This window comes from Malania oleifera, chromosome 12 (assembly GCF_029873635.1).
Source record: "Malania oleifera isolate guangnan ecotype guangnan chromosome 12, ASM2987363v1, whole genome shotgun sequence".
In the NCBI taxonomy this organism is placed as follows: domain Eukaryota; kingdom Viridiplantae; phylum Streptophyta; class Magnoliopsida; order Santalales; family Ximeniaceae; genus Malania; species Malania oleifera.
This window is the reverse complement of record NC_080428.1, coordinates 21,101,861-21,173,949: the sequence shown is the minus strand read 5'-3', so window position 1 is coordinate 21,173,949 and position 72,089 is coordinate 21,101,861. Positions and strand designations below refer to the sequence as shown.

The 72,089-nt window shown below is 34.8% G+C and overlaps 1 protein-coding gene across 1 annotated transcript; it reads left to right on the top strand.

Annotated features, from left to right (window-relative positions):
• The first annotated feature begins 25,342 nt into the window (after positions 1-25,342).
• Positions 25,343-48,397, top strand: LOC131143716 (CSC1-like protein ERD4). Its single transcript, XM_058091983.1, has 6 exons — positions 25,343-26,015; positions 43,888-44,039; positions 44,494-44,769; positions 45,129-45,973; positions 46,678-46,933; positions 47,775-48,397. Exons 1-6 carry the CDS (start codon positions 25,745-25,747, stop codon positions 48,150-48,152), a joined length of 2,178 nt encoding a protein of 725 aa, XP_057947966.1. The 5' UTR covers positions 25,343-25,744; the 3' UTR covers positions 48,153-48,397.
• Positions 48,398-72,089: the final 23,692 nt, after the last annotated feature.

The window sequence follows — 72,089 nt, the reverse complement described above, 5'->3', positions numbered from 1 at the left end:
GGTCAGGAGGTAGCCCAGGTAAATCCTCAGGGAATACATCCGAGAATTCCCTTACTATTGGGATATCCTCGAGCTTTAATTTTTACCTTGATGCCTCCACCGCGCATGCTAGGTACCCCTGACATCTATTCAAGAGTAATCTCTTTGCTTGGATAGCCGACAATATTTGTGGTGAAGGGCATACACGAGTTCCATTGAACTTGTATTCTTACTCTCCAGGAGGTCTAAACACCACCTCCTTATTATAGCAATTTGTGCTAGCATAGTTAGAAGCTAGCCAGTCCATCCCAAGAATTACGTCAAACCCATGCATACTAAATACTACCAAGTTAGCCAGTAGTATTCTTTCCTCAACACAAATTGGGTAACCTTTAAGTATTTTCTACATACTACCGAGGTTCTCGTTGGTGTAACCATAGATAACTCGGTTTCTAATGGTTGAGTCTCTACCCCATATATTTTAATATAAGATGTAGATATAAAGGAGTGTCTGGCTCCAAAATCAAATAATACTACTTCTTTCTTAGAGAATATGGGAATAATACCTGTCACCACATCATTAGTATTTTTTGCATCTCCTGGAGTGAGGGCATAGACACGCGTCTGAGCGGTGTTCTATTGATTATTGTTTCGAGGTGCCTGGTTGCCTCCTTTTTGTTGATTTGGGTTGTAGGAGTTGTTTTGTGGCCATTCTCGTTGCATGTGACCAGGTACCACACCAATAACGAACCCCTAATCCGGTCTGATACTCACCCCCATGTTGTTGCATTTTGGACAAGGGGTGCTTTGTGCATTATTTGGATTTCTCATTGTTTACCCTTGCCCCACATTATTATTGTTGTTGTTATTGTTGTTGTTGTTGTTGTTGTTGTTGCTCCTTTTCCAAGGCCCCTGATTTCTACCAGAATGAAACCCTTGTGGGCCTCTTTCTTTGGTCATATATTTTTGCACTCCTTTGTAGACTTTCTTATGTCTTCGTTACTTTGTTTACCAATTTGGAGAAGTCTTCAACCTCGAATACTGCTACCAGTTTATAAATCCTTGAGTTCAAGGCTTCTTCAAATTTTTGGGCTTTCTTTGATTCATCCGAAACAAAATATGATGCAAATCGGGATAGTTCAATGAATTTTGCCGCATATTATTGTACGTTCATATTTCCTTGTTTTAACTCCAAAAACTCCTTGGCCTTAACATTTCTAATGGTTTTGGGGGAAAATCGTTCAAAGAAGACTTCCTTAAAATGCTTCCACGTAAGGATTGTTGGATTTGGTCCTTCCTCTAGGAGTAACTTTTTCGAGTTCCACCAGTGTTTGGCCTCACCAATCATTTCATAGGTAGAATATAACACTTTTTGTTCGTCCATGCAATGAAGGACTCGTAGTATTTCTTCCATTGCTTGCATCCAATATTCTGCAGCAATTAGATCAACTTTTCCCTCAAAAGTCGAAGGGTGCATTCGATTGAACTGTTCAACCATACAACCTTCATGGGTTGGTGGACCATTCCATTCCTTGGAGTTTCGCAGAAATTCTGCCATGGCTTGTGCTATATCACGCAACACCGTAATAGCATTGATGTCTTCTCCATTGCAAGTCCTTATATTATTCTCGTTTCCTTTAACACTCACGTTGTTGTTGTTTGGGTCCATTATAAGGTAAAGGACTAGAGTTATTTTAAAATCATAACTTTATCTTTAAAGTTTAATCAAAGTTATAGGCAAAAGAAAAATATCCTAGTTTACCCGATCTTACCCACATCATGGTTTATGTCTATGCTCTAGTAAAATTATTTCCTAAAGTCTACAGAACCTATAGCTTATTACTCTGATACCAAATGTAATACCCCAAACCCCGAAGGATATGGAATGTTTACTTTTTACCATTAATTTACAGCGGAAGCAAATAAACTCGATTATTATTAAACTAGAGCATTAATTAACTGTATTACAATCATTTATTCCAAAAGAATAAAAATTACACAAACAAAATCATCTAGCATCATACTAATATTACTAATCAAGCTTCTTCTTTCTTTTTTTCTTTTCTATTCCTACCCGCATGCTTACTATGTCTGATTTCCGATATGTCCTTTATAGTCTGAAATATAAAATATGATTGGGGTGAGACGACGCTCAGTAAGTAAATAAGATTATTATTAATGTGTGGTCAAAATGAGTTTTTTTATAATTTCGTAAAATAATATTTAATACTATAACTTCAAAACTACTTTTAAAATAAATGTAAATTTAAAATTTTCTGCATAAAACCATTACTATCAACTATAATAGTAAAATTTAATAATCATACACTGTGACTATTAAATTAAACTTTTAACTTTAAAACTGTAATTAAAATATTTAATTATATATATCCTTATACGTTTCCTTTAGATCATCATTTAGGCACAAGAATGTCCTCATTCATATAAACATATATTTTTCCTTCAAATCATCAATAACCATGTACACGTAATTAAATATGTATAAACATATATTGTAAAAATTACCCTTAGGCCTGTTAGCCGTAAGTCAGGTTTACCCCCATGACTGGGTTGTACGATTCGAAGACTGGACTTAGTTGGCTGACCGACTAAACTAAATCAATGTACATAATCATTAAGTGAGATTTTCCTTTTTAAGTCTTGGTCCGGAACTAGGTGTGCACTCAGAAGAAATCTACTACCATACATAATTACTCTGTAAACGGTGTGAGTGTACTTTGATCTGTTTAAACTTTAAGCTACCGTACCGAACATTCATAATTTTCTGTATCGTCTGAACCATAAAGGGTTTTAAAATCATTTTTATGATATAATTTGTACAATTAAAATAATATCATGAAAATCTCATTTTTATTTATATTTTCATAAAATACGTATTGTAAAAAAATCAGCTCATGTAATCTTTGCTCATATTTTCATGAAATGTGCAACGTATAAATAAACTCATGCCACACAATTTTCATGTAAAAAGTATTTTCTTGAATAGAAATTAATGATGTATAATACCCGAGGGGTTTAGAACATTTCTTAGCTCAAAAATAAATACAAGTATATTAAGGATAAAACTAGTATAATTAAATATACGTAAAAATAAACTCAGGAGAATTTTATGAAACTAACTCACATAATTGAAATTTACTTACAAATAAATTCAAGTATAAATTTTAAATAAAAATATAATATAATCAAATTTACTTACCTTTTCATTTACCTTGTGTTATGCACATAACGAATATTTCTAAAAAATGAGATCAGAAATAGTGGATGAGTGAGAATTTAATTATAAAAATTCTCCTTCCACCACTAATTCTTTCACTCACTAATCATTCTTTTCCTTTGAAATTTTTTTTGCGAAAAATGAAAGTTGAAAGCTTCCTATTTATAGGAAATTTTTGGGAAAGAAAATGGAATTTCTAAAAGTGTGGAGAGAGGGGTGAAATTATAAATTTTTTTAAAACTAAATGATGGGTATGATATGTGCTAGGTATGGGTTAACTATGAGATAGGGATGGGGATCATGTGGGGGAAATGGGAGTGTTTGCCGACACTCCCATTTAATTAATTTACTTAATTAATTATTTTTTTATTTTTTTAAAATCATTATTATTATCATTGTCATTATTTTTGAACTATGTTTTAGTATTTTTTTTTTTAAATTAAGTTCAAATTTCGAAAACTCATGTGGGCCCCACATGGTCTTGTGAGCCCCACACAACTTTGAGACCCAAGTGGGTCCTACATAATTTCAATAGTTCTCATACAATTTTATGAGCCCTACACAGTTTCGAGACTCATGTGAACCCCCACACGACTTTGAGACTCATGTGGGCCCCATATGGTCCTTTGGGCCCCACATATGATACCTATATTATTATTATTATTATTATTATTATTATTATTATTATTATTATTATTATTATTATTATTATTATTATTTTATCATATATTTCTACAAATTATATCAGTTAAAATATTATTTTATGTATACGTACTTATTTACGTATACAAACAGTGTCTACCCTGTTTATCTTATGAAATTTTATTTTGACCAGGCCGACCTCCAAGAAGCGACTGAACCGTAATGGTCTTTCAACACTCACTTAGATAAAATCTTTCTTAAGCATCAAATATGAAATCAAAGATCCTAACAGAGAAACACTTTCGTTTTGATACTAACTAAATGACCATTATTATTATTCTACATTTTTTTTTTTGGTTATTACAAAAAATAACTCCAAACAACGGCTACCATTACAAGAAAAAGCATCAGAAGTTCACCGAAATAATGACAGAAAAATCCTACAGGTCACAAGTCTATAGCTCTGATACCATGAAGAAAGAAAGAAACTGTGGAGAGAAATTCTGTATATTTTTGTATGTAGAACTAGGGGAGAGCAAACGGTCAGTTCGGTGAAATTCAGTTAATTAATCGAATTAACCGAAAATTTTGGTTAATCATTTCCATTAATCGAACCGATCGAATAAGGGGTATTAACCGAATCTCGCTCGACCAAATTACCTGTTCGGGTAATTCGGTTAACCGAAATTATTTAAAACTAATTATTAAAAACAGAATTTTGGTGAAACTTAATTATTTAACATATATTAATTTATATTTTAAATTTAATTAATTATTAAATCGGTTAATCAGTTAACCGAATTTATATTTCCAATTCACCGAACCGAAAATCAATGCACCGAATTTTGGTGAAGTTTAACTGAACCGACCGGACCGATTTTTTTACCCAAACCGAATCGACCAATTTCAGTCGGTTAATTCGGGTTTCCTCGAATTATGCTCACCCCTATGTAGAACTGTACAATAGAGGCCTATTTATATGCAGGTGGAGCCAAACAATAATAGAAAGATAATAAATACAAAGAATAAAATCAAAATAAAAGAAGCATAAAATTAGAATATTCTAACATATATTCTAACAAATGCAATAATAAATTTTTAATTAAACTTTGATGATCCTTAACTGGGGCGCTTAAATTAACCTTAATATAAAACTCGAAGGATCAAATTTTTGAAATTTAAAAACTTGAGTTTAAATTGTAATATAATGAAAGTTAAATTTTGATAGTTTAAGCTTAAAATTCCACACTCACGTTGTTTTAAATCCTTTTTCAGAGATCTTCTCAACATTAAACTTAAAACTTTATAAATTAAACTATTGTAATTGTTATAATTAGTTCGAGTGAAAATTTTCTTGATTAAGAAAATAAAATACATTTTTTTTGTGGGGTGCGATGCCACACAAAATAATAAGTAATTAATTATGATAAATGATTTTTTTTAAGTGGTTGAATCTGCTATGATTGATAATGTTGCATTAGTTAAGTTTGATAGACTCAACCAAAAGAAAAACACAAGTCAAGTAAATTCTTGATCAGTACTATTGTTCGTTCAACCATTAGATTTAGAGTTATTAAGGATATTTTTTCAAGATAAAAATGATACATACTTTGTGTTAAGAGAAGGAGAGTTAACGTGTAAGAAAAGTGCATCACTAGGTTTGAACACAAAAGACAAGCTTTCATCCACTGAGATTAAGGGAATTGAATGAACACAAGAATATAACTTAAAATAACTTTGTGGCATCAGATGTACATGGGTGGCGAACGAGGGGGGAAGGCTGCCATCCCGTGGGTGCTGGTGCCGCATCGAGGAATCTGAAGGGTTCGTTGGTGGCAAGAGTCTCCACGTTAATAAAGAAAGGAAAAAAAAAAAAAAAAAGACTTTTTGGCATTTCCTAAGTGAACATTTTAGAGAAATTATGGTACTCTTGTAATATAATGGATTTCAAAGGCAATTTTGTGATTTAAAAAATTCTCTCTCTCTCTATCTCTAATGTCACATCGTCCCAGATCATGTGACCACATCGTCCCAAACTGCTTCCCAAATCATAAGGACCACACCAATCCATCTTAACCGCTTATCTCTCGCCTCACTTCGCCCCGAACCATGGGCTATTCGTCGCCACTGGCTGCTCCTGCTCCAACACGAGCCATCAGGGTCGCTACTAAAGGCCATATATTTTTTTAAATAAACATTAAATTAAATTTAAAATGTTAACTTAATTAATAATATTATAATTGCTATTAAATAATATGACAATGATATGTTGTCATAAGCATATATCAGAATACCTTGGGCGCAGGGCATGATTTTAAAAGTTGATAATAAAAATATAAAATATCAATTTTTAGTATTAAATCACAAAATTTGACACTTTTTTTTTTTTTTTTTACATAATTCGGAAATTCCAACCATCATCACGTCACTTTGGACATTATGGTACGGCACCAAACCTGGGGGTAAAAATTGTCTGCCCATTGATGCACCTCTAGTAATTTACTGGCGTAAAATTTGACAATGTTACTAGGTATAGGTCTAAAAATCTTAAGCTAATTAATAATTTGAAATTGGGTCTTACTAAAACTATTATGATCCTTATTAGATTTTTTATGTATTATGAAAGTAAAATTTTATTCATAATTTTTATTTTAAAACTATTCCGTATAAAATAGTAAATATTTTAAAACTATGTTATGATTAAATTTGTTGTTGGTTTATCTAATATCTAATCATACTTAATTAAAATTGATGCATGTATTACTAATATTTATTGATTTAATAACGAGTACAAAAATCCTAAATAGTCTACGCATGTATCAATATATAAGTTTGTTTCCTTTACCTTGTATTTTAATGTGTCCAAAAATCAATATATATATATATATATATATATATATCAATAGTAAATGCATAAATTTTAATTACTTATGATTAGATATTAGATAAATCATATTACAAATTTATAAGTTATCTTAAATATATCTCAAGAAGGTCTTTGAGAATTTAAAACCTCAGGATCCTCATGATCCAATTACAAGTTTGTCTCCTACCCTTCTGAAGTCCACTATTTATAGGCCTCGGGATCAGTCAATTAACACTTATTAGATCAATCATCATTTAACTGATCAATCAAAATTGCATTGATGTGATCAATTTATACTTGCTTTAAACTATGATTTCACCCACATATTATTTGCGCGAATTCCCACTTATGTAATTCCCATTTTTCCTTTTATGCTTTCAAGTTTAAAGATGAAGAGGTTGGCCCACTTTGCTTCCTTTCTTGTTTTTTTTAAATGTGTTTAGTTTTTTTCCCTTTTTTTCTTGTATTTTCTCATTTAAATGGATATTTAATAACCCAAATTATGTTATATAAGACAAAATGGAGTGTCTACCGCTATAATAAAATAAAAAAACTTATTTAAGTTGTAATTTTAAAATTTAAAACTACCCAATAAATTATAAATTAATAAGTTGATTAATATTTTAAAATCAATCGATAATTAAAATTATCAACATTTTAAAATTATAATGTAAATTTGTAATTTTAATTTTTTGTTCAACCGATGATCATTAAATTAGAATTTTCTAGAATTTCTAATAATTGTTGCAACTACTCATATAAGTTGATGTCTACCATGCTCATTGTATTTTATTCTACTTCTTAATCTAGGTATTAACTTTATTCATAATAACTATTATTTTGAAATCATCCATAAATAAAATGATTTATTTCGAAATCACCTCATAAATTAATAATTTAGTTTATTTAATGTTTCATCATAATTGAATTATCTTTATTTTATTAATAAGAGTAATTGAAAAAAAAATTGAATGAGTATGCAGTATTGCTCATAATGCCAGAGAATTTTCAAACTTAGTTTGCAACCGTGACATATACAATTTATGAAACCCCGATTTAAGATGAATGTCTTTACCAAACCTAATCAAACCAAAAAACAACTTGTTGGCATTCAAAAATTCAACTTAGACAAATTTCCAACTCAATTGTAATTTAACCTTTATGAGAATTTTAACTTCAAAATTGCAAAATTAGGTACTAATTAGGGATGAATGACTTTTATTATATGGTTTCATTAAAGTTGTGCTAGTTTTGTGTAAATTTCAAGTATTTATTTTTAATAAACTATGAAAATTAATTTCTGACAATACAAACATTTGATTGCGTGTCACTCTACCAAAAGTTTTTATAGGATATCCCTTATTATTTTTAATGAGTCCCATTTTTTTTTAATACTATGTAATTCCAAACCAAAAAATTATATATTTACAAACGAAATAATTATAAACAATTGCATCCATCATCTAATATGCTAACACCTCCCTTTATTTTTTTCGTTTGTTTAGATTTTAATTAAGTTGTTTTTGAATCAAAATATACATCACATGTACAATTTATAACATCTATTCATGCATAAGCAAGTTATTGTAAATAATTGCATTCCTTTTTTTGGTCACATATTCATATCCAATTATTGAATTATTAAATTACTAAAATATTTTTCATTAGGTTGGTTTATTTAGTGTTGGAAAAGCAAAAAACATACAACCTTAATGATGATGATTAAGTTTGGGATCAACACTTTTTTCTTTGCTTACAAAATATTTCAACATAAATGCTACTTGTAAAGTTCTTCTTCATTTAACATAATAAATATTAAAAAAAAAAATCAACAATGGTGATATGAACCAACAAGCTCCGATTGCACAGGATAATTTGCACCTGTCAAGCAGACTCATCACAAGAGTTTGAGTCAAGAAGGTCAAGAAGGTTATGCAAGTCTACCAGAGCGGATCGTCGATGGGACGAAGTTGGATTTCATCCCAAATTCAGAGTAAGACATTCTTGTTAAAATTAAGCTTTCCAGCAATTGTAGGGAATGTAGTAGACGTAGAAATAATGATATTTTGTTCTGGGATATTTGGTTTTCAAGGTGTTGAGTGGAGAACCCTGCAGGTGCAGGACCCGTCTCAGTAGGGGATTTTTAGCAGGAATCAGGTAAGGGAAATATGCTATGCTAGGCAAACCTATTATAATTCAGTATAAATTATATGTTTTCAGCAATTATTATTCAGATTATTTGTGCAGTTCAGAGCCTGATAATGTTGATATTTAATTGTGTGGCATGAGTTAGTATTAGCTCAGTATAGTGTTTCCATAATTTTCAGAATACCATGATTTTCAGCATACGCGCAGAAACTTGTATTTTGTAGAATTTTCAGAATATTATGATATACCTATTTCAAAACCATAAAATTTAGTTCATACAGTAAATCAGATATTTCAGTTATTCAGTTAAGCAGATATCTCAGAAACTCGGTTATTATAGTTTACTCAGCAATTTATATGACGTTATGGTTATTTCAGATGTTACAGAATCATGGTAAAAACATTATTTTTTTTAGAAATATCAATTACGTATATAGTATCAAACCCTGATGGACCATATTCAGCAGCAGAGCACGGTACCGTATCTATATTCAGTTCATAGTGCAACCCCTGTTCAGATAATAAGTGGTATTCAAAAGTCGATCGTGCCTATGTTGTGGACAGGTTCCCCATCAGATATGGGTTGAGGGGGTCATCTGACTGTTGGAGTTCAGTTGACTTACCCTGGTCGGCCAGTCAGGTTAGGTCCCGCCTTCGGGCCGCACAACCCTATCTTAAGGGGTTAATTCACGACTTCAGTTATCCACCCAAGAATTTTTCACAATTATTATTTATACATATTATGATCATATTTACAGACGATAGTTATACTTATAAGTATTATCAATATTATGAATAGAACATTCTGAATAATCAGTTTATGTTAAGCTACGTAAGCATGTTTTATAAGATAGCAGGAATATTATGATATACCTAGTTCAAAACCATAAAATTTAGTTCATACAGTAAATCAGATATTTCAGTTATTCAGTTAAGCAGATATCTCAGAAACTCGGTTATTATAGTTTACTCAGCAATTTATATGACGTTATGGTTATTTCAGATGTTACAGAATCATGGTAAAAACATTATTTTTTTTAGAAATATCAATTACGTATATAGTATCAAACCCTGATGGACCATATTCAGCAGCAGAGCACGGTACCGTATCTATATTCAGTTCATAGTGCAACCCCTGTTCAGATAATAAGTGGTATTCAAAAGTCGATCGTGCCTATGTTGTGGACAGGTTCCCCATCAGATATGGGTTGAGGGGGTCATCTGACTGTTGGAGTTCAGTTGACTTACCCTGGTCGGCCAGTCAGGTTAGGTCCCGCCTTCGGGCCGCACAACCCTATCTTAAGGGGTTAATTCACGACTTCAGTTATCCACCCAAGAATTTTTCACAATTATTATTTATACATATTATGATCATATTTACAGACGATAGTTATACTTATAAGTATTATCAATATTATGAATAGAACATTCTGAATAATCAGTTTATGTTAAGCTACGTAAGCATGTTTTATAAGATAGCAGGAATATAGGTTTTCTCGGTTTTGTTATATATGGTTTTTTTTTTGTTTAGATCATATTTTCCAAGTATATGACTCACTTGCTACATCCTAGTAATAGCATGTTTTTTCTTACTGAGCGTCGCCTTATCCCATTTAATTGATATTTTTCAGGTGGTCCAGTTAGGCAAGCAGATCAAGCTCGCAGGTAAAGGGGCTACAATGCTACCCTGCCAATAGGGTGAGTGTTTTTGGGAAAGAGGGGTATTTTTGTGTAGCCCTAGTTCAGTTATGTTTGTATATCATTTGGGGGTATTTAGCACTCTGTTACTGTATTGTATATGTATATGGTTGTGGATACTTGACTTCAGCTTCTCGCTGCTTAGGTTAATGTTTATTCCATCAGGAGTTATCACCGCAGTTTAACTTAATATATAAATATATAGAATTTCACTAGGTTGTTACAAACTCTCTATTGTATTAGAAAGGAATATTTTTGGTTGAATACAATTCCAAGTGAGGTTTATTTCTCTTTAAGTTCTTTATTGAACTTTCACCAAACTTATCAAAGGTGCTACATTTGTGGCGTTCATCCATTAATTTGATATTCTTAGTTTGTGCTTCACATAAAGCAATAGGTTAATGATCCACTACCATGTCAAATCTTATTTTGGGTTTAGGGTTTTGATAAATCTGATTTGGGGTCTCCAGACGTTCATTTTTGGGGTTCCGCATCATTTGGTATCAAAGCTTTGGTTTAAATCAGGTTCTATCTATCTTATTTTTTTTGTTTGCTTTCGAAAATTCTTTTATCTTATAATCATTTATCCTTATTTCATATTCTTCTATCATCCGATCTACCTATCTTGTTTTCTTGTTTCCAAAATTTTCCATCTCTTCTTCAATATCGTCCATCATCAAGATTGAATCTTTTGTGGCTGGAAATTGCAAGAAACATAGCAAGACCGATTATAGCACATTAAAAAAAATGTCATTTTGTGCATTCAAAAAAAAAAAAGGAAAGAGAAAAGGCAGTATTTTGCATTAAAAAAAAAAAGGGGAGGCAGCAATTTGAAGGTTTGTGCAATTTGTGGCTGCACTTAACTTGGATTCTCCTTTGGCTTTATCTTAGTCCTTTCTAAAATCTATTCGATTTATTATTTTGATTTGTGTTTGAATATATCCTTGGTTTGGCTTTATCTTAGTCCATTCTAAAATCTATTTGATTTATTATTTTGATTTGTGTTTGAATATATCCTTGGTTGAATTGGTTATTTTGTTCCATTGAATTTCTTCTTATTTCGTTTGCGTCATTACTATTTTCTTGACTTCTTTTTGTCTTTCCTTTGTTGTTTTGTGTCCTGATTTAGTTGTTCTATTATTATTTTCATTGATATCTTGTTTTTAATTCATTGATTCAATTGCTGTGTTTGGTTGAACTATTGGTTTGTTTGGGATTAGTTCATTAAAGAACTAAAAGAGAAATCCTGAGTGGTAAGAGGCATGAGTGTGTAAGCGTATCAAAGGGAAAAAGCCAAAAAAAAAAAAAATTGTGTCAAAACCCGAGCGTTGAGTGTCATTGTTTGGAGGGTAAACACGTAAGGGAGCGAGTGAGAAATTTTTTTCTTTCTAATATCCTTTTTGCAGGTTTGAAATCATGAGTAGAAAGGCGGTTGGCGCTAAAACTTTCAGTAAAGGTAGCGAGAATGAGAACCCTCCACAAGACTCATTCTTCACCTTGCAAGCCATTCAACAGCAGGTTGAAAGACTCCATGCGATTTTTAGGGAGTTCAGAGATAGATTGGATAGACAAGACGCTGCAATTGATGGACTGAGAAGAGGGCAATCCAATGAAAGGCGGAGAAAGCCACATACTCCTCCGATTTCTGAATTTGAACATGATATAGGTAGCAATGAAGCACATGATGATGAACATGACGGTATGGGCAAATTTGCTTATCGAGGTGCTAAGTAAGAGCGGCAACCTCGATGGGAGCCGGGTCGAGGTAACATTGATAGAAACATTGGAAGCATCAAAATGAAGATCCATCCTTTTCAAGGGAAAAATAACCCGGATGTATACCTTGAATGGGAGAGGAAGGTTGAGCTCATTTTGGAGTGTCATAACTACTCCGAAGAAAAGAAGGTGAAATTGGCAGCTGTGGAGTTCACTGACTATGCACTAGTATGGTGGGATCAAATTCTTCATAGTAGGTGTAGAAACATGGAAAGGCCTATTGAGACGTGGTCTGAAATGAAGGCGATGATGAGGAAGCGATTTGTACCAAACCACTACTACCGAGACTTACACGAACGTCTTCAAAGCCTTACCTAAGGTATCAAAAGTGTGGAGGACTACCACAAGGAGATGGAGATGGCTAATGTTTCGGGAAAATATTGAGGAAGATAGAAAAGCTACAATGACACGATTCTTATGTGGGTTGAATCAGGAAATTGCTAACATAGTGGAGTTGTAGCACTATGTGGATTTAGAGGACATGGTGCATATGGCAATGAAAGTAGAAAGACAACTCAAACACATGGGTGGAAACAAGCATGCTACAACAACTTCGGCTTCCCATTCCACATGGAAAACGAATTAGGGGAAATCAAAAGATGAAAGTGTTGTTTTCAAATCCAAGGAAGAGAAGGAGAAAGGCAATGACAAAGTAAGCAACCATGAAAAAGGTACAATTTCTTCTCAACCTAGTAGGTACAGAAATACCAAGTGTTTTAGGTGTTTGGGGGTTGGCCATATTGCATCACAATGCCCAAATAAAAGAGCAATGATTATGAAAGATGATGGTACTATTGAGACCAATGATGAAGAGAGTGATCATAAGTTAATGCCTTCACTAGAAGAGTCTAGTGATGTTGAGTATGCTGTCTATGGCAAGGAATTGTAACTAGGAGAGCTTTAAACATGCATGTGGTGAAAGATGAAAATGAGGAGCAACGTGAAAATATATTTCATACTCGATGTTACATTCATGATAAGGTGTGTAGCATGATCATCGATGGAGGGAGCTTCACTAACGTATTTAGTACCACATTAGTAGAGAAGTTCGGGTTGCAATGCATAAAACATCCTAGGCCTTATAAACTCCAATGGTTGAATGAGTGTAGGGAGGTTAGGGTGAATAAGCAAGTGCTGATTATATTTTCAATTGGAAAATATTCTGATGAGATTCTATGTGATGTGGTCCCTATGCATATTAGTCACATCTTATTGGGTAGGCCATGACAATATGATCGACGTGTCACTCATGATGGGTTCAAGAATAGGTATTCCTTTATAAAAGATGGGAGGAGTGTGACTCTTGTACATTGACTCCTAAGCAAGTGTATGAAAATCAAGTGAGATTGAAAAGAGCAAATGATGAGAAAAAAAAAAAAAAAGGTAGAGAATAAAACAAAAGGAGAGGCAGAGAGCATTGAAAAAAAAAAAAGAGGAGAGAAAATGAGGGCAGGAGAGGAGCTGAAATTAGAAAAAAAAAAAAAAAGTGGTAAAAATGGGGGGAAAATAGCGAGAGAGGAAAAAGTGAGTTTGTATGCAAAAGAAAAAGAGTGTAAGAAAACTTTTTATGCACAAAGACCTATAGTTGTACTCATGTACAAGGAGGCATATTTTAGCACTAACGAACTCACCTCTTCCTTGCCTAGTGCTGTTATTTCTTTACTGTAGAAATACAAGGATGTCTTTCTTGTAGACGTGCCCAACGGTTTGCCACTGATTAGAGGAATTGAGCATCAGATCGACTTCATCCCCGAGGCTTCGATTCCCAACCATCCGACCTATAGGAGCAGCCCCGAGGAGACTAATAAATTTCAAAGACAAGTTGAGGAGTTGCTAGTCAAGGGGCATGTGAGGGAGAGCATGAGTCCAGAATCGAACTGATCCAATATGAGTAACGGTGGCATGAGAGTCATCTGGTAATTGAACTGTCCGACCATGGATTGGAAAAGATTGGGTCAGAATAGTGGGTGTGTAAACCATATGGTCGGTTGCACCACTGTCAAGAATCCATAGATGATCACTATTGGCCGTACTTGCCAATGAAGAGCCAACACTACCTACTTAGTGTGTCATGGATTGCGGAGGGGGTGGAATTGTTGAGAATAGCCATGAGGAAAAATGGAACCTCTCAAATGAAACACTTCTTCTTCTTCTTCTTCTTCCTCTTTTCTTTCTTTCTTTCTTTTCCTTTTTTTTTATTTTTTTTTTATTTTTGGAAGAATTGATTCTCCACTCAGTTGAATATTTTAAATATTTAAAATATTAATTTGACTTGATCCTTTGGAAGAATTGATTCTCCACTCAGTTGAATATTTTAACTATTTAAAATATTGACTAGCCTTGATCCATAAAGCTGTTAGTGGGTCACTTTGGAATTGTTCTTCAAAGTTGAGTGAAAGTAATGGCGATATTTAGAGCCCACTTTTGGTGTGGGTTGGCTGGGCGCAGATCTGTAGGAGGTCGTCTTCAACCTCTGATTCAGACGAATCAACGTGTTCTCTGCTTTGTTGAAGACGACGACGTAGATGATTAGGAGATGACATCAAATCGGACGGCAGGCGCAGACAAGCTGATTGAGGAAGACAACGTCAGAAAGTTGACGAAGACGCCGATGACAATGTCGAATACTTCAGCAAAGAACAACAATAGAAACAATGACATCGGATGTCATTGATAGCAGAGACGAAGATTAGATAGGCAGTAAAGGAGTGACGGTTCTTTTGTTGTCGTCAATGACAAAGCTAGTGGTGAGATCACCAGACAATCGAAGCAAAGGTTCGACGAACCAGTTCTGATACAATGTGAAAAATTAAAGGAAGAAGAAAATATATATATATATATATAACTATGTTCAAAAATTGTATATCTTACAATAATTTACAACCCCTATTTATACTTATAATTGGGGAACAATGGAATAAATACAAAATTAATTCTAAATTAATTTTCAGTTCCTTTCTATAATAACGAGATTTGTTGACTTGTTTCAAAAGGAAATATCACATAATTTGAGCCTCATGTTTGTTTCCTCGATTTGTGGTTTTCCTCAACAATGAGATAAACTTTATAAGTGGAATTTTCAACGGAAGTGTCATTTTAAGAAAACTCAGGAAGCATGACGGAGTGTCATTTTAAAAAATTTCAAGGAGTGTTGCTGACTTTTATCTTATTAAGAACTAATTACAAACATATTATGATTTTAAATTCAAAGGGAGAAATATAATTTTAAAATTACTCCTTTATATGTGATTTCGGAAAACAAACCCATTTAATTATTTTATTTGAAAATAAAATTAATTTAACTATTTACGTGCATGAAACGAAATGTTTAACCTAATCCATTATTTTTTTTTTAAAAGAAAACCTTTCTAAAAATGTAAAATAAAAGAAATAAAATAAAGAGAGCGCTCGTTGGCTTAAACCCTAAGAAATCACAATACGCAGAGTCATCGAGTCTCGATGTAATAATGATTACAATAAAAGCAATATTTAAAGCGGTCCCTATTAATGGTTAGCTGACAAGTGGACAAGACTCTAACGAGGGCCCCAAAAGGCCACGGCTTCCAACGGTTGCGTCCGCAGCAGGACAACGCTCCAAGTCTGTCGACTGTCGGCAGGGCCGTTGGATGCCACGTGTTCACCGCAGTAAAGCTCTGTTTCAGATTTTGCACAGCGATCCAGCGAAAGCTTTCTTCTCTTCTGCAGTCGGCGGAGTAGGACGCGTACACGTGTCCATTTCTACGGCCTGTAACTCCGGCTATCAGAGGGGCCCACAGCGAATGCATTGGGTAAAAGCGGGCCCCAGGTTATCTTGACGGAAATATCCCCAGTCGCAGCCGTAACACACCCTCGTCCCTTTATTTGGCACGTCCCCTAAAACACTGCCACGTGGTCGTTATCCCACGACATATTCCCCGTCCACTAAAACATTGCCACATCAATCTCACGGACGCCGTGCATATCTTATAAATTTAAGACTAACACTAAAAAATGTGAAGATGAAAAATATAATTTTTTATATATATTATCGTTCATTTGATAATACATTTAAAAATTTAAAAATTTATTATTTTTAAAAAAGTTTACATTTAAAATATTATAAGTATCGATGCCCACTCTAATCGGATCCTATTTGTATTGATTAACGTGTTCATGAAAGGTTTCAACCCTCTCTATGCACCTCATGCAACTTTAACTACATTTTGGGCATCAATCGGACAATTTAGACCTTTACTCAAGTTAAGTTAGTCTATTTTGGGTTAGTAAAGCTTGTTGGGCACCTCCAAACACCCTTAGGGCAAGGAATCCTCAAGGATACTCTTATTTTTATTTATATTTATATTTTTCAATTTAAGCCCTAGTTCATTTTACCAATAAATAGGGAGGGGGGAAGACACACAAAAGAGAGAGAGAGAGAGAGAGAGAGAGAGAGCACATGTTGGAAATGATGGGTGGAGATGACTTACTCAATCATTGTCATTAGTTGTGATTGAAACTCAGTGAGGATTACACTCAATTTTACAAAATAAACACTCAATTGATTTTAATCTGAAAAATTACAAAGGAATTCAAAATACACAAATCTCTCTTCTCATTGGTTAAAGTCTCTCTCTACACTACACATTACATTACACACACACACACACATCTATTTATAGCAAATGTTAGAACAGTATAATCAACAATGGTGGACTGGTTGGTGAGGTTGGTAGTAGACTTCTGCCCAAATTCAACAAAGGTGGGCTTCCGGCCATCCCCAGTCAAATTTAATTTTCAACATCCCCCCTTAAACTTGACTCTCCTGATTTTGTCATTCCGAGCATTGTCTTCAGTATTGCAAAAATATCATGCCTAAGTGGTTTCGTGAAAACATCAACAATCTGATCATACGTTCTGCAAGATATCAGCTCCACTTCTTTCTTCTTGACATGCTCCCTAATAAAATGATACCGAGTATCAATATGCTTGCTTCTTTTATGGAATACTGGATTCTTCATAAGTGCAATCGCTGATCGGTTGTCAATGTAGACTTTCGTGGGGTTATTTTAAAGAAATCTCAGATACTTCAGTACATTCCTGATCCATATACCATGACAAACAATTGAGCTGACAGCAACATACTCAGTTTCACATGATGACAATGTTACGATATGTTGCTTCTTTGATGACCATGTAAACGTTGTATCTCCCATGAAGAATGTGAATCCAGACATGCTTTTTCTTTCATCAAGATCTCATCCCTAATCGCTTTTTGAATAATCAATAAGTTTGCAATCACCTCTTGATGAATAAACCATACCATCAGTGATGATACCCTTGACATAGCAGACTATCCACTTAGCTGCATTTAGATGGGACTGGTTAAGAATCTCTATGTACTTGCTTACAAGTCCAACTCCATAGAGTATGTCTAGTTTAGTGCACGTCAAATAGCTCAAGCTTCTAACTAGACTCTTAAAATATGTGGGGTCAATATCTCCTTCCACATTTTTTCTCAATTCCAATCTTGTTTCAACTGGAGTTGTCACAAGATTGCATTTGTCCATCCCAAACTTCTTCAGTACTTCTTTTGTATAGTGACTCTTGGAGATGAAGATCCCCTTCTCGTTTTGCACGACTTCTATGTCAAGGAAATGAGTCATTTGACCAATATTCGTCATTTCGAATTCTTTGACTATGCTCCTTTTGAAAGCGACAAACATCTCTATATTATTGCTGGTGAAAATTAGATCATTAACATATAGGCAGGCAATCAACATGCTTCCGTCTGACTCCATCTTCATGTATTGTGCATGCTCATAGGGACACTTCTCAAGTCCATTCTTCTGAAAATAGTCATCAATCCTCATGTTCCATGCGCGAGGTGCCTGCTTCAAGTCATAGAGTACTTTTTTCAGTTTGTACACTCTATCTTCTTTTCCTTTCTTCACATATCTAGGTGGTTGATCGATATAGATCTTTTCTTCCAGAAAACCGTTTAGAAATCCTGATTTCACGTCCAGCTAGTAAATCTTCCATCCATTTTGTACTGATAGTGAAATTAGTAATCTGATGGTTTCAAGCCTAGCAATCGGGGTAAAGAGTTCTCCATAATCAATCCCTTCTTTATGCTTGTAGCCCTTGGCAACAAGTCTTGCTTTGTATCTCTAAACTTCTCCTTGAGCATTCTTTTTGGTCTTGTAGACCCATTTCACACCAATGGTTTTGCGGCCCTTTGAGAGATTTGTTAATTCCCAAGTCTTGTTCTTCTCGATGGATTAAATCTCCTCATCCATCGTTTTTCTCCATTTGTCTTCTTCGTTAGTCTCCTCAAAGCTAACCGGGTCGCTGGTCAACAATAAACAATATAGTGTAACATACTCTTCTATTGGTTCTGTAGTTTCATATAGATCAGTTAGATTACGAGCTCCTCTAGGCCTTATGTCTGAGATTTCACACTCAATTGGTGATGAAGATTCATTCCTCTGTGGTGAACCGTGTGGAGGTGTCTGCAGCTTAGGAACTTATGACTCAATAGCCATTCTCTTGTCTGTGTGGGTTCTTCTCCTTCAAGCGTCAATTCCACATCTTTGAAAAATTCAGCTTGGTCCCATTTTCAGGATTCATTTTCTTCAAAAATGACATCCTTACTAGGAATAACTTTCTTTTTGATGGGATTGTATAGTCGATATCCCATGGTGTTGTTGCCGTATCCAACAAGGATATATTTCCCTCCTTTATCTTCCAACTTTGTCCTTCTTGGCTTTGGGATCTTGGCGTAGGCAATGGAACCAAATACTCTAAAGTGACTTACACTAGGCTTGTGAGTACTCTAGGCTTCATGTGGTGTCTTTGTATCAAGACTCTTCATAGGACACCAATTGAGTAGATAGACTGCACATGATATTACTTCTGCCCAAAAACTCTTGGGCACATTCTTATCATTTAACATGCTCCTGGTTATGTTAAGGATCATGCGGTTCTTCCTCTCAGCTACACCGTTCAACTGAGGAGTGTAGGTTGGTGTGAACTGTTTTTGAATCCCTTATTACCTAAGGAATTCTAGGAAAGCTTTGTCCTTGTACTATCCTCCTTGGTCTGATCGGAGTGACTTGATACGATAGCCACTCTGTTTTTCCACAACGGCTTTGAACTCTTTGAACTTATCAAACACCTTTGACTTCCTTTTCAGGAAGTATACCCAAGTCTTTTTACTGTAATTGTCAATGAAGTTGAGGAAGTATTGGTTCTATCCATTTGAAAACGACCTTAATGGACCACACACGTCTATGTGAACTAGTTGGAGTAGCATGGTAGATCTCCAGTCGATTTGCTTTCCAAAGCTATTTTTATGTTGCTCGCTCAAAACATAGTTTTCACATATCATATTTGGGTGGTAGATGTTGGGTAAGCCTTTCACCATCTTTTTGCTTCCCAATTGTTTCAAACTTTCAAAATTCAGATGTCTGTACCTGAGATGTCATAGCCAGTCTTTGATGATAGTGCTTAAACACTTTGGTGTATCATGTTAAATGGGGAGCGGAAACATTCAATTCTTTGCCATTAGTACTCGAGTAACGAGCTTACCTTGAGATACCTATTCAGATTCTGAACCGTAAAGTTCAGAATCTGCGTACCAAAGAGATACCGTTAGTGAAAGTGTTGTGGTAGAATCACGCGGTTGAAGAAGCTTCTTGGGAATTGGAGACGGAAATACACTGAAAATATCAACAGTTGTTTTGAGTAGTAGCTTTAGTAGCAGGATCGGTATGGGTATGTATGTAATATCTTGTTATCGTAGTAATGATGTGTGAATAGTCTCAGGGAGAGTTTTGTAATATTGTGAGCTCCGAGATGGTATGTATGTAACCACGGTATTCTTTCGCCATAAGTGAGGGTATGTATATATTTGGGACGAGACTGCTATATGGGTGGCCGCCGACTCTTTCTAGAATCAAGTATGCGTTTTGGTGTGTTGTTGAGTTGGTAAATAAGAGATTACAAATTTTGAAGACGAAATTTTGTAAGGAGGGGAGGTTGTAAGAACCCGACCCAAGATAGGTGTATTAAATAAATAAAAAAAGAGAAGGAAAAAGTAAAAAGGTAAAAATCTGTAGGGCTCGTCAACGAGGCTTCTTTTCTCGTTAACGAGGTCTCTTGTGCAACTCGGCGATGAGATTAAGTAGCCTATCGACAAGGAGATAACGAGGGATTTTGGGAAATCTTGAAATCTCAGGCTTGTCAACAAGTCCACCTTGGTGTCAACGAACTTCCTTCTACAGCCCGTCGATGAGGATGCCATCTCGTCGACGAGTCTGGTCAGGTCAACCAAGTTATAAATATCTTTTTGCTTGCTTAGTTGAGAAGAAAAACCAAAATCCTCTCTCTCTCTCTAGAGCTCGAACACACACTCTCTCTCTCTAGGATTTTGGGCCGTCTGTTGCCGGAATCAACGATTCGATGTTGCTATGTAGATTAGGAGGAGAATCTCTACATTTATAGCAGATTGAAATTTCGTTTCGAGGACTTTCGGGTTTTGACCCAAAATTGAGGTAAGACTCTGAATTTGTTTTTGTTTCGGTAGATCTGTAGAGAATAGTATTGTAAGAAAGTATTGTTCTTCGTTGTTTAGTTTTTGGGAACTCGATTCGTAGTTTTGGAGCCTTAGAGTTTATGTTTTGGTATTAGGGGTAAGGTAAGGGGATTCTGTTTATATCAATTATTTTTGAAATCGGAATTGGTAAACATGTAGTTTACGATTGTATGTATGATTTGTCTACTTATTTGGGAAAATCTATCGGGTGAAAATACGGGATTTTCGAGTTACTATTTTGGGAAAATTTGGGGGGTTTCGGGTATCATCTCTATTTCTATTGGAAAATCGTATGTTGAATAAAACTATGATATTGAGATGACCATACCTATTTTTGTATTAAACTGTATTCTCGAACTGAAAACGATATGATTTGTTGTATATCAAATAAGTGTGGAACTGTTGTATGTAAAATGTTTCAGGTGTGTGAAAACAACTGTGATAGCTAATTACCGTAAGCTAAGAGGTATAGGAACATGAGTTCCAAAATTGTTTTAGGTTTTTTGAATTTTGCCACGTCTCGGCTAATTATGGTGGGCAAACGCCATGTCTCAGGCAAAATACCATGGGCGAGAGTGTCCAGCTTTATATTCAAGGGTGTGAAATATCGCTTGTTTGTTTCGGTTGGTCACCGATGGGTGTGAGTGGACACTGTATTAGCAACGATATCTCTGTGGGGCTTCAACTAATGCAAGGTTATCGGGTGCTCCATGTAATGCAGCTAGTTTCGGCTGAAGAGTGTGACGACACTGACAGTATGTTTGGTATCGTATGTACCGGAACTAGATTGTGAAAATACTGGAACTGCTTTGTGTTATGTTTTATGTCGAAATAACACGTATGTGACACACACTGATATAACATGTTTTCTTTCTTACTGAGAGGTGTCTCATCTCGATTACACAAATGTTTTTCAGGTCCTTCGAGTAGCCGTCACTAGCGTCCTAGCGTAACGGGAGCGTGGTTGTCAGTTAGTTGCGTATAGTACTTGTGTAAGTATGGATTTTGTAATCGGGTTGTCATTGTTAGGTTTTGTAGACTCCCGGAGTACATACTGTATTTAGTAGCATAGACTCTAGTTATGTATAGACTCTGGTATGATATGATGTATGTATAGAAATAACATTTCCACTACGTATGTGATGTGTATGTGAAAGTGTATAGGGTATACGTATACCCCACGGAGTTGGACCCTCATTTAGTGTAGTATCATGTATGTTTTAATTGATATAAAGACATGTTAGGTTACTAAATTCACACCTAGGGCCCATCCGCAGGTTTGGGGCGTGATAACTTACTTATTAACTATGAAATTTGTTCTAATTCTAAATTATTTGAAAATCAAGAAAAGTGGTGGATTTTGAGTGTAAAAAATAAAATAAAAAATTAAATTAAATAAACTAAATACTTAAAAAGAAGATGATTTCACCCAAGAATAAAACACTAAGGCATCCGACTCACCTAATCAATCCAATCCCAAATCCTAATCATGCAATCAATCAATTATCATCCTATTTGATGATAAAATATTCTAACTTATCTAAAACCTTCTCTTGAGTAGAATTAGTATTACCCAAAATACAATAACCCGCATTATGTCTATGCGAATTTAAAAGCAATTGAGTATATTAAGATGAATAATATTTCACATAAAAGCCGCACAAAACATGTTGACACATTCTTATCTTTTGTTCAATTCATGACATACATCATAAGAAACTAAACTACATGCATCATCTCTCGAATTAACATGCACAACAAATCATTCAACTATTGATTAGATAATTGAAAACATTAAACTCAATGATGTATACTCAAAAGGAATGATAAAATTATGATCACATAAAAATAAGATTTAGAATTGTCATGGAGAGGTTACGTCGTAGCCTTAGCAATAGAAATTAGCTCATAATAGAATCAAAGATTCTAGAATTCATAATGAAAATTGTACAAAGAGATGATGAAAGAATTAAAAAAGGAAACTATATGTAGATTGAAAATCTTGGTCGTCAACAACTCCAATTCGGTCTCTCTCTTCTTCTTCTTCTTTTTCCAAGCTTTGAATTCATCTCTAATAGTGAAACAAATCCTCCTTCTTTTCTTAACTTCGAATCCCCTCCTTTCATAAAGCTCTGGTTGTCCTCCCTTCTTATCTCCCCAAAACAAGATCATCGAAATCCCCTCCTTTTCTGTCATCGGCTTGATGTGCGATTTGCTCTATCGAGATCTTTCCATCTTCTAAAATTTTCAACACAACAGTTGTGAGATTTGTTCTTAAAATTTTGTAGATAAATATCGCTCTTTTTGGAATTTTATAGCAAAAGTTATGCTCCAAATATTGAAAGATATTTCAGGAAATTTGGGAGATGAATTTGAGTTTGAGAATGACTCTCGTTGAAGGTAATTTGAATTTGAAAGGAAAGTTTCCTTCTTATCCCATGACTCCTTTAATTTATTTATTCCTAAACAAAAATAAATAAAATAAATCAAAACTCTAATAAATAATAATATTAAACACAAACTAGCATAAAAATAAGAGTGAAAGTATGACAAAACTTGTATAGAAATTAAACACATCAGCAATCAAAGTAAAAACATGCTATAATATTCTTAGCATGCATGATCGATGTAAGTAAATAGAAAGATTATGGAGAATCAAACTTGCACATTCCAAAACATACCAACATATTTTTCCATACAAAACTTATATATGTCGTAATCATTTCAAAGTTATGGTGCATCTAACTAATTCAAAATGGCAATATGTGGTGTAATAAGTGTCCTTTAGTTGCATCCCCAACCATGTAATAGCAGAGAAAGTAGTCACTAATTTATTAAGAAAATGTTTCAATACAAATTATTTTCTAAATGTTTGGTTTAATAAATTAGTCTAGAGAGGAATATTTTGACAATGCACATGCCAATTTATTTTCTGTGACTTTTTTACGAATCCATTTCATTTAATTTTTTGATGAGTCTATTTATCATATATGTTTGTGTGAGATAAAGAAGAAAACAAAATACCTTCCATACCTTACCAAGGCCACAAGACAATTTTCATAATTAATAAATTGACCTTATTTGCAGGACATAAACTTTGTGATGAAGGATTTCAACAAAATTGTATATAGGGATTGGAAGTTTAGATAATGATAAGAAAGAGAGTTTGAGATAGATAATTTAAACTTACATAGTCGAGAGCCATCCATTCACAATAAGTCTCCTTTTGAAGATAGAATTAGAAGGCCCAAGATCTCACCCAATTTCTTGCATGAGTTATAAGAAAGATTTTGACATCAACATTTTCATAGAATTATTAGAAGGAATAATTAAATTTATTATAGTATATACAAGTGCACTATGCATATATCTCATGTGATGCTTAAGGGGCATTTGTTCTGTGGCATGTTTTAAGATTTTTGGAAATGTAATGTTTATGACACTTTATTTACACGTTTGTTTGAGTATAAGAATCTGACGTGTTAGGCATATTTACATTCTTACGAATGTAAATATTTTCATGAAACATGAACATCCTATTTACCCATCCCCATGGATATATTTCATGGGAATTGTATTTTCTGGACAAAATTGCCCTCACTATTTTGACTTTTAGACAATAATACTTCTATAATATAATCATACTATTAAAATTAAAATAAGAAATTACTAATAAACTAAGTAAAAATTTGTATATTATTATAAATATTAACTATTTTAATTATAAATTACATATAAAATTTTAATTAAAAACGTTATTTAAAAATTTTAATTTAATTATTAATTAGAAAATAATTAAAATATTTGTTAGAAAATATTAAAATGACAATTGAAAATTTTAATTACAAATATTAATCAGTAAATTTTCATTAAGCTTTTAATTAGACAATATTTAAAATGCTTATTAACAATATTAATAGACATTTGTAGTTTATTAAATAAAATTAACAGTATCGTATTTTATAAAAATTTATTATAATAGTTAATATTTAGTACTATATTGTCGCCAATTATGCATATGAAGGATATAATGGTAATTTTCTTAAAAAATCTATTAGAATTTTCGTTTTTAACAAAGATTGATGTGAGAATTTGTGTATGTTTATCTTATTGTTTGAATCGAACAAAGATATTTTAATGAATGAGTTCATCTTATTCTCAGAAATAAAAATTTTAAAAATATTATTATATGAAAATACTTTTGACTATGCGGACCAAATTACCCCTCAAAATCTAGAAATTAACAGAGGCTTCCGAATGCAGAGAGATGACCCTTTTCCTTTAAACGGATCATACGGAGCTGGGCATTTTAGTCACTTCAGTACGCAAGACATAGCGGTGGGGGAGTGCGGAGGTGATTTTGGTCTTTTTACTCCCACTGCTCACCTCGCGTGTAATCCGCTTTTTTTACTTTCAAAGTGAAGCGACACCACCAAAAAAAAATGGGAGCAAAAAAAAAAAAGAAAAAAAAAAGGTGGCATCTCTCCATTCGCATTCTCTATCTCTTCGCATTAAAAAGAAACTGCGAAAACAAGAACGGAGCCATGGTTGCCCCACCAAAAGCTAATCAACACCCATCCAGATCGCCAGCATGACGACCCAGATATTTTCCCTCTTCCCTACCAATGCCTTCCCATTTTATATCAACTACCGTTCTCTGTCTTCCTGTCCTCTGCTTTCTTTATTCTCCATTACTCCCTCATCCCCATCTCAACGGTTACTTGCTTTCCTTTCAATGCACAATACAGCATAACGGCTCTCCCATTCTCAATATCATCCTCCTGAGTCCTAACACCATCACCGCTCTAGAGAGAGAGAAAGACAGATGGATTTCTCTTCGTTTCTGACGTCCCTTGCGACGTCCTTCATCATATTCCTGGTTCTGATTCTCCTCTTCTCCTGGCTGTCGAGGAAACCGGGCAACGACGTGGTGTACTACCCGAGCCGGATCCTCAGAGGGCTGGATCCGTCGGAAGGAGGGTCCAGGACCCGGAATCCGTTTGCCTGGATCCGGGAAGCCCTCACTTCCTCCGAGCAAGACGTTATTGCCATGTCTGGGATCGACATTGCCGTCTACTTCGTCTTTCTCAGCACTGGTTTGTTGTCATTTCTTCTCCGCTTCGAATTCTAACTTCCATTCTATTTGTTACTTTAAATATGTTTTAATTCCTTCTGGGTATTTTTTGTTCTTTTCTGCGTCTGTGGAATTTTATTTATTTCTGCACAGCGTTGGTGGTTATTGGAGGATTTTAGGGAAGAAGTTTGCGCGTTTGTGGGCGGAATGCGTTTTCTTTCTTGGATGTTTTATTGAAAATTTTCTTGACATTTTTTACAGGTGTATCTCAGATGCTATTTTCTAACTATAGTATTACTTTTTAAAATCTTCCTGTTTTTAATCTTTTCTTTTGATTCTTTGCTAATTGATTAAGTCACTGTTTCTTTTCTTGTTAATTTAAGCTTGGTTTTGGATTATGGATTTTGTTTGGAAAAAGGAAACGAAAGAGATTTAAGAAGGAGATATATTTTCCATTGTAATTTTTCTTTCAAAATTTGTTTATGATTAAAAATTAAGAAAATCAAATGTTATTCATGTGTAAAATTTAAATTTTATGTATTAATTTGTTATATATTTTTTATTTTTATTTTATATTTTTTTTTTTACTTTTTTCAATAGGCAAGCATGAAAAAGTAACTTCTTATATATTTTCCTTTCTTTTCCCTTGTATTTTCCTGAGTTCCAAACAAGGCCCTAAGAAATACGTAGTGAAGACAGGTGTGATGCACATGGATACTAACAATGTTACTAGGCCTTTCCGCACGTTCTGCTGTGTTTTATTTTTTAATCTTACGTTTTCTATTAAAAGGTGTAATTGAAGAACTTAAATTGACATAATTTGTTTTAATCTATGAGGACGCGTGGCAGTTTATCTTTCGGGAAGTTAAGTAAATGGTTATGAAAAGTTATTTGTGAAATTAAATCAATAAATGACTCATATGTTGAATATTATTTTTAAATAATGAAGGATACTTCATTATTTTTTACTTGAACATCCGCCTAAGATGGGAGTTGGGAGTTTCCTAATATAGTGGTATAGATACAAAAAATAAATTTAGTTTAAATAATTAGCATTAATTGTTGTAGTTAGAAGATCTTTTCAAGGTTGAATTTGGCAATTGCATTAATTGAATTCTTGGTTAGGTCTTCGACTATTTTGTCCTTTCATCAAGGGGTAAAATTAGTCAAATTTTTGTTTCTAATGCAAAAGCGTCAGTTCCTAACTCATCCGAGAATTGAATGACTTCATTGAAAATTGCAACCGAATATATAAATAAAAATAAAAATTAAATAATTTTAAAAAATATCATAATAGAATATCTTGATATTAGATTGCTATATGTTACTATTTTTCCTCTTATCATTTCACAATTGTTATCTATGTTATTCTCCATGCTAGACTCCATTCATATATGGTATTAAAGGGCAATAAAATTAAGATACCATTTTCAAATAAGGGGAGAGAAGCTTGTAATGGAGTAGGAAGATTAGGAGATTCACAAAGTTTAATATTTCATATTATTTAAAGGAATTTTTGTTTAACTTTGAAACTTGAAAACATTCATGACCTAAAGACATATATCATTAGTGATATCCATAACATGCGTGGATATTTTTTGAATCAAGTGATGCAATTTTCTTGAATCTTATTTTGTAGAAAGAGATGGTAGTTATTAGTAGTTATCCACAACCAATGTTGATGCCAAACTTGTTTCTTAAGAATTAATATGATTCAATATGTATGTGTGTTTGTGCAACTATATATACATAAATAATTCATTTAAAAATGTATAAACCTCATTAAAGACAATATATGTGAGGGTTCTTGCATCACATTCTGGAGGTGGGTGGTCAAAGTTGCTTGTTTAGGAGACTAGGGTATGATTAGCAACTTGGAACATAGGGACAGTTGTTGGTAAGAGCATGGAGGTAGTTGGCAAAATCATTAAAAGAAAAAATTCGCAAGAAACTAAGAGGCCAGAGGAAAAAGTTTGGGAAATTGAAAAATCAAGATGTAAATTTTGATTTAGTGGCAAACAAAAACATAAGAATGGAGTAGAAATCATTATAGAAAATAAGACAAAAGATTGTGTTATGATGTTAAAAGAATAGGGGATAGAAGCATAAAAATCTGGATGGTCTTTGGGCAAGAGATAATAAATGTCATTAGTCCTTATGCTCCTCAAACAGGCTTAGCAGTAAACATTCAAGGCTATTTTGGTGAGAATGAGTGAGATTAAGAAGTGAGAAAATATTCATATGAGCATATTTGAATGGTCATATTGGCAATAGTAATAAAAGTTTAGGATAGATGGAGTACATGGATATGGAGATAAAATGAGTTATCTTAGATTTCGCGGTGTCATATGATCTTGTAACAATGTACACTTGCTTTAAGAAGAGAGAAAAAACACTTTATAACCTTAAAGATGGACAAAATAGAACTCAAATAGATCTTTTCTTAACTAGGAAAGTGTTGGGAATTAAGAACAAATTCCCGAAACTTGTGAGAAATAAAATAGAGAAAGAATACACGCCAAATAAAAATCAATCACACGCACAAGATAGTATTTACGTGGTTCGGCAATTTTGCTTACGTCCGCGGAGTTGCACAGATTTCACTATTATATATAGAGAGTGCGGCGGTACAGTGTTCTCCCTCTCGCTCTCTCGCAAGTGCGACTGCTTCACCCTAATCACCCAAAAATAATGATTTTATATACTGCGGTCAGGGTTCCGAACGGGCTACAAAACGGGCCCAAAAAATTTTCCTCCCACGAGTACACCTTGAGCCGCTTACGACCCAAGCCTTCGATCCATGGACCAAGCCTTAGGATAGAAATCTCTCATTAAAGAAATGTCAGGTCATCATCCCGATTTAACGTAACTAGACTCCACAAAAGCCCAACAGAAAGTAAATCATTTATCGTGCAAGGATTGTGAAGTTATTTGTGGTGAAAGATTAGCAACATGTTGTTTCTTTTGTTTTTCTTTTGTAAATAATGGTCTTAGGGTCTCTTTTGGGGCTTGACTTATCCAGGGGTAGAGGGGCCTTCCTGTAATTCCCACCCTCATTTAGCACAGCATTGAGTGTTAGTTACAGATATATGCATTATAAAATGGAAGAGAAAACGTAACGCAGATCAATGCAATAGAACTAACGACATGTTTGGTTCGTGGAATGGAATTGAGGGAGGACTAGAATTTTTGTAGGAATGGAATGGAGTGGAATGGGTAATTCTATTCCAATGTCAATTCCATTCCATTTCTTGTTTTGTGCAATAGAACTAGAGGAATGGAATTATATTTTAGTAAAATTTACCATAATTCCCTTATGTATAAAAGTATAATGTTTTAGTACCTGTGTTCTTATATTTATCTATTGTCATCACTACTTACAAACATCAAAGTGTGTGGAATCCCATCATGATAAAATTTTTTGATGAGGAAGAAATTTAATCAATTAGTTAGTTTATAAAATTGTCCATGCATGAATACTAAAAACAACTATTATATATATACACACATATTATTTATCTGGGTATTTAATTAATTTTATTTTATTTTTTGCCCTTAATTTTTAACTACCTAGTTATCAAAATATTTTTTATTTGAAGTGTACATTATACCCTGCATAGGATGCCTAGAAAAGAAAATAAAAGAACGCCCAAAAAAGAAAATTATAGAATGCCTAAAAAAGAGAATTTAGACACTGGATAAACTTGCCTTCCAAATTTCCCCGACCATACACATGCATTATAAATGAAAAATATCCTCCAACCATGAAGTCTTAAAAAGTGAAGAAAATTATATTTAACATGCAAGATGTTATATCAAACCATTAACCCATAAAATCACATTCAAGGTTTTAGTTTGTGACAGACCATTCCATAATCCAGTAATCGTCTAACTCATCCCAAAGACAAATATAAAAAACCGTAGCCCCAAAATTACATTTTCTAGAGATTACATAATAAAGAGAAGAATTTGTGAAGAGCAGAATAAGACTTCTCCAATCAAAATTCTAGAGAAATCCAAAAAAAAGGAACTAAAAAAGAGAAACAAAAAAATATTGTGAAATATCAAAGCAAAAAAATTCTCCAATCTCACTGAATTTCTGAAAAGCTCGCTCCCTTGAAGAGGCCAAATAATGAATGTTCTCGCAAACCAGCTGCTTGTTGAATTTTATCCCTGAAAAAATCCATACATTGTGCTCCAACCATAAACCGCACAACATTTCAAATATTTCACACTTCCACATTGCAGCCCTATCCTTTCTTCTTCCAAAATCCTCCAAAGAGATAGCGAACATACAATCTAACATTAATAGACAAACCCAAGCTTCCCCCAATGCACCAAATAAATTATTCTAGATGCTCCAAGAAAACTCACAATGTAAGAACAAATGGGGAGCTGACTCAAAATTCAAATAATGGATCCAAGTGGAATCAAAATGTGGGAGGTAGGATTAGTTTGAAGGTCCCGTTGATGTAGGACAAGAAGCAAGACCTTGGGAAAGATCCTTGTTAAAGACTAATTAAGGAAAGTAGGGTTGAGGAATTGTTCGATTTAGTTAGTAGTTTATTATGCATGTTTAGCATTAATTAGTATAGAATTGTGTATTTGGGGGTTTTTTTGTAATATTTGTGTAAATCATGTGTTGTTTATAATTCATATAGTTTTAGGGGTGTGTGTAATTTCTCCATGGCTGCAAAACCTTGATGCTGCCTCTGCATCACACGTGGAATGCTATCAGAGGCACATAAGGCGCAATGGTATAACCCACTTGAGCAACTAGGGGAGACTCGAACTAGATCTAATTGAGGAAGAGTAGGTTGTAAATTCGCTTGTGAGAGTTGTCCCATATTGGAAAATTAAGTGGAGGATGGGTGGCTTATATATATGGATGAGCCCAAGACCTAAGCATAAGCTTTTGGGTCAAGTTACCAGCTCTCCCATGTATATCAAGATTGTGTGAAGGATTGCCAATTCTAACATCTTTGGAGTAATGGCTAGTTCTATTAGAAGAGATAGAAAAAGAGGTTTCGGGTGATTCTAGAAGAAGATGCTTTATAAAAAGTAAGGTGTACTCCCAAGAGGGGGGGGTGAATTGGGTTTTTTAAAAATTTCTTTGCAAACTCTTAATTTCACAAGACCCTTTAGTTAAGTGTAACCTCTTTTTAAGATTGAGTTGATTACAATCTCACCCACAATCAATCTCTTATTGTTAAAATCCCAAGTATCTTTGTGAAATAGTGAGTAAATTAGGAAAGTGGGTAAATGTAGAAGATTATATATTATTTTGTAGGGGGATTATTTCCTTGTTTAGAATAGTTGATTGTATTATATAATGTAAGATTGGGATGTACATAATTAATAGAAGAATTCAAGAAGTATTGAATTCCGCTCACATGGTATCAGAGCTAGGGTTTCTCAACCTTAACTAATGATGGCCAGTAGCACCAGAAGAGGGTCGACCTCTTCTGGAAAACCCGACCGGGATTCAGAGGCTACATTCGCTGAGGGTTTGAATGGGCTGGACAATACAACCTTTCACTCTCAGTGGAGAAATTATATGGAAAAAAACTTCCGTGAATGGGCTCAATCTATAAATTTGGTGATTGAAGGAAAAGGGAAACTGGGTTACCTTATCGGCGAACGGAGGAGACCAGACCCTACCGATGCTGTCGCCTTGCAAACATGGAGGTCCAAAAACTTCATGTTCATGGCTTGGCTCGTCAACTTGATGAAGCCGGCGATTAGAAAAATATACCTATTCTTGCCTCCGGCGAAGGATGTCTGGGACGCCATTTGTGAAACCTACTCTGATCTGGAGAGTTATTCGCAAATCTTCGAAATCAAAACCCGGTTGTGGCAGATGAGGCAAGGTGATAGAGATGTCACGGAGTATTTCATGGAGATGACCTATCTCTGGTAGGAGCTCGATCCAAGTATCGAAGAGGAATGGGCGTGCTCTGGCAACAACACGTGATACAGGGGGCGCCTCGAAAACGAATGGGTCTTCGAGTTCTTGGCCGTCCTCAACCGAGATCTGGACGAGGTGCGGGGACGAATCCTCGGCTGGCGATCTTTGCTTTCAATCTGAGAAGTATTCATAGAGGTAAGGAGGGAGGAGGGCAGGAGACAAGTGATGCTGAGGCCCCAAGGAGATCGTATCGGGCCGGACCTATTCGTCTAAAGTCTGAGTGCAAATCTTAACGGGCTTGATGTCTCGCCCTTTATATCAATAGGTCCGGCGGGATCTGGGCAACGATCACAAAAAGGTAAATTATGGTGCGAGCACTATTGAAAGCTAGGTCATTCAAAAGATACCTGCAGGGAGATTCATGGAAAGCCTGCAGATTGGAAGCCGAGACAATATCAATAAAATCGTGGGTTAATCTACCACTGACAGCTCAATTGAAAAATCACAAGGCGAAAAAACCAATAATACCACTCAAAGTAGTACATTCAACCCTGAGCAGTTGGATCAGCTGTATAAAATAATTTCCTTAATTCAAACATCGGGTCAGTCTTCCACTGGTTCTCTGGCTCACTGAGGTAATTATTTGTTAGCCTTAAATACTATATCCTGTTACAAATCACCATGGATAATTGACTCGGGTGGATTTGATCATATGACTGGTTCTTATCAATTGTTTTCATCCTATTCACCATATGCTGGAAATCTGAGAGTCAAAATTGCAGATGGTTCTCTCTCACCAGTTGCCGGTAAAGGAAGTATTCGCATATTTGACTTTGTAACTTTAAATTCTATCCTTCATGTTCCCAAGTCATCTTGCTGCAACTTGTTATCCATAAGCCAGTTAACAAAAGGCTCCAATTGCTTTGCTAAATTTGTTTCATCTCATTGTGTTTTTCAGGACCTATCATCAGGGAGGATGATTGGCACTGCGAAGGTGTATGAGGGACTCTACTACTTTGAGGAGGCAAGCTTGAGTGAACGATGTAATGCTGCAATTTGTGATTCTGCATCTATTTTTAGAGATAGTGAACTTTTGTTATGGTATTCTAGGATGGGTCACCCAAATTTTCAGTATTTAAAACGTTTGTTTCCATCTATCTATTCAAATAAAATGTCTTCTGAGTTTCAATGTGAAGTGTGTGAGCTTGCAAAACACTGTCGTGCTTCTTTCCCATCATCCATGTACAAACCATCCCGCCCATTTACTATGATTCACAGTGCTTTGTGGGGACCCTTAAGATCCCTCAATCGCACCCATATGAAATGGGTTGTTACTTTTATTGATTACCATACTCGTCTTTGTTGGGTTTACTTGTTGAAAGGCAAAATTGAAGTCCATTCCATTTTTGTCAATTTTCATTCCATGATTCGAATACAATTCCGGACTCACATTCAAATTTTACGTAGTGATAATGGTGTGGAATATTTTAATGATATTCTAGGAACTTATCTTCAAGAAAATGGGATTATTCATCAGAGTTATTGTGTGGATACCCCTCAACAAAATGGGGTTGCTGAATGAAAAAGCAGACATATACTTGAAGTAGCTCGGGCATTGATGTTCATTACAAACATGAAAAACTATATTTGGGGAGATGCCATCTTAACAGCTACACATCTCATTAATCGAATGCCGAGTCGAGTACTTTCCTTTCCCACTCCTCTCCAGAAATTCCAGGAACATTTTCCTACCTCTCAACTCCCCTCTAGTCTTCGGCTGAAAATCTTTGGCTGTACTGTATTTGTTCATATTCATGCTCACCGTTAGGATAAATTGGATCCTCGTGCCATTAAATGTGTCATCATTGGTTACTCCCCTACCCAGAAAGGCTACAAATGCTATGACCCTGTCTCAAAGAGAATGTTTGTTAGCCTTGATGTCACATTCTTTGAAACCACTCCTTATTTCCCAAAGACCTCTCTTCAGGGGGAGAAATGGAGTGAAGATCGGTTCTTTGACTTCTTTACTGCTGAAGATGTGCCATCTATTGAGTCTCCCATTGCTTCATTTCCCGTCCCATTTGCTGAGCCTCCCATTGCATCACTTCCTGACCTGTCAAACACAAAAGAGCACTTAACCTCAGGGGGAGATGCAGGAAAGCAAAACAACACAGACATACTTGTTTACTTAAGAAAGTCGAATACAAAGAATAGGTAGAATCTCATACCTGAGGCACCAAGAGCGTTGGAACCAGTGATGGCTCCCAACAACCATTAGTCCACGCCCAATCCTGATATGGTAATAGATAGTCATGAGCTCTCTTCTGATAACCTTGTACCTGATGACATCAATTTACCTGTTGCAGTCAGAAAACAAACCAGGTCATGTACTAAATATCCCTGGTCTAAATACATGTCTTATAAAAGCTTGTCTACCGGATATCGTGCTTTTGCCTCTAACCTTGACAGGATGAGAATTTCAAAGAATATTCAGGAAGCTCTGGAAATACCTAAATGGAGGGAAGCTGTCATGGAGGAAATGTGGGCCCTGGAGAAAAGTCGAACTTGGGATGTAATGAATTTGCCGAGAGGGAAGAAGCCAGTTGGTTGTAAATGGGTCTTCACAGTGAAATATAAATCTGATGGGACAATTGAACGATATAATGTTAGACTCGTTGCAAAAGGATTTACACAGACTTATGGCATTTGACTATATGGAGACATTTGCACCGGTGGCAAAGCAGCCAACTTAGATTGACCACTACAACAACTTGACATTAAGAATGCATTTCTAAATGGCGAGTTAGAAGAAGAAGTCTACATGACAATATGACTAGGCTTCTGTAAGAAAGGTGAAGAAAACAGAGTGTATAAACTCATGAGTCCTTGTATGGACTCCAGCAATCTCCCAGAGCATGGTTCGATAGATTTGCAAAAGTAATAAAGAACCAAGGATATCGACAAGGGCAATCAGATCACACCCTGTTCTTCCAATAGTCTGATAGGGGTAAGAGAACAATTCGTAGTGTATGTTGATGATATAATCTTAACTGGGGATGATACAGTAGAGATGGAAAGATTGAAGAAAGTTCTAGCTACTGAATTTGAAGTTAAAGACTTGGGACAAATGCCGTACTTCTTGGGCATGAAAGTTGCTAGAACGAAAAAGGGTATTAGTTTCTCTCAGCGAAAGTATATCACTGATCTCCTAATTGAAACTGGCATGCTTGGATGCAAACCTAGTGAAACCCCAATTGAAGCAGTAAAGAGGGTCGAAGACTGTGCAATACCAGTTGAAAAAGAGAGGTATTAGAGATTGGTTGGTAAGCTAATCTACCTATCACATACCATACCAGATATTGCATTTTCGGTTAGTGTGGTAAGCCAACACATGCATTCACCAAAAGAAGCTCATTTAGATGCTGTGTACAAGATCCTTCGATATCTCAAGAGTTCCCTGAGCAAAGGACTCTTCTTCAAGAAATGTGAAAGCAAGGAAGTAGAGATCTTTACAGATGCAGATTGGGCATGATTAGTGGAAGATAGAAGGTCCACCACCAGTTATTGCACATTTGTCTGGGGAAATATGGTGTGATTTGGAGAAGCAAAAAACAGAATGTATTGGCTCGTAGTAGTGCCGAAGTTAAGTTCAGGGCAATTGCTCAAGGAATATGTGAAGGACTGTGGTTATGGAAACTCTTGAAAGAACTACAAGTCCCGGTGAAATTTCTTATCAAACTCTATTAAGAAAACAAAGTAGCCATTAGTATCTCTCTCAATCCAATTCAACATGACAGGACTAAACATGTGGAAGTGGACTGACATTTTATCAAAGAGAAAATTGAAGAAGGAACTATCTGTATGACTTGTGTACCTACCAAGGAACAAACTGCAGATATCTTTACTAAAGGGTTGGCTTGACAGAACTTTGATGATCTCATTAGCAAGTTGGAGATGATTAATATCTATGATCCAACTTGAGGGGGAGTGTTAAAATCCCAAGTATCTTTGTGAATAACAAGTAAATTAGGAAAGTGGGTAAATGTAGAAGATTATATATTATTCAGTAGAGGGATTATTTCCTTGTTTAGAATAGTTGATTGTATTATATAATGTAAGATTGGGATGTACATAATTAATAAAAGAATTCAAGAAGTATTGAATTCCTCTCACACTTATTAATTACCTTAATTATTGTAGTATAAGGACGATGTAATCAGTTTAATATCAATACTTCAATGAATACCAATTTCAGATTAGATTTTCTTTTCAATAATGAGCAGTGATATCTTCAATTAATAATTTCAATCAACCAATTCAGATAAATGAGATAATCATACAAGATTTAAATCAGCTTTTAATCCAATCAAATTCCTTGATTTAAACCAATATTCAATATTCAATTTCAAGTTCAAATCTTTGATGAAAAGGCACAATAACTTTGACTTGTAATTGTAATATTCAGCTTATCTTTTCAGATCATAACAAGGTTGAATTTCTCAAGATTATTATCAGCTGAGCATTTAACAATGCATATTTCACAGCTTTGTCAAAAACTCAATCAACTAATCAATATTGTTCCCTTTGATTAGTGTCCTAGCAATTTAAATCAGAACTCAATTTAGCTTTTGAATATGTCAATCCAATCAACAAGGTAAGCTTGATTTCTTAATATGAAACAAAATAGAAATTTCAGCAAGCTTCCAAAATTCAGATTTTGATATCTAATAAGTTGCTTGAGTTTAAATATGTTAATGAGTGTTGACACTTATCAACGTACTCCGTTTAATCAAGGTTTTCGCAATCAACCAACGTACTCCCTTTAAGGTTTCCGCAATTCCCAAAAACAATTTAATTTCCAGCAATTTAAATTAACATCCACGCAATTTATATATGTAGAATGATTAAAGAGATTTAGGGAAGAGGAAGACACCAAGATTTTACGAGGTTTGGCTATACCCGCTTACGTCCTCGCATTAAGCAAACCACCCAAGGATTTCACTATACCACTTTTTTAACCGGGCGGAGCAAACTGTTTACACACTCCTTCAAGTAGGATGAAATCCTCATTTCCAAGCGATACCCCACGCTTGGTACAACGATTCAACAACCCTGAACCGTCAACAAATCTCACTAGCAGCAACAATCCCCTCACGCTATTCCAACGATTCAATAACCTGAATCGTAAAAAATAATAAGAAACAATCTGTGTACAATGACACTCTCAAAAGAGCTGATTAGTACAATTGATTAGCACATTATACTTCAATCAAATAACAATATAGAAAGATGAAGCTCACGTATATGGGTTCTTTAGATTTGAAGAAAACTTAGTTAGAGCACAAGAACCTTAAGCTTTAATTCAGCAAATTCTCAGCAAATAGCTTCTCAGAAAATATTCAGCAAGAACTCTTTGAATGTGAAAGAATTTGATCAATAGCTGATTTTTGATCTTTGCTGGTGTGTGTAATCCTTGAGTTTAGCATGTATTTATAGAGTTTAAAAAGTATTTTTCGTGTTTCCCAAGTTGTTTGGAGTATTCCCCAAGTTTTCACAAAGTTTGGTGGCCAAGAAATCACTTTTGGAAAGTTTCCTAGCTGTTAAAATTTGAATTTTACAAAGGGTCGGTTGACTGAACTTTAGGGTCAGTGGCATGGGCCTTTTTAAATCAGCGTATTTTTGAAATAGTATAGGGTCAGGCGACTGAACTCATAGGGTCAGTCGACTGATGTGGTTCTATCAGCTTAATTTCCTCCAGCATAAAGGTCAGTCGCCTAACCAAACACAGTCAGTCGCCTGAGCTAACAACTTTGTCCAGTTTTCAGTATTTTGGGTATAACATTCACTATAAAACTCCAAATAAGACGAGCTTAGTATCAAAATAAAGCTAAGACAAAATCCTAAAACTTTTATGTTGATCATTTTTGAAGATAGGAAACTTTTGATAGAGAAAATTGCTCATCAATGCAGATATAGAAACAAAAACAGAATTTGGAGAATCCTGTTTTGGTGCTTTTCATTCCAAAAATAATTTTAAACTTTTTAAAATAACTTTTAACCTTATAAATATATTTTCCAAGTATTTTAAAAGGTATCTAGGTTCACGTAATTAACCTAAGAGCTTCATGTATCCATATTGAAATCGTTTGAAGTACTTACATGAAACTTCTTAAAACTTTAACTTTCTAAGCTCTAAGTCTTCATGTATTTGTTTTGATCCTTTACATCCATCTTGAGCTTTCTTCCTTCAATTGACTTTTGCTTTATCATGAGCCATGTCTCTAAGCATATGTATTCTTCTTTAAACACTTGAACTTGATCTTTTATAAGAACTTTTGAGCTTGATCTCTTTATGAAAGCTTTTGAGCCCTGAAATGTATCTTAGCAAAACATGTTAAGTTCCTTTGGTTTGTTATCATCAAGATAAGATTTTAAGTCTTGTAAGGCCAACATTTTACTAGTTAGAGAGAGTTGGAGGTGGAATCAAGACATCCAAAAATGCTAAGACCAAAAGAATTTGTTTTAAGATATAGAAAAAATGTAGGAGCATGAAAACCTTAGAGAAGTATAGAAGCAAGAAAAGGTTGTTAGTGAAGTTAAACATAGAGCATATTAATAATATATATACTAGTTTTGATACAAAAGAAAGGAAAAAGACAAATTTAAACTTGCGAGGGCTAGAAAAAGAAAGAGTAAGGATTTATGTAATATCAAATGTATAAAAGATGAGGATGATAATGTCTTAGTTAAAGAAGAAGATATTAAAGAAACATGGCGAACTTAAAATAAGCTATACAATGAAAAGAAAATAGTAAACTTAAACTTTAGAATTGTCAAATGAGGAAACCGATAACAATTTGAGATTTATTTGCAAAATTAGAGTCATTGATAACTGTCCCATCCACTACAAGTCTATAACTACCAAAAATGAATATCCTATAATTAACTAAAACATATAATAACAAATTTACCCCAACATAATGGAAAATTATACAATGCGATCTAATTCAAGCATATTATCCTAAATCTATGCAAAAATAAGTATGCCAAATGGGCAACTAGATGACAGTGGTCCTCTGTCACCAGGTATTGCACCAAGGCCATAAATTCCACTTCGAGCCCAACCAAATGCCTCATTATGGTCATCGATGATGCATTCATTCCATTGACAACTGCCCCACTTAGAGTGTGGGTTGGGAGTAGGATAGTTGGTAGAATCTTGTTGGGAATGGGTCACTTGCCATTTTGTGTCAGAAAGGATTTCTCTAGAAAGAGCAACATTTGCAAATCCCCAACAACCTTGTAGGTCTTGCGGCTTTGTGGCTTGGAATCTTGCAACGAAACTAGTGTAATTAGCAAAAACAAGTAGAGAATTACGTAAAACCATTTCCAAGCATGCCCCTGATTCACTTTTCCATGGAAAATAAAGGAAATAAAACAGTAAATAGTGGTTGATTTGGGTTTGAGTGATTTGACTGTTGGGTATATTTGCATGGGAGTTGAGGGTTGTCCCTGGCAATGGAAACCATGTCATTGGCAACTGGTTGCATTCTCATCAGTTTCACTGGGTTTGTACTTCGTTAGGCTCATTAGTTTGGGTGAATCTTGCTATGTTGCATATGTATGCCTGCAAAAGAATAGGGGTAAAATGGCATTTAACAATATAGTTAAACACTATTTAACATCCCTTAGAAGGGAGTGTGAGTTCTTAAAACGTCAAGTGAAGTTTCTGTCTTTTTAGGGCTTGTGATGATAATGTATTTTGTCCTTAAAGATACATTTCTAACTTCAATGTAAGTTTCTGAGTAGCTAAGACATTGAATGGAACTTTATTATTGATGTACAAAGTAGCAATGACGAGAAAAACATGAATCTTTAACAAATGATTGATATTCCCAGATTATGTTTATACGACTAAAAATATGAAAAAAAATAACTTTAGAACAAAAATGCCTTTTCACAATCTTGGGCTTTGGCCTCATGGTTTATCTCTTGGCTCCCAAAAAAGAGACATGTTTGAGTCCTCCATGTGGATGGGTAGAGGTTGGGGAGGTTTAGGGGTAGGAGTTGGCTGCCCTTCGGGGGCACTTATGGATTTGCTATACAACAACAAAACTAAGCCTTAGTACCAATCAAGGTCTTAAATTTCGATTTCGACTCAAATTTTGAAGCTTCAAAAGAACGGAAATTTCGATAGAAATTTCGATTTCGATGTCAATTTCGATTTCAATTTGAAAAAATAACGGAAACTAGTAGTAAAGCATGGAATTCTTTGTGAAACTTTAGAAATGGTTAACAAATATAATAATATGAGTTTTAAGACTAATATATTACAAATTAAATACATCTATGTTTTGTATAAGGTGGAAAAGTTGTAAAATAGTATATGTATCAAACATGTTTGTAAGATAATGTGCATTAAACAGATTCAATTAATGCAAATGAAATTCATAATTCATTTAAATATTATTATTATACAAATATTGATAATTTAGACATGAATGGTTAAATAAAATATTACTATAAGTTTATTTTTTCATATAATTTCAAAAAAGCACTTGTGGTAACCTTTTGTTTCAATAAAATAAATTAAAAGAGAAATTTCACTTCACTCTTGAATCTCTCGTTTGAATTTCGACGAAATTTCATTGTATAGTTAAAATTTCGACAAATTTCGCTAAAATTTCGAGGTTTCGATAAATTTCAGATGATTCGTTGAGATTTCGACGGAAATTATGAAAGACGGAAATCAACTGCCATTTCGATTTCGAGGGTGATGGAAATCAGAAATTTCGACAATTTCGTGAAAATTTAAGACCATGGTCCCAATAGGTGGGGTTGGCGATATGAATCCTTTTCCACTAATTTATACGATCATGGACCATTTCTTTTGATAGATTCAGGGATATTAAATCCTTACTCACTATCTCTTCACTATCTCTTCTCAAGTTATTTTAGGTCTACTCCTACCCCTTCTATTGCCCCCCACAATAACTAATTCACTCTTCCTCACTAGTGCACTATGTGACCTACGTTGCAAGTGTCAATACCATCTGAATTGTCCCTCCCTTATCTTATCTTCTAAAGGAGCTACACCTAACTTACTACGAATATATTCATTCCTTAATTTATCTTTCAATGTTATACCACTCGTCCATCTAAGCATTTTCATCTCGGCAACTTTTACTTTTTGGATATTATGTTTTTTCGTCGCACAACATTCCAATCCATATAACATAACTGGTCTTATAGTTGTCCTATAAAACTTCATTTTCAATTTTAAGGGTATTCTACAATCATAGAGTACACTTGAAGTACTTTTCCATTTTACCCAACTTTCTTTAACTCTATGCATTACATCATCTTCAATTTCTTTTTCTGCTTGCACAATATATCCAAGGTATCAAAATCTACAAGTGCTATTAATTTCTTCATTATCAAGTTTAACTTTGTCTCCAATATTCCTCCTATCATTACTAAAATTACATTCATATTTTCTGTCTTATTTTTACTTATCCCAAAGCCTCTAGATTCCAAAGCTTCTCTCCATAATTCTAACTCAGCCTCTACTCCGTCCCTAGTTTCCTTAATTAATATAATATCATCTGCAAACAACATACACCATGGAACCTCCTTTTGAGTACTCCTAGTCAATTGGTCCATCACTAAAGCTAAAAGATAAGGACTCAAAGCAGATCCTTGATGTACACCTGGTGATTAGAAATTCTCTAGTTTCTCCATCTATAGTCCTTACACTAGTCATTACTTCATCGTACATATCCTTAATGACTTTGGTATACCTACTACATACACTTTTTTTTCTAAAACCCACCATAGAACTTCCCTAGGTATCCTATCATATGCTTTCTCAAGGTCAATAAATATCATATGCAAGTCTCTTTTTTTTTTCCTAAACTTTTCTATTAATCTTCTTAGAAGATAAATAGCTTTTGAGGTAAATCTCCTAGACATAAAACCAAATTGATTTTCTGAGACCTTCGTTTCTAACCTTAATCTTTGTTCAACTATCCTTTTCTATAGTTTCATCGTATGATTTGTAAGTTTAATTCCACGATAGTTATTACACTTTTGAATATCTCCTTTATTTTTTATATATATAGGTATTAAAGTGTTTTTCTTCCATTCATTTGACATTTTCTTAGTTTTTATAATCGTATTAAATAAATTAGTTAACCATATAATTCTGTATCACCTAAGCATTTCTGAACTTCAATTGGGATGTTATCTGGTCCCATAACTTTCCCATTTTTCATCTTTTTTAGTGAAAACCTTAATTTCGTTTACTCTAATTTTGTGAATAAATCTCATATTTTTAGTCTCTTTTTTCATTTGACAATTCTAAGTTTAATGTCTTTGTCCTTAACCAAGACAATATCATCCTCACTTTTTATACATTTTACATTTCCTAAGTCCTTACTCTTCCTTTCTCGTAGCTTTAGCAAGTTTAAATATATCTCTTTCCCCTTCTTTTGTATCTAATCTATCATGCAAACTATTAAATGATTTATATTTAGCTTCACTAACAACTTTTTTTTGCATCTTTTCTTGCCTCCTTATACTTTTTACGGATTTGCTATACTCGTAAACAAAGAAAAGAAAGTAATTCCTTTTCGTAATTACTCTAAACATAAAAAATTAGCCTAGTTAAAAATAATTTTTCGTTTGTGGGAAAAAAAATATGTTTCTAATGTTGAATACATCAACATGTAAGACATGTGAATGGATGGCTTCTTCACTGTTCAACTTCTATAATTTGATCTGATGCATTACATTATTAATAATCATGTTTTGATTTTCTGGATTGCTATGTGAAGAATGCATGATCATTTCTCCCACTTTGTTTCTCTGTACAAATATGTGCTTACTTCCACTGAACTGAACTTGCTCCGAAAAAGCTTTATATCCTGTATCAGGCTTCCATTCTCCTTTTAGTTTTCAAGTTACTGTGCCATAGCTCCTGCATTGATGGCCCTTCCCTTTGTGTTGGGTGGTCTAGGGCCTTCTCGACCCCAAAAGCTAGCTTTAGGGGTGAGGCTTTCTCTCACACTTAATAACTGACCACCAACCTCTTCCACAACCGATGTGGGTTAATCCAACAATCTCCCCCTCACACATTGGGGTCTCTCCCGGTAAGGCAACCATCGGAGTCTCCCCCGGCACAGAACGCTAGGGAGAATGTTGGTGAACCAGACTCTGATACCAGTGTTGGGTGGTTTACGGCCTCTTCTCAACCCCAAAAGTTAGCTCAAAGGTTGAGGCTTTCCCTCACACTTAATAACTGGCCACCAGCCCCTTCCACAACCGATGTGGGATAACCCAACACTTTGAATATGCCTTCTATTTGCATCTTTTGATGTTCTTGGAAGGCATAAAGAATACCTCGTATAGCCTTGCATTCTACCATTGCTTTACGAGAGCCCCCTACCATTATGATCATCATTGGTATAAGAGGAGCCCCTAACTTGAGATGTTGCCCCCATTTATGATCATTTACCTGTTTGTGGCTTGAATTCTGAGCTTTCAATAGAGATCCATCTTCCAACTGGATGAGAGAGCAATATTCAGTTATGTTCCTTTTTTGTTTTTTGATTGGTCTTGTCTCAGCAAGTGGAGTTACTAGATTGTGAATTTTTAAATGGATTAAGAATTTGGCACTATGATCTTGAAAATTTTGATTTATGATCCAAATTGTTGAGTGAAGTTGTTCCCATACCTTATTGATCAGTTTACCAAACTTGGTGGAATTTTAGTTTAACAATCAATAATTTTACTCATATTCTTCTGATTCCCAAAACATAAGATAGTCTTGTCATTGCCACGTCCGACTTTTTTATACATTAAATAATTGTTGGAAGACAAGTTGCCCTATGATTAAGTAAAACTGACTGATAGAGGAAGGTGGACTTCTTGTAGTGGAAAGGATAAAAAATTTCAAACTAATCATTTCCTTAATTGATGTTTCTAGTGTTGGGCATTTTGGTTGTATCCGGCATTCTGCTGTTACCAGTCCTTCTACCAGTTGCTGCTACTGATGTGGGTGTGAAGTTAAGCAGCACCAGCACCACAAGCAATGGAACTTTCAATGACATTGACAAATTATCCATGGGGCATGTCAAAGTAAGCCATCTAGGCTCTTTAACAATGTGATACTGCCTTTTCTTGTCTTTTGGATTATAAATTATCATTTAATTGAGTAAAATTATCATTTCCCAGTTCAACTTATTTCTGGTTTGATTTCATCCGCCATGAGCTGAACTCCCCTATATCTCACCTCAATAAAAAACCTTATAGAGTAAATAGGTTCAAGGTGACTAAAAGGAACACTCCAATAATATCAATTTTGGAATTCCATCATGGAGGTTCCTGGTTCAAACCCAATTTGAATGGGAGAGAGCTATCAATGTTGCGTAGCCCATGGCCTGATGAGCCTTTCTATGAACCCCAAACGCCCCAAAATAGAGGTTCACATTGAGTATGAGCTCGATGTAGCAACACTTCTTTCTTATGTTGATATGCGTTTTGATTCTCTTCAATTTTATGTGCTAATCTTGTCTTCTTGCATGAGATGCAGGAGAAGAGTCCAAAGTTTTGGGCATTCTTAATAGCCACATATTGGGTGTCTTTTGCTTCATATTATTTATTATGGAGAGCATATAAACATGTATCTAAGCTGCGAGCTGCTGCTCTGATGTCTCCTGAGGTGAAAGCTGAGCAATTTGCCATTCTTGTCAGAGACATGCCTCCTGTTCCTGAAGGTCAAACTAGAAAGGAGCAGGTTGATTCATATTTCAAAACTATCTATCCAGATACATTTTATCGGTCAATGGTCGTCACGAACAACAAAGAGGTATTGTTTCAATTTATTTTCCACATTTATATTCATCTCTAACCCTGTTTGTCTTGAATTTGGCACCAGGAATGGCAACTGCCATTCTAATACACATCTCAAGTTTTATCGTGCCAAGTGATTCTTTTTTATCTCTTTTAATTTTTGCCCCTTGTTTATTGATTTTCATATTTATTTAATTTTTATATTTGGTAGGAAACAACTATTGGTTTAGTGAGATCCTAATCACAATGTGTGTAGCATAATATTGCAGATGCAAAATATGAGATTTTTATGTTCTCATGTTGATGAATGCTGTGATTCTTATTCATAGTGCTTTATGCATTAAAAGAAAAGGCTGGTCTTTCTTATTCTCACAGGTGAACAAAATTTGGAAAGAGTTGGAGGGTTACAGGAAGAAGCTTGCACATGCTGAAGCTGTGTATGCAGAGTCAAAAACAACTGGCAAACCCGAAGGAAAGAGACCCACAAACAAAACTGGCTTCCTTGGTCTAGTTGGTAAAAAAGTAGATACCATAGAATACTGTAATGAGAAGATCAATGAGCTCATCCCAAGATTGGAATCTGAACAAAAAGTCACCCTGAGAGAGAAACAGGAGGCTTCAGCTCTGGTCTTCTTTAGTAGCAGGTTGACTGCTGCTGCTGCAGCTCAGAGTCTTCATGCCCGAATGGTTGATACGTGGACAGTTACAGATGCTCCTGAACCTCGACAATTAATATGGAAGAATCTTCTAATTAAGTTTTATGAGAGGCAAATACGACAGTACATTGTGTACTTTATTGTAGCATTGACCATATTATTCTTCATGATTCCAATTGGATTTATTTCTGCATTTACAACTCTGGAAAATCTGAGGAAGCTTCTGCCATTTTTGAAGCCAGTTGTGAAAATTGAAGCGATTAAGACAGTATTGGAAGCCTACCTCCCTCAGATTGCTCTTATTGTTTTTTTGGCCATGTTGCCAAAGCTGCTTTTGTTTCTATCTAAGCTTGAAGGAATTCCTTCAGAGAGTCATGCAGTGAGGGCTGCTTCTGGGAAATACTTTTATTTCACGGTGTTGAATGTTTTTATTGGAGTCACTGTTGGAGGAACCCTGTTCAGCACATTCAAGACCATCCAGAAAAATCCAAACTCAGTTGTCTCCTTGCTTGCTAGTAGCCTCCCAGGCAATGCAACTTTCTTCCTAACTTATGTGGCTCTGAAGTAAGACGACTGTATATGCTATATTATTTTTTTGTCAGTTTCCTTTTTTCTTCTCCATTATAATTCTATGAACAAGCATTTCTAAAACATGTGAATTATGTAGTTTTCTGGGTCATCTGATATCATATATATTCTTTTTCAATTAATTCTGTGTTCTCAACTCAAATGCTTTATGTTAGAAAGTAAATATTAAGTGTGCATGACTGCAAATTTATCTTAAAGTCTCTTGTTATTATTTTGAGTTTGTTATGGGTGTGTCTGGATGCTTCAAGGAAATGAAGTCCTTCAGTTTCTGTTTTCCACTGTTTTGAATTGTATCTGCCGTTTCATGTAGAGGCAGCTTTTTAATTGGGGGACATGCACTTGAAATGATATGGAAAATAAAATGGAGCTCTTTCATTTTTGATTGGGTGTCCATACACAGCCATGCTGTTATTGTCTGTTTCTTCATGCTCTTTTTTCACATGTTATTTAGTTTTTTAGTATTAAAGGTTCTTTTCTAATTTAATAGTATTTGTTCTAATGAGACACCCAATAGGTTGTATGAATTAGTTCCAGATGTTTACCATGACTATTATAATGTTTGTCAATTATTATATGGGCTCATTTTCAATATTGCTGGGGTTTGTCATGACTAGTATAGTGCTTGCTAATTGTTATTGATACGTCAAGTGAACTCATTTTTATTATTATTTGGGCTTCAGGTTTTTCGTTGGCTATGGGCTTGAGCTGTTCCGAATAGTTCCCCTAATTATGTATCATCTAAAGAGGAAGTATCTTTGTAAGACTGAAGCTGAGAGGAAGGAAGCTTGGTTTCCCGGAGATTTTGGGTATGGAACTCGAGTTCCTGGTGACATGCTGATTGTCACAATTGTTCTTTGCTACTCAGTGATAGCACCTCTAATTATCCCATTTGGTGTGGCATATTTTGGCTTGGGATGGCTTGTTCTTCGGAATCAGGTAATATTCTGATTTATTCCGAGTCCCCTCTCTCTCTTTCTCTCTCTCATACACACGCATGCACGCATTTATTGACATGCAAACAATACTCATGCACAATTTGACAAATGGCTAGTTTTTTGGATGTTTTGTCTCCTCCTTCTGCCCTCTCTAATGGTAAAAAGCAAAATTTCAAATGCTGTTTGTTATATGTTAAAAGTTTTTAACTGTTGAAAGTTGTGAGAAATTTGAGATGTTAAGAGTCCAAGGGGAATGGGATTGATAACCTGAGATCTGCATTCTATGTTTCGATGGCCTATCATTTGGTTAGCACTTTGGAAGTCATTTATGCTTTTGAAACCTAAGTTTATCGAGAGTGAACTACTACTTTTTTTACTCTCTTAATCTTTATTCTTTTTTGTGCATTTCCTTGTTTGTGCTTGTCCTTTTACCTGCATGCGTCTCCTTCTACAATTTCATGGCCTTTTAATTTTAATTAAAAGGGAAACCAACTTGAGATGGCTGCTGATTGTATTTATAAGTATGTCATTTGGAGGGAAAGCTGTGAGGAAGATTTGGCCTATGATTCCTCTTGCTATTCGATGTATCCTTTCGAGACATAGGATCGGAGGTTTTGAAAGGATTTCCATTTTATTATTCCTTTAGCTCTTTTCCATTTTTATAAGAAAGATTGCTTTAAATGTTTTATTCTATTATATTTTATTTTTCTGGAAAAGAAGGGTTATTAGTATAATTATAATGCTGCTGCAGCTAATTATCATAAAAAATTTAACATTGTATTGATGATGGTCTTTAATTTTGATAATTTCTTTTTCGATCTGTGTGGGCACAAATTAAACAGGCGTTAAAAGTTTACGTTCCATCTTATGAGAGTTATGGAAGGATGTGGCCACACATGCATCTGCGCATCGTAGCTTCTCTGATTTTATTCCAAGTTACCATGGTTGGTTACTTTGGAGTGAAGAAGTTTTACTACGCACCCTTCTTGATTCCACTTCCCATACTGTCCTTGCTCTTTGCCTATGTTTGTAGCAATAAATTCTACCGTTTCTTCAGTGCGTCAGCTCTTGAAGTTGCATGCCAAGATCTGAAGGAAATTCCGAACATGGAACATATCTTCAGATCTTATGTGCCCCCGTGCTTGAGTTCCGATAAGATGGATGATGAGCAGTTTGAAGATGCTTTATCTCAAGTTTCAAGAACAGGTTCTTTTGTATGATGTGCGTGTGCATGTGTATTTTCCATTGAAGTTTTATGTTCTCTGTATAATTATGCTTGATACCTTGCATTAGGAACTTTGCTTTTGGTTTGTATTATTATGTAAACCATTGATGATTTCGATAGGCAGCATGTGTTTCAAAGTGTGGGAATGAACAACTGAAAAGATTCCCGTTATGTTCTGTAGGTATTTTGTTTTCTTCTTGATTGATATTTGAAATGCAAGATTTTTTTTTTGTCAGATCATTATGATATGAGTCACAACTAATTAAATTAGAGTCCTTTTAGCACCGCAGTCTCTTGATTCATAGTACTTTATTTTACATAAAAGTTCTCAAGAACGCTAAATATCATGCTTTGAATGGATTGCTTTAGACAAATAGCTCAAGAAATCAGCCTAACTCCCTGATGGATAGTCAGCCTTGGATTTGAATTTATGCGACTTTAAATGTAATTTATTACAATGTTGTTTTATATTTATTTAAATTTACATACCTAAAAATTCCAGATCCGATTTCCCAACTCTTGTGGGGTGAGTTTTTCGCTATGAAAATGTTTTTGTAGGACTTGTATCTTTACATGGCAATCGTGAATTTCTTAAATACAATATCTTTGGGGCTAATAACTATTCACATCTGCAAAGCATGAGTTGCTATGCATAGTAAATGGGTGTGGTACATGTACTGCAGTTTTAGAGATTTCGAAAGAAAACTGACCGTCCCATGAAAAATAGGGCTAAAATTCGCCCAATAATCAATTGTTCAATAACTAGCTGTTATGTTAGAACAAATTAAAAAGCGGTTGTTGCCCAGTTTTGAAATTGATTATTTGTTTTTTAAATTTAAATTTACAAATTTGGTTCTATATAAATTAGTGGTTCTATTTTTAAGGATATGGCTCTATTGTGTTTTGTGACTCGTATCTTTGAGTAGATAACGTACACAAAGGAGAAGAATATAGTAGAATGTTGTGGGAAACCGTCGATGGTATGGGTTGGCTGAATTTTTTCAAAGGTTGCTCTCGGGTTTAATCTGTCGAAGGAACTGTCAACGGTTTCAACAATCTATCGACGATTTCGTTTTGGGTAGCGAGGTTGATTTTAAATTTTAAATACGAATGTTAGTATGGTTGGGTGTGGAGGGAAACCTCCATAGTGTTTATAAATACATCATTCTAGGTGTATTTTTATAAATATATCATTCTGGGTGTATTCTCATTAGAAGAAGATCACCGTATTGTATCCTTTGACGCCAAAATAGTGAAACTTTGTCGATTGCTCCCGTGGATGTAGGCATTGCCAAACCACGTAATTTCTTGTGTTCTTGTGTTGATTTTTTATTTGCTTTCATATATACTGTGTGGGTGTGTTCCATATTTGTTCTTATTGCTGCGAAAATTTGAGTTTATTCAAAACAATTTCCTATTTTAGGGACTGATTGTAACGTCCACTTTTGAAAATGTCCAAAATCCAAGTCTAGAATCTCTCAAATTGCTCCTAATTTTTTGAAGTCAATTAATTTAATTTTTCAATATATAAAACTAAAGTTTTAAGCCCAAGCAAAGTGTGGGAAAACTATTAATTTTTACATTCATACTCTAAAATCTAGCTTAGAAACAAACAACATAGAAAGAAAATATAATATGATTTTCAACTTTATGATTCTTTTGATTTGTGTTTGCCCTCTTAGTCTTGATAATGAAGGTGCCTTAAGTGTAATAGGTAACCATAACTAGAACATTTATAAAGTTCATCAGTTGAGAATTAATGTTTTATTATCATCAAAATGCTTGGTATGAAACCATTGAGTCAATACTAATCCACAGTTTCATTATTTGTTTAAAAATAAAAAAAAAAAAAAAAAAAACACATTCATAATAACTAAAGTTCATTCATAGGTGGATAACAAATGGGTGGAGGAGGGTGGGGGTGGGGTATAGGAAATTTTCTTTTCCTTTTTTTTTTTTTTTATATATAGTTTTATTTCTACCTCTTTGGCATCCATAAAAATGGGTTGCAATTAATGCTTCCCATAATTTAATAAAGGCATTTCAAAAATTAATACGAGGGGACTAAGAAATTACTTTAAGAGAAAACAGTAATCATTATAATTCATGCTATTGAATAATAATGAAAATATCATATATATATATATATATATATATATGTGTGTGTGTGTGTGTGTGTGTGTGTGTGTGCGCGCGCGCGCGCGTGTGTGTATGTATGTAAGTATGTATGATTATAAATATATGTGTTGTTGTTCGTTCAATTTGAACATACGCAGCGGAAGCATACACGTGAATCAATCAACAGCCACCAATGCAAGTATTAAATATATTCAAAAAGCAAGTAAACAATAATAACAAGAATAAAAAAACACAACTAGAATGCACAAGATTTACGTGGTTCGACAATAACCTACGTCCATAGGAGTAGCACTTTGGTTTTCGCTATGATCAATGTCAAAACTTTCAATAAGGTTACATAATGATGTTTATATAACAATCTAGTGTGTACAGAAGACCTATAGTTCATCTAAAACAATTCTGTAGCAATCCCTGGAGGAAATCCCTTCGATAAGCTCAATCTACAAGCCCCCGATTTGAATTTACGTAATTTGCGTTGACTGAAACCGTCGACGGTTTGGTGCTGAGAAAAACACACTTTGTATTCTACTTGAAACCGTCGACGATTTGCCTTATAACCTACAAACTTCACTCAAGCCATTGCCCATTGCTTCACGTAACTTTCTCTGGTACATGTGATCTGTTCTGAATATGAGTCATATCCCTAACAATCTCCACCTTGGCGAATATTCATCACCTTGGAAATATGAAAGCATAATCGCTGCTCCACCTTGGCCTGTAGATTGGGACCTGCCTCCCCTCTAGCACCTGGAGACATAAACCAAGTCCAAGCCATGCTTGAACTTGACCATGGCAATAAGAACTCAACCTACCTGAACACCTAGCTCCTTAAACGATCCTTCGAACCACAATACTACCTTGTTAGCCTCAGCCACTACCAAGAACTCCGATCCAATTGTAACCAGTGCACCCTGAGACTGTACCCCGGACCTCCAACAATTAAGCCTTCTCATAACGTGTGATGACCTGCTTAATTTCCACAATTTTTTTTCCATATTAAAATATCACAAAACTCAGCAGATCATAATCCACTTGGACCCGTGGGTACCAGGGATACATCATAAACACATCACGGAAGCCTATGCAGCAGGAAACATAAATCATAAATACCTCATTATACCATACATCACAATACCAGAGTTACTACAATCACTGTATATATATATATATACTCAATACACAACCCAAAAGATGTCTTAAGGCCATTTTCACAAAATACATCCGACCCTATCAAAACACTTACCCTTCTGGAAAGGCAGATTAACCGTACTAGATCAGTAGGGCTTTACCTGCTCTCCTATCAAGGGCTCCTGAAATGTTTATATAATTCGGGGTGAGACACCTCTCAGTAAGGGAAATAAACTAACACTAGTGTGTGACAATATGAGTATTTCCGTGTTCCATATAAAATCATACATAAACATATCAGTATAACTGTTTGTATCATATCTGGGAAACATATATTTTCAAATCATTGCAGAACATACATGATTTTCATAAATATAATTCATATCGTATAACATAATATGAAAACAATCCTGGTAGGTTAGTTGGCTGTTGTCATGTATCACCCCCACATGACTGGGTTGTGTGGCTCGAAAGCGGGACCTGACAATGGTTGGTTGACCACTGTCAAGTCAAAAGTATAGTCTGTAAGTCTGATGGCTCTGCCAAACCTGGTCCGTACACCAGGGGCACTCACACACTTCTTAAAAACCACGTCGACCATCCAATCTCACACCATTCCGTACAGCGACGTTAACACAAATATCATGATTATGATGACCATGGACACATAGCAACAGTACCGCGCAAGTGCTAGCCTAGACTAAGCCAACCAGGTTCTGATATCATATAACATATACTGAAACTATGATACATGGATATTTCATATCATTAATTATCAAATCAATCATATCATTTTGCAAATATACGTATATTATGAAAATCATCGGCCCGTATGCCAGTATTTCACATTTTACCATAGCTTGGCCCGTACACCGACAAATCATATCCATAGCAGAGCCCATACGCTGGAAAATCATTTCCATAGCTTGGCTCGTACGCCGACAAATCATATCCATAGCACAACTCGTACACTGGAAAATTATTTCCATAGCTCAGCTCGTACGCCGGCAAATCATACACATAGCTCGGCCCGTACACCGGAAAATAAATATAAAAATCTCAGCCTGTAGGCAGATTTTTATTATAAAAATCCATATCATTAGTACATTCCTAGAAAACAGTATTTCATAACAATTTCTACTCATGCCTCACTAAATAGGTTTTTCGTATATTTAACATACCATCATTTTCAACAGTATTTTCCCAAATATGAATCATATATAAATATATTTATTTCCCTAAAATCAAATGCTATAATATTATACATACTTTTCATAAAATACTAGCTTAGTTTATCCCCTTACCTGTGTCCTGAAAAGCCCATAAATCAAACACTCCTGCACCCGCAGGGTTCCCTATTCAACACTTTGAAAACAACATTTCCCAGAACTAAAATTCAATATTTTTACGCGTATTACACTTTCTACAACTGTAAAATAGGCAAATATTAAGTTGAAAGCCTTACCTTGGATTTGGGATGGTTTCCAACTTAGCCCCACAGACGATCCGCTCCTGCAGATTTGCAGAGAACTTTTCCAAGAGCGTTGTGATGGCTTCAGATCGTCAAACTGGTAGAAAATCGGCTCGAGATCTTAGAGAGAAGGGTAGGGAACCGAAGGATGAGAGAGAGAGAGAGAGAGGTTATGTGTAGAAAATGAACTGAAAAATCATGCTTAACCCTATTTATACTGCGAGATTCGTCGATGAGCCATGTCACCTCATCGACGAGTCCTGTAGAAAGTTCGTCGACGAACCTTAACCCTCGTCGATAAATTTCAGTCTTCCAAAAATCCTTTCTCGGTTTCTTCTCGTCGACGAGACAGAACTTTGTCTACGAGATCCTTAAGAACCCTCATCGACGAAACCCCTGTGTTCGTTGATGAGGCTTGGAAAATTTCTTTGAATTATCCCATCCAAAATGCAACGTCGTCGATGAATGCGAAATCAACTGCCTCCTTCTATTCCTATTTCCAATTCCCTTTATTTTTAGTATTTAAATACCATTATTCTTCGGGTCGTTACACAACGTACCCCGTTGCAAACCTCCTATCATCCAAGCCCCGTATGTAGTCTCCATCTACGAACCTCATAATTGACGGATCCTTCTATTGCCCATCGTAGTACCCAATTGCAATGGTGTAGGAAACCTTTGACCTAACCCGAACATCACCGTCCATCCTCGAGTATTGAGTTGTAGACTGGTTACTTAGATTTGACAATGGTGTACCGATGACTAGTTTAATATCAACCATACTAAACCTTACCAACACTTGATCCCCAAAACCATCATGAGATAATCACAATCTCCATGTAGTTTTGTCCATACAGCCGCCCTGAGATAACACCATCTTCCCGCAGCTATGACTATAAAGTCACCCTGAGATAATACCAATCTCCCAGTAATTTTATCCTTGCGAATCTCCAATCCAAGAATACTTTTGGCAGTACCCAATACCTTCATGTCAACTTCCTTTCTCAACAGAGTTCCAGCAATCAGCATGTTACTCACATAAAACAATAGAATAGTAGCCCACTTCCAGCCTATCCTCTCCCCCTCTGGGAGCACCACCAACCCATATGTCTAATTCTTATACAATACCTCCATCTCTTCCACCATGGCACTTTTCCATTTACCATTCTCTTGGCTGTGTACTACCTCCTGAAAGGTAGTAGTAGGATCCTTCCTGGTAGTATTTGTTGTATAAGACACCAGATCACACTTGGGTGGTGGCTTGATAGTGCCTCTAAGCCCATTGTGATCCTACAAGTCTCTTGAGCTGTAACTCATTGCATTTTTGCCTTGAGTTTGAAACTCCACCTTGATGTGTTCCTAAAATATGCTATTTTAGGCTCCCATTTACCCATGTGATGTTCTTATTTATGTTGTAATTATCCCTTCTTATCGTTGTTCAGAGTTACACATGGTGTGTTTCATGTTTCAGGAAATTGAAGCTTAAGCAGAGGAGTTAAGCAGTGCAAGGATTCAAGGAAGCAACTTTGAAGCACAAGACTCGAATAGGTCTCTAAGACTTTGATTATGCCAAAGAAGCATGACCTTGTTCGACCATGTGGCGCGACCAAGTAATCACAAAGGGCGACCAGGTCCAGCTAGAAGACTCCAAAGTGCTGGTTGACAAGCAGATTCACAGAATGCTTCGATCACGGCGCAACCAAGAGACCTTGGAAGTGCGACCAGGGTGATGATGCCATCAGCTAAACAAAGAATTAAATGAAGACTTTCCAGAATGTCTTGACTAGGGCATGACCAAGAGAACTTGAGTGGCGACCAGATCGACTACTATCGAGTTTAGAAATCTGCTATGCGAGATTTTGGGCAAACTTTCTTGATTTTAATTCAACCGTGTGTAAACCATATGGAATATAAAATTAAACTTCGAATAGGTGATTAGAGTCCCCTTTTGGTTCCTTTTTGGTCTCATGACAAACCTTGAGTGCCATTAGGTACCATTTAGAATAGATTTCAATTCAATTGTCAATTTACTGCTTTGTTTAATTTCAAGTTGTGAGTTTATTCCATTTTGTTCCTGCTTTGTATTTCAATTCCGAATTTCAATACAAGTTATGTTTTCAATTTCGTCTTTCAATACCTTGTCATTAATTTCATGCACCATGAGTGGCTAATTAGTTTGATTCTCTAGTTGTGATGAAACCCTAGGCTAGAACAACATAGCTAGGATTCAGTCAATTGTGCATAATAGGGTATGATTGTGAAAAGGAATCCGTGTTCTCTAGATAGGGTATACCCTATTCTCCCGATCATGCTCCGGACAATTGGTGCAAACCCGGCTACCCTATGCCACTCAAGCAAATTACGTTAAAAAATAATTCATGTTTGCTAGATAGGGTATACCCTGTTCTCTCGATTATGCTCCGGACGATTGGTGCGAACCCAGCCACCCTATGCTACTCGAGTAAATTACTTATCTTTGAAACCCTAATATGGAATACTTGACCGAACCTAGTTATTGCTCATTAAAGGCCTAGGATGGATTCATAACCAAGGAATTGCTTTTCCATGAGTACTTTAATTCAATTTTAATTGCTTTTATAATTTAATAAAAAAACCCAAATTCCATTTTTTTGTCTTTGTTCAAGCGTAGTAAAGTAGATTAAATTGGTTAACAATTGCACTCAGTCTCTGAGGATCGACACCCGACTTACTCATTGTTCTATTGAATTTGGGATTAGTTAGGTTTTATAAATTTTATCTTTTGATAGTTAAGGACCCAAGCCTTGGCGAGTCTACCACACTTGCATCAGAATCTCCTTTCTGCTCCAGTTTACCTTGTGATTGCAAGTCTCTTGAGTTAGAACTCCCTGCACTTCTACCTTGAGTCTCCAACTTCGCTTGCATAACATGCTCATTACTACTATTGCAGTTTTCTAGAACTCGTTTCTCTTTATCTACCCGAGTATGCTATCCCATGGTTTTAACACCTAAAACCATGTCTCCACCAATTACCACCCTGTTTGCTATTGGATCACCTAGCTCGAACCCATATTTCTTATATACCAAAAATATGTACTGTTTTAGACATCATACCAAGCCTATATCCCCTCTCACTAGAAACGTGCATAACTGAACCTCCAAAGTCTACCGCATAACCAGTCCAAGCTTCTTCTGCAGCTCTCCCATCTAGTGATACCTTTGGCGATTCTTTCAGCTACACCGTTCAACTGAGGAGTGTAGGTAGGTGTGAACTATTTTTGAATCCCTTGCTGCCTAAGGAATTTCAGGAAAGCTTCATCTTTGTACTCTCCTCCTTGGTCTGATCGGAGTGACTTGATGTGATAGCCGCTCTGTTTCTCCACAAGAGCTTTGAACTCTTTGAACTTATCAAACACCTCTGACTTTATTTTTAGGAAGTAGACCCAAGTTTTCCTGCTATAATCATTGATGAAGGTGAGGAAGTATCGATTCTATCCATTTGAAAATGGTCTCAATGGACCACATACGTCTGTGTGTACTAGCTGGAGCGGCATGGTAGATCTCCAGTCAGCTTGCTTTCCAAAGCCGTTTTTGTGTTGCTTGCTCAGAACACAGTTTCCATATATCATATTTGGGTGGTGGATGTTGGGTAAGCCTTTCACTATCTTCTTGCTTCCCAATTTTTTCAAACTTTCAAAATTCAGATGTCCATACCTGAGATGCCATAGCCAGTCTTTTTCTTTGATGATAGCACTCAAACACCTTGGCGTATCATTTTGAATGACGAGGGGAAACATTCGATTCTTTGCCATTTGTACTTGAGTAACCAACTTTCCTCGAGCGTCTGTTATCACCATCTGCTTATCACTAAGGCTAATTCGGTAGCCTTTCTCGACAAGCTATCCGAGACTCAAGATGTTAGTCTTCATGTCTGATACGTAATAGACGTCGGAAATATAAGCATGACCTTTGAACTTCTGTTAGATCAAAACATCTCCTCTCCTTCAGACTAGGATTTTAGAGTTATCGCCAAAAGAGATCTCCCCTTGAACTTTCTTATCAAGTTCAAAGAACAGGTTCTTTTTGCTAGTCATATGGGTGCTGGCTCCAGAATCAAGTTACCAAACAATTTGGTCCTGGGGAGTTGAATTGTGTGCCATCTGCATCAATGACTCTCCCTCTGTATGTTCAGTTTTGGCAAGGTTAGCCTCCTCGCTAACCTTTTCTTGTTGTTGTCCCCAACACTTATTGCTATAGTGTTCGTACTTATGACAGTTGTAGCATTGAATGTTTCTTTTCTCTATATTCGGTCGGTTATTGTATCCCCTTCTTCTTCTTTGTCCTCTGCCTTATGGAACATAGTTTTGTTGATTGAGTCCTTCTCTAGTGGGACGTATTCCGCCTCTGCCACCTTCTCTGGATTCAAAGTTTCCAGAATTTCTTCCACGAGATCCTCGGTCTCATCCTCTTCTTTGTTGTGATGTCCCCCCTTTGTCGTATCTATCTGTAGTGAAGGAAAACTTCATTTGGAGGGCTTGCTCCAGTGCTTTATCATCACTCTTTCTGCTGACTTTCTGCTTATGGGCTTGGAGTGAGCCCACAAGTTCTTCTATAGACATGGTTTCCAAATATTTTGTTTCTTCCATGGTCACAGCCATATAATCATATTTTGGATCTAGAGATTGCAAAATTTTCTCACAAATTCTCTCGTCATTGAGAGTCTCTCCATTTCTTTTCAATTGATTTGATACTACCATAACTCGTGTATAGTAGTTAGCAATAGATCCAGTAGATTTCATTTTTAGAGATTCAAAATCATCTTGCAATGTTTGAAGACGAATCTTCTTTACTTTTTTTGCACCTTTGTGTGTTCACTGGAGAGAGTCCCAAACTTCTTTGGATGTCTTGGTAGAGGCGATGATTTCGAATGTGGCCTCATCAAGGCCTTGGTAGATTATGGACTTCGCCTTGCAATCCTTCTTTCGATTGGCTCGCAAGATCGTTCTTTGAGCATCGGACATAGCTGCTTCGGCTTCTTTTGATGGGCTGTCTCTATACCCATCTTCAACAATGTCCATGACATCCTAGGCACCTAGAAGGGCTCTCATTTGAATAGACCAGTTGTCATAATTCTTCCAAGTCAACTTTGGAATGACCGCTTGGATAGTACCGTTAGCCATTGGGTTTAATATATCAAAAACAGAGTGATGGGGATAGATTTTGACAAATCTGATGCCACAAATGTGTTTAGAAAGTCGAAAAACTTTAGGAATCAATTTTGGGTTGTAAAGAACCGGTCCAAAAATCATTGAACTGGCTACAGGAAGTTCTGGTGGTTTAAATTGGGCCGGTTTAATTTAACGGCCATTTAACGGTGTTAGCACTTACCGGTAGGGCTATGTGGGAGCTTCTGCACATGCCGCGTGTTGGCAGCTAGACGCGGGTAGGAAGTTGGGTCGGGTCGTGCTCGCGGGGACGGAGACAGGTTGCTGGGCGTAGGTCGCTGAGCCGGGTCTCGGGTCGGGTGGCTAGGTCAGATCTCACCTACCGGGCGAGGAAGACGCATGCAGGGCGTGTGGAGCGCGTGTCGCTAGCTGTTAGAGTCTTCGTCGGCACGTGCGGCATGTGGGGAGGACGCTGAATATGCTGGGGGCGCGTGTGAGCGTGTGTGGCGTATCCTGGAGTACGTTTGAGACGTGGTTTTCATTGTTGGAATTGTCTCGACATGAATTTCACAATGGTAGGCTCAATTTTAGATTTAGAGCAACTTCAAATCTAGGAGAAAATTGAATTTTTCCTTTGTTCATCTCTGTTTGGCAGATTTCGGTGTACTTGGACGCTCTGATACCATTGTTGGGTTGAGGGGACACTCAGTCACTGGTTGTGACTGAAACTCAGTGAGTATTTGCACAATAAACACTATCAATTTATTTTACAAAAATTGAAATACAGAGGACTAAAAAAAAACAGCTGTCGCTCACTTACTATTCACCCTCTCTACACCACATTAAACATTGCACACACACTCATCAATTTATAGGAGATTCTAAACCAAAATAATCAGAGATTGCGGCTGGTCGGCAGCCATCATCAAATATTGCTGCCATCGTCCACCGTCAAGTTTACTCTTTCAACAGTTGTCTATATTTTTGTTATTGTTAGTTTTAGTAATATTAGGAAATGTTTTAGTAACATCAAACTAATATTGTTCTTAAGGTATCATTTGATAATGATAGTCAAATAATTTTCAAGTTTCTTATTGTATTTATGAATATAAATGCAATCTTAAAGCTGATATGACCACCTGATCCTTCACTTGAAACAGATTTTTAGCCTTAGACTGAGCCTTGTTTGGAACTATTTAAAACAAAATAAACACTTATTGTAAAAAAAAATGTTTAGAGTAATTATTTGTACAAAAATTAATATTTAGCTTGATAAGTACTTATCATTGCAAAACATACTTTTTCAATGCTACTTTTTTTTTATAGCAAAAATAAGTACTTTTTTGAGAAGTATTTAGGGATTTTTTTTTTTTATTTATAAGTAGCTAATACTCATATGAAGTCACAAACTCGTAAGTTCAAACAATTTATGCGCATGGCGATCATTTTATTAATTAAGAATTAATGACAAATTAAAAAATTATCATTAAACAAAATATTTTATATAAATAAATTAATAAGAATATTATTATTAATTAGAAATTAATAATCATATATTGCTTTGTTTAATAGAAAATATTAAAAAAAGCAATTAAAATTTTAACATAAATATTTATTTTTTATTAATAGAAAATATTTAAAATATTAATTAAACATTTTATTAATTTGATAATTCGACAACATAATGTCAAATTAAGATGATTATTTGTTTAATAATTGTTGACATCAGGCTTAAGTGGCTCGTTTTGGTTGCCTATATTTGTTGACCGTTTGAAAATTAAGTATAGACAACCAAATCATTAGTTTTTTAACTACATTTTTTTTTTTTGTTTTTTGGAAAATGGAGTCACTACATTTTAGTTTTGAAAAGATAAAACAATCGAAAACTTTTAAAAAAGAGATTTAGATTCGGGAATACCATTGTTGTAGGGAAGGTAGCCCTTTTAAATTCCTTTTAAATAAATTTGAAGGAGTTAGTACTGTATAACACCCATTCCATGATTGTTACCATACTTACCTTATGTGAGTGCATCTCTCTTTCTTTCTTTCTTTATTTTTTTTTTGGGAAAAAAAGATCATTTAGAACATGAAATATTAGTTGCAAGTTGACCATCTGCAGAGGCTGGTCAACCACTTGTTGCAAGCTTCTATTTTTTTTTTTAAATATATTTTTGATAGAAAAAAACTTCCATACCTTTGCCCTTTCTGAAAAGGCTTTTGTATGGTCTGTACAGAGGGCTAAACCTCATGGAGACTCCACTATTTTGTGTCTTTCCAAAAATAACATACATTTATGCAGATTTTGAAAATAGAGAGAAGAAGAAAGTAAGAGATTTTGATTTTTTTGGTTGGTATGACTAGATCTACAAAGTAGATTGCCTATATATCCATTAAAGAGGAATCAAACCATTTGTAGTTCCCAAAAACATCTTCAAATTTCAATTTAAACACTTTTTGGGGTTTATTTGAGAAAATTTTTGAACTTTAAGTGGTTTGGTTTCTTTGGGAGGAAAACCATAAAATCCAACTTGAAATATCTTATTTTGCTTTTTAAAAAGAGGACTTTTTAATCTACCCAACAACCATATCATGATAATTCATTAAAAAGGTAAATTTTCCCAAAAAGAATGTTTTGGTTTCGTTAGAAGAAAAACCATAAAACCGAACCTGACATCTTTAATTTTATTTTCAAAAAATAGGATTTTTAATTTATCCAATAACTACATCATGGATAGTCCATTAAATATTTTGGTTCTTGTTCTAATAATGAAACTGAATTGAGAGCAGTGATGGAAAGAATAAAGCTTTGAAAACAATTGGACTATACCAGTATTGACATTGAATGGGATTCGAATATTGTAGTAAATTGGATAAGATCCAGTAAATGTTCTATATGGTATTTGTGGGATTTTTGGGAGCAGCTTATAGGTGTATTGGAGGGAGTAGATTTTTCTATAAATCATTTCTACAGAGAAGGGAATAAAGTGACAAATGCGTTGGCTCGACAGGGTGCCATAGGGAGGAATAGTTTGTTTTCAAATAATAGTCAACTTCTTAGAGTTATCAAAGGTTTATATAGATTGGATAAGATAGGTACGGCTTATATGAAGTATGTTTAGTTGGTTTCCTTTTGGTATTGGTATAAGTTTGTTTTCTTCTTTTGTTTGGTTTGATGCATAAGGTGTTTTTTATTGGGTTATTAAGTAAGCTCCAAGTGTCCTTTTGTTTTCATGGTATTCCTCCGCCATAAGTGAAGTTTATTAATAAAATTAAGAAAGTAGGTGCCGCCCTCTTTTACCAAAAAAAAAAATAAAAAAAAAATGGATAGTCCATTAAATAAGTAAATTACCTAAAACAATTTTTAGCTTTTTGAAGAAGAAAACTGTAAAGCCTAAAAAATGATTATTTTTGACTTTTTGAAGAGAAAAAGCTGCAAAAATAACACTAATCAATACAATAAGACTCGACCAATCTCATCGAACAATATATAATTTTGCAACATCTCAAGAAATCAAAAGAGAATGCAAAAATAAAGAATCACTCAAATCCTAACTAGACCGATCAACTTTCCATAGAGAGGCAGTTGATCACCTGTATGTATGCTTTATTATATTAAAAATTTGGTGTAATTTTTATTGAATACAGAGTACAATCCTACTCTAAACTAATCCTAGATGACATGCTATTACTCAAGGTCTGCATGCATACATAAGAATCATGCAAAATTAATCATATCAAGTCATATTATCAATTATGCAATAAAGCAAAAATGACATGTTTATGAACAAAAAATAAAAGATATAGGGCTGACTTGAAGATTGCTTTTCAATGTAGATTAGAGAGGAAGGAATCTCACTCAAGAGAAATATGGAAAGATGGAATGAATGGAAGCAAGGAAGAAGTGGAAGAAATGATGGAAATTTAGGAATGAGAGATCTCCTCCAAGCATGCATGAAAATTTTAGCCACAAGGTTTCATTAATTTGATTTAATTTGATGATAACCATTGTGAAAATTCGCATGCGTACGAAATCGTAACAAGTAATATAGTGATAAAGAAGGATGTCAAACCCACGAGAACTATTTACCTATTAACTATTGAAATTGGACTAATTCTAAATTATTTGAAAATCAAGAAAAGTGGTGGATTTTTAATCTGAAAACTAAAATAAAAACAAATAAAATTAAATCAACAAAATACTTAAAAAGAAGATGATTTCACCCAAGAAGAAAACACTAAGGCATCTGACTCACCTAACCAATCCAATCCTAAATCCTAATCATGCAATCAATCAATTATCATCCTATCTAAGGCCCTCTCTCAAGTAGAGTTAGAATTACCGAAAATACAATAAGCCATGATATGTCTATGGGAATTTAAAAGCATTTGAGTACATTAAGATTAATAATATTTCACATAAAAGCTGCACAAATCATGTTGGCACATTCCTGTCGTTTGTTCAATTTATGGCATACTTCATATGAAGCTAAACTACATGCATCATCTCTCGAATTAACATGCACAACAAATCATTCAACTATTGGCCAGATAATTAAAAGCATTAAACTCAATGATGTACACTCAAACGGAATGATAAAATTATGAACACATAGAAATAAGATTCAGAAATGTCATGGAGAGGTTACATCGTAGCCTTAGTAATAGCAATTAGCTCATAATATAATCAAAATAAACCATAATAATTCTAGAATTCATAATGCAAATTGTACAAAGAAAAGATGAAAGAATTAAAAAGGAAACTGTATGTAGATCAAAAATCTCAATCGTCAACAACTCCAATTTAGCCGCTCTCTTCTTCTTATTTTTCCAAGCTTCGAATTCCCCTCTAATGATGAAGAAAATCCTCCTCTTTTTTCTTTTAGCTTCAAATCTCCTCCTTCTATAAAGCTCTGGTCGTCCTCCTTTCTTATCTCCCCAAAAAAGATCATCCAAATCCCTTCCTCGTCTGCTGTGTTGGCCTAACATGACTTTTGAATCTTGTTTTAATGATAACAAATGAAAGATGATTTAACATGTGTTGTTAAGTAATGATGGTTTAGGAAGGCCTAAATGACAAAGTTCAAAACATCAAAGGAAATACAAGTTCAAGATCACCAAGGACCACAAAGCCACACTCATTCTCAAAGTGATCCAAAGGAAGCTCAAGTGAATCAAAATGACTCAAAACATTTGGAAACCTAAAATTGACTCAAGCTCAAATTCTAAGAGGATTCAAAGCAAAGACACCATGAAGACTTCAAGCTTAGAGTTTTTAATGCTTTAGGTTGAATTATGTAAGTACTTCATACTCAAATGTCATGTGAAATGTTTTGAAGCTCATTAGGGTTTGTCTTAGACTTAGAGACCTTGTTTTAAAAACCCTGGAAAATGTTTTTATAAAGTAACAAAGCAAGAGAGATAAGTGTTTTTGAAAAATAACCTGAAAAATAGAAAATTTGTCTATTCAGGCGACTGAAGTGTAAGCTCAGGCGCCCGAAGAATTTCCTCAAGTGACTGAAGAATAAGTTCAAGCGCTTGAAGAATTTCCTGATGAATTTCTAAAGAGGCAGTGTAACCTCAAATGATTGACCCTTGTCACCTCAGGCGCCTGACCCTATTTTTAGTTCAAAAATATCAGTTTTAAATAACTTCAGGGGTTTGACTCCGTGACTTCAGGTGCCTGAATACTATTAATGGTTATATTTTTAAAAAATTTTAAAAATCAAAATTATGTTTCTTGTGCCTCATATTTTGTAAAAAACTCAGGAAATACTCCAAGTAAACTTGGGTAAGACAAATTAAGCTTTATGAGCCTATAAATACATGTTTTCATGAATCAAACATACACCAAGTGATTGAAAATCTCTTTTAAAGCTGAAAAACTCTCTTGCTCTCTAAAAGAACTCCTGCTCTCACTCTTGTAAACTAAGAATTGCTGAAATTCTGAAGTGTTGATCATTCTTCTCTAAGCTCTACAATCTGAAATACTGATTTTCATCTTGAGAAGTATTCCGGTGATATTTTTCTTGAGCTTCAATACTATTTCGTTTGATATTTGTTATTGAAGTATATAACACTTTCACATGTACTATCCAACTCTATCTGAGAGCATTCTTTGTACAAAATAAATCTTTTCTTGTTTCTTGTTTCTTTGATAGTTCAGGTATTTGGATCATTGTAACCAAGTGTGGGGTATCGCTTGGAGAGGTGACTCCACCCTAAAGGAGGGTTGTAATCGGTTTGTTCCGCCCAGAAAGGAATGAGTTAGTGGAATCTTTAGGTGGTCTTACCGAAGGTGAGGACGTAGGCTAGGGGATAAGCCAAACCTCGTAAAAAATCTCGATCTCACTTTTTCTACCCTTTTCTATTTAAATTTCAGCATATATACATATTGTGTTTCAAAGTGCAGAGTTGCTGAAGATCTAAGATTGAGAATACCTTTTAATCTAAGAAAGTATGTTTGTTTAATATTTTACGGAAACCTTTAAGGGAGTACGTTGATTAACCGCTTGCGGAAATCTTGATTAAAAGAATAGCTTAAAAATCTTACATACAAGGCTATAAGCTGAAAATTGGCAAATGTTGAAAATAAAGAATGTGCTGCAGGCTTTCTCAAATTTTGGTTAAAAATCTTACATACAGGGCTATAAGCTGAAAATTGGCAAATGTTGAAAATAAAGAATGTGCTGCAAGCTTTCTTAAATTTTGGTTAAGTAATGTGGTTACTTGATTGGTTGCTATTTGAGTTTGTAGTTGATATTTGGTTTATGTTTGGATTGTGGTTGATTTAAAATAAATTAATTCTTGTGTGTTTACTTAAATATAAAATGTAGACACCCCATTTTTACCCAGACCCCATATTATTATTATTATTATTATTATTATTATTATTATTATTATTATTATTATTTATAATATTATTATTATTTTGCCATTATTATTATTATTTTTATTACTATTATTATTATTATTATTATTAGTATTTTTATTTTCTTTATTTTATTGATTACTATTATTATTATTATTACTATTAATAAAATTATTATTAAATATTGTTATTACTTTATTATCATTATTACTTTTACTATTATTATTATTATTAGTAGCATTATTATTATATTTACTATTATTATTATTATTACTATTATTATTTTGCTATCATTATTATCTTTAGTATTTTTATTATTATTATTATTATTATTATTATTATTATTATTTTTATTATTATATTTATTATTATTATTATTATTTCTATTATCCTTATTATTATTTTTATTATTATTATTATTATTATTTTTACCTTATTATTATTATTATTATTATTATTATTATTATTATTATTATTATTATTATTATTTCCTTATTACCATAATAGTAGTATATATTATTTCCAAAAAGAAAAATACCATAAACCAAAAAGGAAAGAGGGAGTTAGGGTTTCAAAATAATTTTTATAAAAAGGCCCTTTGCTTCTCTTCTAAAAGGGGGCCGGTTGCAGAGAGAACAGCAGAAAAAAAAAAATTCTGTCTCACCCTGCTTCTCTCGAGTTCACATACCCAGCAGCCGCGGCTGGCTCTTCATCTTCTTCCTCTAACCACCTTTCTTCTTTGCCTACACCCGGCCACATCTCCCACTCCGACCACCACCCAGCCGGCTGTAGTCCATCCCTCTGCAACCTCCTTGGCTACTCCTGCAACTTCAGCATATCAGCCGTCTCAGCCAAAGCCGCCAGCAACACTTCACTGCCGTGAGCAACCCCCACACCAAAAGAACCATCATCCTCAGCTCCACAACTCACCCGCACCTCCAGCCATCATCCTCGCAGCCTCCGGCCACCGTTGCAACGCCGGCCACCCTTGCCCCCGGCAAGACCCCTAGCAGCAGCGACTCCACTGCTACAACACCAGCAACCCTCCGGTGAGCATCTCTGCAAATCCCTTACCCAGTTTCCTGCCCCCTCTGCTGTAACTGCACACACACACACACTCGTGAATATACATATATATGGATTTAGTTTTGCAATTTATGACATAAAGTTTAAGTCTTTTAGTTTTTTTTTTGTTTTTTTTTTACATGCTGTGTATACTTTTATTTATTTAAGTTTTCTTATTATGTGTTTATTTTGTTTTATTTGTTAAAACTATACTTGTTAGATAATTAATATAGTAATATTGTTTTAATTTTTAAATGGTAAATACTAATTAATTTTATTCTTCTTATGGCAGGATTTTTGTTCACATTCAAAATTTAATTATTTTTGTTTATGCATGGAAAATACTAATTAATCTTATTCTTCTTATTGCAGGATTTTTGTTCATATTCAGATTTTAATTATTTTTGTTTATGCATGGAAAATGCTAATTGAATCTATTCTTTTTATTGCGGGGCTTTTCTTCTTTTTATGATAATATTTATATAGGTATATCTGACATCAATTTTTTCAGGATTTTCTTCCCTTGTGTAAGAATTTTTATTCAGGTTTTACATACACATATCTAATGTTATTATTTTGGTTGTTATTGGTAGTTTTTTAATATTTAAAATTTAGGTTTAAAGTTTCATTGCCTTTATTGTGTATATTACTTAATATTATTGTCGTAGGTTTTGGATTATATCATTTAATTTTTATTTTTTTTATTTTTCATAGCTATTGTTGTATATTTGTTTAAAGTACTTGTATTATCGTTGTTTTCATTGTAATATACTTATTTTTATTGTTACATATTATTTAGGGTGTTTGTTTTATTGTGTAGACATTATTTAGGCTTTTTGATGTATTTAGGATATTTATCATATTTATTGTTTATAGGATATTTAGGGATTTTGTGTATTATTGTTTAGGATTGTAACATTTACGCATGTTCATGATTCTTGATTATTTACATCATTTTCATGATATTATCTTTTAAGGTTTTGATTATTGTTTTAGTTTAGGGTTTTGACTATTTTACGTTATTAGGGTTTTGAGTAGTGTTTTATTTAATCTGTCCCTGTACTGTTATTGTGTACTAATTTTAGGGATTCCATACCATTGAATATTGATCTTAAGGGTTTCCATAAAATGTATATTACTTCTTTGGCTTTTATATGGTTTGGGAGAATTTGATTTATTTTCCATATTTATGTACAGCATTTCCATATTAAGGTATATTAATATTTTAGAGTTTGTGCATATTTTATAGATTCATGATGTGAATTATTGTCCATAATCTCATTCTATCTCCTTACATGTTTATAAAAAGTACATAATTTTTAGGGTTTGATTATTTCCATTCTAGAGTATATCATTAGGGTTTGATTATTAATACTTGGGGTTTTATCATTAAAAATTTGACTATTATGATATATAATATTTACGTGTTATGATTTATATTTTAAGTAGTATATTATTTTTTGTTATTAGCTATTTGAAATTTTTGTAAAATACAAAAAATAATAAAAAATAGAAAATTAGGAGAAAATTCTAAAAAATATTTTTGATTTATTATTTCCAAATACAGTAAAAATATGAAAAAAATAAAAAATCAGAAAAATAGAAGAAGGTAAGGAAAATACTTTGAAACTTAAAAAATATTTTTTTAGTTCCAAAAACCTTCCAACTAGTATTTTAATACTTAGAAAAACCCTAGAAAATTTTCAAAATTTGGAAGTGTATTTTGTAAATTATTTTCGATTTTATCCCTATGATTTTATTGCGGGGGTATGAGCCTTCGGGCATCACGTACCCTAAGCTTTGAGGGAATATATATATATATATATATGTATATATATTTATTTATTTATTTGTTTTACATGTATTTATAAATTCATAAAAGGGAGTAATTTAAAGAATTATTAGATTAACTTAGGGATAATTTCAAATTAATTAGGTATTGTTCGTAAGAACGGGCGCGTAGGGGGTGCTCGTAACTTCCCCTCGCGTAACCTAACTTCCGGCCCCAACTCTGGTAATGTAGACCTATTCTACCCATAACGGGGTAGTAATCATGTGTTCTAACCACACTAAAGGTTAGTGGCGACTCCGATATCCATGTTTTTTCATGAAAATATTAAATTGATTTTTGATTTCGCCGCCCGGGGCACACGCGCTCCCGGGACTTCACGACAGCTTGGCGACTCCGCTGGGGACTTTAGAGAGTCGAGCCATTAATTAATTAGAAATTATCCCAAGTTCAAATTTAATAAAACTTTTAATTACTCCTTATTTTGTGAATATTGTAATTTGTAAATAACTTTGATTAATTGTAAATATTTTACTTGCATAATTTGTAAATAACCTCAATTAATTAAAAATATTTTGTTTCCTAATTTGTTGAGCATTAATTGTAGATATTTTGTTTCTAAATATTTTGAATAAGCATATTAATTGTAGATATTGTGAATAAGCATATTAATTATAGATATTTTGTATACTAATCGTAAATATTTTGTTTCCTTATTTTTTGTTTCCAAATTTTTTAGAATCAACATGTTAATGGCAGATAATATGTTTCCATATCTTGTGAATAAATACATTAATGGTAGATATTTTGCTTCCATATTCTTTATAGCATGTGAATAAATGTGGGGATAGCGGGATTAGGTTAAATTTAAATACACACACTTTCACGCTCTATACCCGAGCTTTACCTGCTAAGATTAGATAGGGGTGTAATAGCGTTTGTCCCTTCGTAGCTTAAACTTGATGGGACCCGCGAACCACCCCGCTCAATGTGAGTTTTGTCCGGACCCCTATGGGTGAGGATGAAATTTCAAATTGGGGACCTTTTTGTCAATAGGGATTAGAGCCTACCCACACGTACTTGTCCATAGTTTTTCCTTAACTAGGATAGAGCCACGAAAAACCTTGTATATACATACCTACCCTAGGACGGGACAGGATCCACATCCTTCTCCATGTATAGCATATATATATATGTTGTACTTTGTATTATATCATACATTTTGCGTCCATTTTTACATACTACTTAGCCAGTATTTAGAAAGAGCCCAGTAATGAGACAAAGGCCCATCCTTTCAAAATGAAGCACTTGGCCCTACTATTTTAAAATATGGGTCGGCCCAACCCTTTTCAAATAACTCGGGCCCAATTTTTTGAGAAATAACAAGTATAGGCCTAATCTTTTCCTAAGTAAAAATTCGGCCCAGACCTAATTTTCCAAAAGGGGTCAAACCCAGTTTTCAAAAATGGTCTTTGGCCCTATTACCTTAAAAATCCGGGCCAATATTTTCTAAACAATCCAAGCCCAAATCCTTTTAAAACTAGGGCCTGATCCCATCATGAAATATATTGAAACCCATATTCTAAAATACTTGAGGCCCAAGTGCACACTAAAGTCCACAAGCCCGTATTGAACAAATCCAATGGGTTGACTAACCTGGGTCAACCCCAACCTCAGATCATAATTCGACCCTTCATAGAATCTGAGGTACATGGATCGTCATCAAGGAAAAGAATGATTGAGGGAAGAATTGAATTGAAATTGTGGCCTATCAATGATTGTCTTAATCTTGAAATCTCTCATTAGTGGGACTTTTCCTAAAATGCTGACAAAGTAGTTAGTTAGGTTACATTGCATCCATGCATTCATGCATAATTTCACACATAATGATGCACGATAGGTCACATGCATGGTCATATCTACATTTGTATGAGCAATTGCTCTAGTTACATCCATGCACAAACATTCATTGCATCCATGCATTCATGCATAATTTCACACATAATCATGCCCGATAGGTCACATGCATGGTCATATCTACATTTGTATGAGCAATTGCACTAGTTACATCCATGCCCAAACATTTATAGCATCCCATGGTCATACATTAAATACTCACACATTCATGCCTTACATAATCATGCATTCAGTTCTAAAAAGGAAGTTTTGGTCCACAGCTCTCTTAAGGAAAGAAGTCGTTTGAGTAGCAAAAGCAATAATTGAGACCACTACACATCAGTACAATACCCGAAGAAAAGCAAAAGAAATGAGTGAACAATTGGAAGGTAGAGTCCTGGGCATAGAACAAGGACAGGAAGAATTGATTGAAAAAATGAGTAAAATTATGGAATTGTTGATGAACAAAGGAAAAGCGGTACAAAATGATTCTGAAACAGATATAGACCCTACTCATCCTCCAGGGTTCACCCTAAATCATGGACAAACATCAGCCCCACCGCCGGGCGTCATGGGGGATCCAATGCCAAATATGCCTCCATTTATCCCAACTGTGCCAGCACAGGGGTTTCCAGTGGCAGGGACTTCCCCCTTAGCAAATCCTAATATGGGGATAAATAGATCTAAGTCTGAGCATCGTTGCGATGCATTGGAGGAGCGCTTGAAAGCAATTGAAGGGTATAATACATTTGACTCCGCTGACCCTAATGACCTTTGCCTAGTACCAAAGGTCAATCTGCCGCCAAAATTCAAGTTGCCAGATTTTGAAAAATTCGATGGGACCCACTGTCCTCGGACCCACCTGCGCTTGTATTGCCAAAAAATGGCTGCACATATTGATGATGAAAGGTTGATGATGCATTGCTTTCAAGATAGTTTGACTGGAGCAGCTATCAGATGGTACATTCAGCAGGATCGAGCTCGAATTCGTACTTGGAAAGATCTGGAAAATTCTTTCATAGCTCAGTACCGCCACGTGATAGAAATGGCACCTGATCGCATGACCTTACAAAGCATGCAAATGAAACCTAATGAAACATTCAGAGAATATGCATATAGATGGAGGGACATGTCCATCCAAGTGAGCCCTCCAGTGGAAGATAGGGAGGCTATCTCCCTATTCGTGAATACATTGAAAGATCCCTACTTCGGACATCTCCTAGGGGCAACCCCACATGACTTTATGGATATTGTTGCTACTGGAGAGAGAATTGAAACGGCCATCAAAGTCGGAAGAACCAAAAGTGGTGATGCAGAAACTGACCCGAGTAAGAGGAAGAAAGACGAGGAAGCACAGATGATTCAGGGGCATCATTACCAAGAGGGTAAAACCCGGTGGACAAATAAGAATTTTGCTTACAAGCCCACAGTCCATCAGATAGTGCATTCAGGTGCGCAACCCCAAGCAGTTTCCTTCGGACCTAAACCTATTTCAAGGCAGCTGAATGTTCAGGACACGGGAGGGAGCCCCCTAATGGAAAGAAAGAGAAAAGAAGTTCAACCTATTCCGATGACTTACGCAGAATTGTTCCCGCAATTGGTGAAAATCCAAATGGTTGCACCAATACCAGGATTGTTGCTACAATCCCCTTTCCCAAGGTGGTACAACCCAAATGCTCGATGCGAGTATCATTCTGGGGCAATAGGTCATTCAATCGAGAAATGTTGGCATTTCAAGCATAAAGTACAAACCTTAAGAGATTTGGGTCTATTGGCAATTGATGTGGAGGAGCCTGTTGTGCAACATTAAAAGAATATTTTGAAGTTGAGATTAGTCAGAGAAGTACAACAAGTTTTGAACCAGAGATATTCCGCATATAGTCTGAATAAATGGGTTTACTTTTTGACCATGGAAACAGAGAAATACAAGTGGCAAGCTTTTGATTGTTCGCCCCCTTCAGGGATGCTTTTATTTTCTTTTGTTTTCTTCTTTCTTTTGTTGCAATTTATTAAAGGTTTTGTCTCTGAAATTTCCTTTTCTATCAAAGAAATGAAATTATGCATTTTCGTATATCACTTGCATCAAGAGTTCAATGTCCAAAATTTTGTTTACTCGTGTTTCTTGCTAAGATAAGGAAAATAAAATACCAGTATTCATGAACCAAAAGCAGGTGTTAGTTATGAAAAATTCAAGCTACAAGACGAAAATAAAGGAAGATGAAACAATGTTCGTCACTCGATGAGTTCAAATACTACGAAGAAGTTCTGAAAGCCTCAGTAAAATATATGTTGGTTCCATGAATCTCATGTCAGTCCGCTAATCAAGTTTTGATCAAATGATAGATGGCCATCTTTGGCCAACCAGTTATCCCTAAAAAGAACCAAATATTGATTTACCAATTGTTAACCAAGTCGAGCCTGAATGTTAAACT

Coding starts and splice junctions, on each gene's coding strand:
- LOC131143716 (XM_058091983.1), top strand. CDS start 25,745: ATGGATTTCTCTTCGTTTCTGACGTCCCTTGCGACGTCCTTCATCATA. Junction 26,016..43,887: donor CTTCGTCTTTCTCAGCACTG/GTTTGTTGTCAT, acceptor TGATGTTTCTAG/TGTTGGGCATTTTGGTTGTA. Junction 44,040..44,493: donor TATCCATGGGGCATGTCAAA/GTAAGCCATCTA, acceptor CATGAGATGCAG/GAGAAGAGTCCAAAGTTTTG.